General features: G+C 40.3%; 2 protein-coding genes across 3 annotated transcripts; both read left to right on the top strand.

Moving 5' to 3' along the window:
* Positions 1-18,313: 18,313 nt before the first annotated feature.
* Positions 18,314-47,241, top strand: LOC122002782 (vacuolar protein-sorting-associated protein 37 homolog 1-like). Of its 2 annotated transcripts, XM_042558100.1 has the most exons (10): positions 18,314-18,480; positions 18,644-18,741; positions 34,790-34,833; positions 37,057-37,113; positions 37,177-37,275; positions 38,731-38,818; positions 40,148-40,187; positions 40,263-40,309; positions 46,046-46,166; positions 46,919-47,241. In XM_042558100.1, the coding sequence occupies exons 3-10, from the start codon at positions 34,808-34,810 to the stop codon at positions 47,083-47,085; spliced, it is 645 nt and encodes a 214-aa protein (XP_042414034.1). In that variant the 5' UTR covers positions 18,314-18,480; positions 18,644-18,741; positions 34,790-34,807; the 3' UTR covers positions 47,086-47,241. The 2 variants fall into 2 exon arrangements, with proteins under 2 accessions (XP_042414034.1, XP_042414032.1); XM_042558098.1 differs by having other exon boundaries at positions 37,057-37,275.
* A 16,616-nt stretch (positions 47,242-63,857) lies between these two features.
* Positions 63,858-64,106, top strand: LOC122000546 (polcalcin Phl p 7-like). Its single transcript, XM_042554919.1, has one exon. The coding sequence runs from the start codon at positions 63,867-63,869 to the stop codon at positions 64,104-64,106; it is 240 nt and encodes a 79-aa protein (XP_042410853.1). The 5' UTR covers positions 63,858-63,866.
* The last annotated feature ends 7,983 nt before the right edge of the window (positions 64,107-72,089 follow it).

Here is a 72,089-nt window from a genome sequence, read left to right as displayed (position 1 = left end):
TCTTTAAAATAATTTTCAAAAATTTAACTTTTTAAATTTAATTAACCTAAAAACCTTTTCAAAATTAATTAACTTAAAATTTTTCAATTAACTTTATATTTTTCAAAATTAATTAACTTTAATTAACTCAAAATTGAGCTCTTAAATTATTTAACTAATTTCAAAATGAAAATTATCTTTTAAGCTTAACTTAAAGATTCTTGAAAAATTAAAATCATCTTTCAAAATTAAGATACAAAACTCAATCAACTTATTAATCAAAAGTTAAACTTAACTTCAAAAAAAAAATGCCTCCTAGGTATACTCTAAACTACTCTTAATCATCTCCTACATGATTTTAGAATTTTTAATAATAGTTTTGCTATTTTTTTTGTATATTGTCAAAAATAGGAAACGTCGCACATTGATCCTACTCCGGCTAGAACCTCTCTAAAGGGAATTGGTTAATTGGCTACAAAAAGTCTCAAGGTCACCTATTTTTTTTAGCTTTTAGAAATTATTTGAAAAGCTTTTCGAAATCAATGTCTTTTAAAAGACTTTAACAATTTAACGAAATATTTTTTCAACAAAGTCTTTCGAAACTAGCTAAGTCATTTTTCATTGCAAAACTCAAGCTTACTATTTTCAAAACTTGCCTCTCGAAAATCGTTTGTTTCAATTTTTCAAAATTTAACCTCAATTTGCACAAATTTTTGCTAAGTAAAAGAAGTTGTTCAAAACTAAAGAAATGTCAATTTAGCTATCTTTCGGTTCAAAGAAAAATCCTTTTAGCTAAATTACTAAACTTTTAAAATATTGTCTTAAAAGTATAACCTTCTTTGTTAAAAATGTAAGTGATTGGTTTTAAAACTTAATCCTTTCATCTTATCTTTTCCCTACAAAAGTTTTTTTTGATATATGACAAAGGGGGAGAGTAGGACAAATTCAAATTAAGGATAAGAAAAAGGAGAGCTCTTATTAAGGGGGAGCCTTAGACATTTAGCTTGTTTACGTTCTTACTTGAACTTTTTACTTAAAAAGCTTGCTTATGTTTACTTAACTTTGAATTTAAGTTGTCATAATAAAAAAGAGAGAGATTGTTGGTGCGGGAAGTATCCGACGATCGAACCAGTGTTTTGATAATGACCAAGGATTCAAAGTTAAGGTTATGTTGTGATCTAACAGTCTGAATGAGCTTACAGGAATGCCCTAAGTATACTTAGGCAAAAGTCCTAACTGAGGTTAGACAGGTGGAAAATCCTAGGGGGTGGTAACTCTAGGTCATAGGGGGTGGTAACCCTATGCAGAAAGTCTTGGTGGGTCGAGGACTTCAGGCAAAAGTTTTAGGGGTGGTAATCCTAGGTGGAAAGTCCTGGTGTCGCGAACCAGGTGGAAGACTGGACGGGTCGGGAAGCGGGCGTCCAGCAGAAAGTCCGGAAGCATCGAGCACTGAGCAAAAGTCCAGCCGATCTGGAGGATCGCACTGGCAACAGGTAACTCTCCTAAGAGGAGTAGGTGAGGACGCGTTCCCCGCAGAGGGAACAGTAGGTGTCAGGTCGACCTAGGATTTCCGGTTGGAAATCCGAAGTCAGACCCAGACTGTCAAGAGACTGTCAAACATCTTTTTTATCATATTTATGTGTGTTAACCTTGTCTTGCAGGGTATATGTGTATTGTATGGACTAAATTGTGCAGGGACAAGAAAGCACACTTGACCTCGGATGAACAGTGTCCGAGGCGCCTCCATGGAGCTTGGAGGCGCCTCGGGTGCAAGCCGAAGCCAGCTGTGCAGAGGAGCTGGAGGCGCCTTCATGGGGACTGAAGGCGCCTTGGACCACGGCTTGGAGGCGCCTTGGAGTGGCGTTGAAGGCGCCTTCAGGTGGATAACGAGCAACAACCAAAGCCTAATCGACAACGGCTGAGTCGGGATAAAACCGTGGGTTGGAGGCGCCTTGAAGCTTAATGGAGGCGCCTTGAACACCCTTTATAAGGGGGTTTCGACCAACAGTCTAATACATCTTCTTCCAAGAGATCTTTTTGCTACAAGCTGCTAACAAGACGCTCCTGAAGTGCTGCAACGAGATCCCGACAACCCGAAGCTTCGAAATTGCTCATTCTTGCTGTTGGTATACTCTTTCAGTTTAATAGATTGTAATAATTCTGTAACCGTTATTCGAGCTTATAGGTGTTACCCACAGAAAGTGATCAACGATCGTGGGCCTTGGAGTATGAGTCATCACAGGCTCCAAACCAAGTAAACAACCTGTATTTACGTGTGTTTGTTTGTCATTTATTTTATTTCGCTGCGTTACTCGATTGTTTTACGATTCCGAAACGAGTGAAAGCTACGAGCACTATTCACCCCCCCTCTAGCGCTTCTCGATCCAACAAATCTTACCCTCGGGGCATGATAGAATTTGTACTGAATTGACTGACTATGAGAATATTTTATGGATCATTATATGAGTCTCATAAACATTCTCATAGAAACTATTGATATGAATAGTCCTTGAGCCTAAAGTCACTACGATTTCCTATATAAGGAGTTGTGTACTTTGTTATTGGCAAATGTCACCTGTCAAGATTGATTATAAAGTTGATCATTGGGTATGTAAAAAGTTATATGGAGGGATATAAGTAATGTAGATGAGATCTATCCCTTTCATATGACGAAAGTGATATCTGTGAATCTCTTGATTAAGTAGGACTACTAAAAGATATGGTCATGCTTAAATAAGTCAATATAAGATATTGAGCTCATTGTGAGTCTACTTGGAGATCAAGAAACACAAAAATTGATAAGAGGATGATATGGTATATGGCTCATTGATCAATCTAGATATCAAGGATAGAAAAATAAAGTCATACAAGATAAAAGACATAGAAATGTTATGTCAAATCTCGACATTCGTATTACTTATATATCAATGATGCATTGCTAGATGTCATTCATTGCTTGTGTATCTAAAATAATTTTAGATACATTGCTAACGTTACAAGAACCTATTAGGTCACACATAAAAAACATATTGATTTGAAAATTGGTATATTTTAGTTTGACTAAAATATGATGAACTCTAAGATTAGAGGGTTAAGTCTAAGTCGAAATAGACTCATTAAGTTAGATTCATATGAATCCAATAATTGAATTATTGGATTGAGTCTAATTCGACTTAGATTCATTGGATTAGACTCAAATACTAAAGAGGATTAGATTCATTGAGATTAATGTCCATCAATGAGGTTAATGGAGCATTAATAGGAGGAAGATCAAAGGGTAAGAAACTTTGATATTCATTGGATGAATGTAAAAAGTTTTTGGCATTACTTTTTGGATGTGAGACTTTTTGAAATTCTTATTCCTCTTCTTCTTCTTCATGGTCGAACTACCCAAATTTTCTAGCACAAAGAAAGTGATTCTTCTCCAAATCTAAGTTTGTGCGATGAACATGAAACATGTTTGTGTGGATACCGTGGAGGCACAGATGTTCAAATTGATCGAGCTGAGATCTACTGAAGAATCAATTGTTGTCGGGAGTACCGTTTACGCAACAAAGGTAAGTATTCTATCTGACAGAGTAGCAATAATGGGTATACCATATTCATATGGATCTTTGGAGGGATCCTTTTTTGGTTGCGTTATGTGTTATTTTTCACATAAGATCCCTACAACATTCTCAACCATGTATAGTTTAATTTCCACGTAAGACACACCTACGACGATTGAACTATTAGTAAAGTTGGGACGTCATGTCAAGAGCCACCGCGCTTACTGAATATACTTGGTGGGCAAAATGTGGAACCAGACCATCTACTCAGGATTAGTTAGGATTGTAAAAATCAGAATATATTGTATAAAAAATATAAAAAACTGTTATACTTCATTTTCATTATTTCATATTTGCAAAGATATATTATAAAAGATTTATGCGCCTTTGATTGATGATCAAGAAGGAGAAAACTAGAGTTACTTTCAAGGAATGATCCACTTATTTTTTTAGTAATCTAGGTATTTAGCTTTTATGATTTAGCTAGTCTTGGAGGTGACCAATCCGACTTAATGGAAGTTTTCCACCGGCCGTTAGATAAATTGGGAATCACATATGGGTCATAGCGAACGATCCAATATCACAAGTTTTTCAAACTCCCCAAGTGTAATATGCCCCGGATGATATTTGAACCCTCATTTTCTAGGGAATCTGTCCAACCTTTTATCATTGCACCATAACCCGGGAGATCCACTTAAGTATCATAGTTATAAAGTAGGGGGATGAGCCATAAACAGTTGCATACATCAATTGGTTTGCCTTTTTGTTACTTATATGCCTATTATATTTATTTTCTACTGCATAAGTTTTTGTAGAGATGAAAAGAATTTTCAAATGAGTTTATTAATCCTCTCTAATCCCTCCAATGATCATACATTTAGAAGTGGACAGAGTTTAAAGAATAGTCGATTGAAATAACTTTTTAGTCAACTAGGACATTGTCAACCACATGTTGAACACAACACAAACTGATAAAATGTTTTTATTTGGGTATTGAATGACTGATACTTAGACTAGTTGATTGAAGATCCAAGATAAATGAATAAAATATTTCTATTTAGGGGGCTAGTTGATTGGTCATTCGATTAATGTTAGTTGGTTAGGTGTCTAGGTCAATTGATTGATAAGTAATGAAAAACCTAGCAGAAGGTCATTCATCTAATGCTAAAGATTTACAATGGTTGGATACAAGTAGACTACTGTTTAATGTAGCTGAGTTGGTAGCCAGGTGATGAGTTGTCACAATAGATTTTGGATTCAAATCGTTGGGTTTACCCCATGCTAGGCCCCCTCACCTAGGAGGCCACTTAGATGGCCGAATGACCCCTATGATTTACTTCTTTTTAATGTGCTCAGGGCGGTCTTGGAGGGACCCTCGGGTGAGGATTATCACCTTTTGCCATAATTGAAGTAATCATTATAATGCAACAAGTTGACGAAGTCAAGTCAGTAGTCGATTGACATGTAATTAGTGAATTGATCATGACTGAAAAAGTATAATCAAATGGATAAAAAGAAGCTAGAGCTTAAGGCTATAAATAGTGGGGGGGGAGACTAAAAAAAAAACTTATTGAAAGTTTACTTTCTTGTTGCTCTTGTGCTCATTGTAGTGGTTGTCCTTATTCTCATCTATTCAACTTTTTTCTTGTACCAAATTCCAAATCAATTTGAAGATGAGTTTGTAAGAAGTTTCTACACCTCCAATTGTTTGCCAACAAGGAGAAGGAATAGTAGTATTTAAAGGGGGATCCATTGATAGATCATAGGTAATTGAGTAAGAATTTCTGGTTGTCAACAATATGTTGATTACTTAATTTTACTGTGTTTATTTACATATTCATGCTGCACCTCTTGTAGAAATGAGCACGATGTTAAGCAATACACTACTTACCCCTCCTAGCCTCTCTTGATTCAACAAATACACATTGCTCAAAAATAGAATGTTATATTGAACATTTCACCCATACGAGCATCCACAAGTCAAAATGTAAGTGTGAGACTATAGTAATTCCAAAGCTCCTAGAAAATCATCTATGATCTTACACTTGCATTTTGACTATCCGAAATTCATTAAAATGAAATAACTACTTCATCTTAATGAACATATATAACTCAAGGGCTTTCTAGGCAAGGAGCGTTTAAATCTCACTCAAGACATATTACACTTGAGGAGTTTGAATTGCTTGTGACGTTAGGCCGTCCATCAAGACTTATTTGTCCTTCTCGATTTATTTTGATGGTCGATGGAAAATTTTCGTGAGACTAAATCGGTCACCTTCAAGATTAGTCGGATCGTAACAATTAAATTCTTGAATTACACAAACAAAGAGAGTCAAAATGCAATTGTCAGACCACCAATGTAATCCTAGAGCTCCTAGGAACCCTTTCAAATTATTTGATGGATATTCATAAGTTGAATTATAAGTGCAACACTACCAATTTTTTTTTTGGAGCTCTCAATAATTCGATTGGTTATGAGTTGACCTTGTAATTTTATCTCTTTTCACATAACTTAGGTGATCCTGTCCGAACGCTGAATCAATGGACGTTGGGCACGTGGCGCTCTCCGAACTGATGACGTGGATCTCCGACCGAACATAGGGATCTCCGGCGAACCTGCAAGGAAGTCGGGCCGGGAAGGGGTTCCTGGCGATGACCCTCCGACGCTCAAGTCAGGCAAGAGGAAACTAGGAAGTGACTTCGAATCTCAGAGAATGCGTGATTGCGTACCTCCGGCGAAGTGTGAGGACCCTTATATAGAGTTGTGAAGAGGCTTGTGCACACATACCGAGGTGAATACGTGTCCCCTTACCATACCTCAGTATGGGCTTGTCAGAGGAGCTTGCCTGACACCATGCCGTTACAGTCCGAGCACCTCTCTGATGGGACGGCAGAACCTTCTGTCGTAAGGTTCAGCGTATGACTTGGTCGTGGGACATGCTTGTTGTCAGAGGATGTTTCCCGATGTTCTTTTGTCCCTTCTGTTCCCACGCCGAGCGTCCGGCCGCTCGGCAGTCCCATCACGTCCGACCGGACGTAGGTACTGATCCAGTCGGGAGATTCCAGGTCGTGTGCTCGGATGAAACTGTTCTCAGCATTACTGCTTTATGCCTCGGCCGAGCGGGCTACTCGCTTGGCCCGGCGACCCTGTTCACCATGAGCGTCGGAAACCCGGCTCCCCGCCGGGTTGTCTTTGATTCTGTTCAGACTCGTCCGGCCGGTTGATCCAACCCTTACCCGATTGGCCGAACCTCATCTCGCCCTTAGGCTTTTGACCTTCACGTGACGTTGACTTCCCTCAAAGGGGGTCTCCCCTCTTTACTGCCGGATCACTTGCCTCCCCTTCAAGTCTAGTTGAAGGAGGTGATTAGTCCGACTGACTAGACCATCAGTTGCACCGAGCGGCGTCCATACGCCACTATCCTCCGCTCGACCCCCACGGGGGCAGCTGCGGCGTTCAGTCAACGACCACATTCCTAGGATCCCTTCGGAATTTGCGCCAATCTTCGACATTAAGGGTAAGCACGCACTCTGTGCCTCGATAAGGCGCTTATTAAATGCTCTCCCATGGTGGAATGCCATGTGGCATTGCTGCCGTCATCGTACGGTGACGGCGCTGCGGGTGATGAGACCTAGGCGGTTTGAAATGGACGGCACGATGCGTGCTCCGGTTCTCGCGACCTGAATTCGACGGCTGAGGCCGCTCGGGCTCCACCCTATAAAGGCTTCGCTTTCTTCCTTCGCCGCATTTCTGCTCTCGCGTGCTCCAGAGATTCTCGCTCTCAACACTCCGGCGACCCTGTTCTTCTGTTTTTCGACGATCTCCGGCGTTCTTCTCTCGATCCTCATTCTCCTCTGTAAGGCTCTTCCTCTACTTTATCTTTGGTTCTTGTGGTTCTTGTGTTTTCTTTCCCGAGTTTTGGTTCTTGGGGCACTGTTTCATTTGCCATCTTCTTTCTTTTATCCTCTGCCTTTCGTCTTTTTTGGTTTCATCCGCTCGGACAATGGCTAGCTCCTCCCAACCTCAAGACCAAGCCCTCGGCCCATGGTATACTACCATGGAGTCGCGCTTCGATCGGCGCGACGCCGATATTCTGATGGATACTTTTGACATCCCATCTGACTTCGAAATTATCTTACCTTCTCCCTCCGCTCGGCCACACAAACCGCCGCGCGAAGCTTTTTGTGTTTTCCGCGACCAGTTCACAGCCGGTCTGCGATTTCCCATCCATCCGTTCATCGTAGAAATTTGTAACTTTTTCGGCATTCCGCTCGGAAGCCTAGTCCCCAACACTTTCCACCTTTTATGCGGCGTTGTCGTTCTGTTTAAAATCCACAATATCCCCCTCCGACCGGAGGTTTTCTACTTTTTTTATTACCCTAAACAGTCCGAGCTGGGCACATATATGTTCCAGGCTCGACCCGGTTTAGTTTTCTTCAATAAATTGCCCTCTTCCAATAAACATTGGAAAGAGTTCTACTTCTACCTTCGTATGCCCGAGCGGGCCCCCTTCCGAACCTAGTGGCAGGTCGGACCACCAATCTCACCAGAGCTCAAAAGGTTCAAGACCCGACCAGACTATCTACATGCCGCCAACATGTTAGCCAGTCTGAAGTTTGACATCACCAAGTTCCTGCCTGAAGGGGTGATGTACATATTCGGCCTGAGTCCGATCAAAACCCCCCTCCCGAGCGGCTTCGGTAAGAATCTTACTTGTACATTTGCCTTGATTGCTAACTGATTTTCTCTTTTTTCCTTTGCAGCGAACATTGTCATGGAGTCGGTGATGGCTGGAATTTTGAAGAGGAAGGCGGCGGCGCTCGAGGCCGCCACGACCAAAGAGATGGAGACGCTTAGCATTCAGCCAGTCGGCTCTAACGAAGGAGAGAGCGAGACAAATGCTGGGGAGTCGGCCGCTCAGGCTTCTCTCCCGGAGCCAGCGGCTGGCGCAACTGCTAGTCGAGAGCATTCCGTCCAGGAGGAAGGCTCTGCTCAAGAGGAAAAGCGTCCGCTCAGGTAAAAGAGACGCCGAGTGAAGACACCTCTTCGCTCGGCTACTTCCGCGGTCCAGCCGGCCGAACGGACCACCGCTGATTCCCGCGGTAAAGCCCCAGCGGTGGAGGCCATCTCGTCTGATCAGACCCCGTCCCAATTGGACGCGTCCGCGGACCCCCTCGAGGTCGTTCCAGTCAGCGTCCTTCCGCCCGCTACACGCCGAGTCGAACGCTCGGCCATTTTGTCCCAGATGTCTGCACCGGCCTCCGATCCGTCTCCAGCTTCGGCCTAGACGACTCCCGGTCGGCACCGTACCATCCGGGTCTCGTTGCATCTCCCCACTGAAGAGCTGATGCCGGAGTCCGATCGGCCAACTGCGCCCGAGCACATGATCACGATGAAGGGGCCTTTAGCCGAAATGTGGGCCGACGCTTGGGCCCGCGTGGCTATGATTCCCCTCAGCAATTTGGCCAACACCCACATGTAACAGGCCACGGGGGTAAGTTTGTTTTCTTCAAGTCTTTTATAAGCTTCTTCCGATCGACTGTTAATGATCTTATTTATTGACAGAGATGGGTGGAGGAGATCGTCGTCTCCAACCGTTTGGCGATGGTGGACGAGGAGCTCAAGAGGCTACGGAGTTCGGGTGGCGCTCCTTCCCAAGGCCCATCATATGCCGAGCTGTAGAAGGAGCTCAAAAAGACCCAAAATATGTTGGAGGCCGAACAGAAGAAGACGGCCGACCAGGCTCACACTCTATCCGAGCTCGATCGACAGGTCAAATCACTTGACCGAAAAATAAGCCTAGTGACCGAGCGGAAGAAAACTGCTATCTCCGATCTGGAGAAGAAGAATGTCGAGGCTCGGGGCTTGGAGCATCGAGTCAAAGAGTTGATGGAGCAGCTTGATGGCGAGAAGGCGGGCCGCTCGGCCGCGGCAATTAAGCATAAGGACGAACTGAAAACTCTGCAGGAGTCCCTCACAGCCTCCCAAGCGGCCTTTAAAGAATATCAAGAGGCTGAGCCTGGCCGAGTCGCAGCCCTGAGGCTGAATTACATCCGTTCGGAAGAGTTCTCGGAGAAAGTTTGCGAATGGATGTACACTGCCTTCGATCTAGCTATGACTGCCACCCTCACTTATTTGAAGTCCAAGGGTTATCTGGCCGACTCCGTCATCATCCCGGCCCAAGACCAAGCGGCGCTTCTTGGCACCATCCCCAGGACATTTATGATTTCCTTGAATAGGAAGTTTTTATGTAACTCGGCCGCTTGGCCAAACACTTATCATTTTTGTAATTCGGCCGCTTGGCCTTAATTTCTTTAATGCTATCCTTTTATTTGCTGTTTCTTTTTCTTTTGCTAGTCAATATGAGTGTTGTCCGCTTGGCTCGCCAACTACCGTTGTTCATGTTCCTTTGCTTCTCCTCGTTATTCGTCTCTCATCCCACCTTTCTTGTGTTCGAAAGGGGTTTTTTACGAAGTATTTTGCATAGCTAGTCCGCTCGGCGGAATATATCCTGTTTCGCAAACGGGATTTTCGCCAGATGTTCCTGAAGTACTTTAGGTTAGTTGGTCGATCGACCAAACGACTTAATAGTCTGACCTCAGCTCGACGGGCTTCCGGCCGGAGGGTTTATAGTTGCCGGCGCGACTCTCAATTTTTAATGTCGGAGCTCGACGGTCTTCCGGCCGGAGGGTTTATAGTGGCCGGCGCGACTCTCGATTTTTAATGTCGGAGCTCGATGGTCTTTCGGCCGGAGGGTTTATAGTCGCCGACGTGACTCTCGATTTTTAATGTCGGAGCTCGACGGTCTTTCGGCCGGAGGGTTTATAGTCGCCGGTGCGACTCTCGATTTTTAACGTCGGAGCTCGACGGTCTTCCGGCAGGAGGGTTTATAGTCGCCGGCGCGACTCTCGATTTTTAACGTCGGAGCTCGACGATTTTCCGGCCGGAGGGTTTATAGTCGCCGGCGCGACTCTCGAATTTTAACGTCGGAGCTCGACGGTCTTCCGGCCGGAGGGTTTATAGTCCCCGGCGCGACTCTCGATTTTTAACGTCGGAGCTCGACGATCTTCCGGCCGGAGGGTTATAATCGCCGTATGACTCTCGATTTTAACGTCGAGCTCGGCGGTCTTCCGTAGGAGGTTTATAGTCGCCGACGCGACTCTCGATTTTAACGTCGGAGCTCGGCGGTCTTCCAGGAGGTTTATAGTCGCCAGCGACTCTCGATTTTTTGTCGGGCTCACGATTTTCCGCCGGAGGTTTATAGTCGCCGCGACTCTCGAATTTTACGTCGACTCGGCGGTCTTCCGGCGGAGGTTTATAGTCCGTAGCGACTCTCGATTTTTAACGTCGGAGCTCGACGATCTTCCGGCCGGAGGGTTTATAGTCGCCGGTGCGACTCTCGATTTTTAACGTCGGAGCTCGACGGTCTTCCGATTCGGCTGACGATGCCTTATACTTGCGCTAACTTTCCGATTTTTACTCCTGCATTTCAAATATACAACCGAACGGAAAATATACAACATACATTTCACTAGCGCACCTTTCACCCCGCCCGGTAAGGCTGGAGGTGGTTCGCGCTCCATGGTCGATCCAGTTGTCGTCCGTCTTCATCCTCCAGATAATAGGCACCCGAGCGGAGCTTTTCGATGACTTTGAAGGGGCCTGCCCAAGGAGCCTCCAGCTTGCGAACGTCCCCGACCGGCTTTACTTTCTTCCACACTAGGTCGCCAACCTGGAACGCTCTAGGGATCACGCACCGGTTGTAGTTCTGCTTCATCCTCTGCCGGTACGCCATCAGCCGGACGGACGCCTTGGCTCGTTCTTCGTCGATTAAGTCCAGCTCCATGTTCCTCCGCTCGGCATTATCATCATCATAGTTCTGGATCCGGACGGACTCTACGCCAATTTCAACCGGGATAACCGCTTCGTCGCCGTACACTAAATGGAACGGCGTGACGCCCATTCCCTCCTTTGGAGTCGTGCGGATAGCCCATAGGACGCCTGGCAGCTCGTCCACCCAACTTCCTCCTATGTGGTCAAGTCGAGCCCGAAGAATTCTGAGTATTTCTCTGTTGGTTACTTCCGCTTGGCCGTTGCTTTGGGGATACGCCACGGAAGTAAAGTGCTGTTCAATGCCATAACTTTTGCATCATTCTTCGAGCTGCTTCCCGACGAACTGTCGCCCGTTATCAGATATGAGTCGGCGAGGAACGCCGAACCGACAGATTATATGCTGCCAGATAAACTTTTTGACCATCTGCTCGGTGATCTTGGCCAGTGACTCGGCCTCGACCCATTTGGAAAAGTAGTCGACCGCCACCAATAGAAACTTCCGCTGACCGGTCGCCATAGGGAACGGACCCACGATATCCATTCCCCACTGATCGAACGGACAGGATACCGCAGACGTTTTCATCTCCTCTGCCGGTCGGTGGGAGAAGTTGTGGTACTTCTAGCAGGAGAGGCACGTCGCGACGGTCCGAGCGGCGTCTGCTTGCAGTGTTGGCCAGAAGTACCCGGCCAGCAGGATCTTCCTAGCCAGCGATCGACCGCTAAGATGTCCCCCGCACGACCCTTGGTGCACTTCGTGGAGGATGTACTCCACGTCCTCCGAACTCACACACTTCAACAGTGGGCGAGAGAAAGGCTTCTTGTAGAGTTGGTCTCCAATGAGTGTGAACCGACTGGCTCTCCTCCTTAATAGCTGGGCTTCTTCCCGATCGGATGGTGTTGCCCCCCGATCTCAGAAACTCCATGATGGTTATCCTCCAATCGCTTGGAAACGCGAGGCTCTGCATCCGATCGACATGCGCCACCAAAGATACTTGTTCAATTGGCTGCTGAATGACGACCGGTGATATTGAACTTGCAAGCTTGGCTAACTTGTTTGCTGCCTGATTTTCCGCTCGGGGTATCTTTTGGATAATGACCTCTCTGAAGTGGGCCTTGAGCTTTTCAAAGGCCTCAGCGTAAAGCTTGAGCCGAGCATTGTTAATCTCAAAAGTGCCTGAGAGCTGCTCAGCGGCCAACTGGGAGTCTGAATGGAGTGCCACCCGACCGACGCCTACATGTCGAGCTGCCTGCAAATCGGTTATGAGAGCCTCATACTCCGCTTCATTATTTGTGGCCTTGTAATCCAGTCGGACGGATAGGTGCATCCTTTCTTCTTGGAGAGAGAGTAATAATACACCAATCCCGCTCCCGAGCCGAGTGGACGATCCATCCACAAATATTTTCCACATGGCTTCGGGCTCGAGATTTTGCACTTCAGTAACAAAATCTGCTAAGGACTGCGCCTTTATTGCCGAACGGGGTTGAAACTGGATGTCAAATTCACTCAACTCCATTGTCCATTTGATGAGCCGGCCGGACGCTTCTGGGTTCAGCAGCACTCTTCCCAATGGGCTATTTGTCCGGACTATGATGGTATGTGCTAGGAAATAAGGGCGAAGTCTCCGAGCGGCGAGGACCAAAGCAAAAGCCAGCTTCTCAGCCCAGTGTAGCGAGATTCAGCGTCTTTTAAAATATGGCTAAAGAAGTACACGGGTTGTTCTTCTCCGCTCGTCCTCACTAATGCCGAGCCTACTGCCTGCTCGGTTGAAGATAAGTAAATACAGAGCGGCTCACCCACTGCTGGCTTGGCTAGCACGGGCAAAGAGTTCAGGTATATCTTCAGCTCTTCGAACGCCTGATCGCACTCCTCGTCCCAATGGAACTTAGTAGCTTTGCGTAGAATCTTGAAAAAAGGGAGACTCCGATCGGCGGTCTTCGAGATGAATCTTGACAACGCTGTTATCCGACCGGTCAGGCGCTGTACTTCCCTTAGATTTCTTGGGGGCAGCATATCTTGCAACGCTTTCACCTTGCTGGGATTTGCCTCGATGCCCCGCTCGGTCACTATATAGCCCAAGAAACGCCCGCCTTTTACTCCGAACAAACACTTCTGAGGGTTCAGCTTAACTCCATATTTCCTCAGCGTTCGGAAGGTTTCCTCCATGTCTTTAAAAAGATCAGTCGCTCGGACGGACTTAATGAGAATATCATCCACGTATACTTCTAGGTTGCGTGTCCGATCTGCTCTTTGAATACTTTGTTCATCAAGCGCTGGTAAGTTGCTCCCGCGTTCTTCAATCCGAACGACATCACATTGTAGCAGTAAGTGCCGTCGGCTGTAACGAAGCTGACCTTCTCTTGATCTTCTCGGGTGAGCGGCACTTGATGGTAGCCCTGATAGGCGTTGAGCATGCATATCAACTCGCAGCCGGCTGTGGAGTCCACCAGTTGATCAATCCGGGGCAGAAGATAAAAATCCTTTAGGCATGCTTTGTTGAGATCCCGAAAATCGATGCAAACCCTCCACTTGTTTCCCGGCTTGGAGACTAGTACCACGTTCGCCAGCCAGCTCGGGAACTGGACCTCGCGTATGTGGCCGGCCTCCAGGAGCTTCTCGACCTCCGCTCGGATGATGTCATTTTGTTCGGCGCTGAAGTCCCTCTTCCTTTGCTTCACCGGCCGAGCGTCCGGTCGGACGTGGAGATCATGCTGCGCGATACTTGGAGAGATTCTCGGCAGCTCGTGCGTCGACCAAACGAAGACATCACAGTTTTTCTGGAGACATTTGATCACCTCCTCTTTCTGGCTCACCTCCAGATCGGCCGCAATAAATGTGGTGGCCTCCGATCGGGTCGGGTGAATTTGCACTTCCTCTTTTTCTTCATAAATCAAAGAGGGTGGTTTGTCAGTAATGGCGTTCACCTCGATCCGTGGCGTCTTCCGAGTGGAATTAGCTTCAGCTTGGACCATCTCGACGTAGCATCGCCGAGCCGCCAGCTGGTCTCCTCGTCTCCCACCGAGAACTTGATTTTCTGGTGGAAGGTGGAGACGGCCGCTCGAAACTTATGCAAGGCGGGTCGTCCCAAAATGATGTTGTAGGAGGATGGAGAAACCACTAAGATGAAGGTGGTCCTCCGAGTCCTCATCAATGGTTCACTACCCAAAGATATGGCTAGCTTAATCTGACGCATTGGTCGTACTTCATTACCTGTGAACCCGTACAAAGAGGTGGGCATGGGTAAAGTTCACTAGCATCAATTTGTATGCTGTCAAACACACTTCTGAACAACACGTTGACAGAGCTTTCAGTGTCAATGAAAACCCTAGCCACGCAACTATTAGCAATAACAACCTTAACAATGAGTGTGTCATCATAAGGGAGCTCCACTCCCTCAAGGTCTTGCAGCTCGAAACTGATCAAGGGCTCTGCAACCTGCTCTTGGCTGTAACCTACCACGTGTATCCCTATCCGTGGGTCCTCCGGAGATCATGCCAATTTCTTAAATAGCGGCATTGCCCCTATTCTCTTCTTCAGGAGACTCCATCAGCTCTTTGCCCCATCCTACATGCTGAGTCCTCTGCCCTCCCTTCTCGAGAGGGTTGTCGCCTGTCGGATATACGCCGATTGGCTTCATGGTGTTGCTGTCGCTTGTCGGATGATGGTGAGCGACGACGGCTACTCCGAGGAGCGGGGTGGGTGATCAGGGGAAGGCTCCGACAATCTCTTGTGTTATGCATGTTAGTCCGGTGGAACGAGCAAAACATAGGGGTCCATACCTTCTTCTTTGGTTTGGGCCGTTCGGCAGCTACCTCTTGGACTGCTTGGGACCTCGCGTGGTGAGGGCGGACTGCTTCGGCCCTCGGTCCTCTGGGCGGCTCCTGGCGACTGACAGGCTTCCACTCGGCAGGGGCTAGCCGCTCAGTTGGAACTTCTTTTCTTCGGGCCACCTGGGCTTCCTCCACATTAATGTACTCGTTGGTCCGGTGTAACATATGATCGTAGTCTCGGGGCGACTTCCGAATGAGTGACCGGAAGAAGTCACTGTCCACGAGGCCTTGCGTGAACGCATTCATCATTGTTTCTGAGGTGGCAGTTGGAATATCCATGGCCACTCGGTTGAATCGTTGGATGTATGCTCTGAGCGACTCCCTGGGCTCTTGCCTGATGGCGAATAGGCTGACACTAGTCTTCTGGTAACGCCGACTGCTTGCAAAATGATGGAGGAAGATTGTGCGGAACTCCTTGAAACTTGTAATGGATCCGTTCGGCAGCCTCCGAAACCACCGTTGCGCCGATCCCGAGAGAGTGGTAAGGAACACCCGGCACTTTACTCCATCCGTGTATTGATGTAGGGTAGATGTGTTGTCGAACTTACCCAAATGATCGTCCGGGTCGGTGGTTCTGTTGTACTCACCGATCGCCGAGGGCACATAGTGCTTTGGTAGAGGGTCTCGCAGGATGACCTCTGAAAATTGCCGGTTGATCCGCTCGGGGGAGGCGTCCGTTCGGGGAGCCTTGCCTTTTCTATTGTCTCGCATGAGTGCTTCGTCGGACGAAGATCCTCGGTCACGATTAACTATTGTGGCTTCAGGAGGCGTACGAAATAGGGCCCGATGAAATGGAACTGTAGCCGGTGGTGCTTCTGCTCGGCCTCCTGACACGGACGTCGCTTGTTGTTCAATCCGCTCGGCTTGCGCCTTCTATTTTTGTTGTTCCACAAGCTTAGCTGCTCTTGCCTCGATCAGAGCGTCGAGCTCCTCCGTGGAGAGCATCACCGTGTGCGGTCGTCCAGCTTCGTCCATTGCTTCCGCTCGGATGCAGGTGCGTTCCCATAGACGACACCAATTTGATCCTGTCCGAACGCTGAATCAATGGACGCTGGGCACGTGACGCTCTCCGAACTGATGACGTGGATCTCCGACCGAACGTAGGGACCTCCGGCGAACCTGCAAGGAAGTCGGGCCGGGAAGGGGTTCCCGGCGACGACCCTCCGACGCTCAAGTCAGGCAAGAGGAAACTAGGAAGGGGCTTCGAATCTCAGAGAATGCGTGATTGCGTACCTCCGACGAAGTGTGAGGACCCTTATATAGAGCTGTGAAGAGGCTTGTGCACACATACCGAGGTGAATACGTGTCCCCTTACCATACCTCAGTATGGGCTTGTCAGAGGAGCTTGCCTGACACCATGCCGCTACAGTCCGAGCACCTCTCTGATGGGATGACAGAATCTTCTGTCGTATGGTTCAGCGTATGATTTGGTCGTGGGACATGCCTGTTGTCAGAGGATGTTTCCCGATGTTCTTTTATCCCTTCCGTTCCCACACCGAGCGTCCGGCCGCTCGGCAGTCCCATCACGTCCGACCGGACGTAGGTACTGATCCGATCGGGAGATTTCAGGTCGTGTGCTCGGATGAAACTGTTCTCAACATTACTGCTTTATGCCTCGGCCGAGCGGGCTACTCGCTTGGCTCGGCGACCCTGTTCACCATGAGCGTCGGAAACCCGGCTCCCCGCCGGGTTGTCTTTGATTCTGTTCAGACTCGTCCGGTCGGTTGATCCGACCCTTACCCGATCGGCCGAACCTCATCTTGCCCTTAGGCTTTTGACCTCCACATGGCGTTGACTTCCCTCAAAGGGGGTCCTCCGTCTTTACTGTCGGATCATTAGGGATAGATTATGAGGAGAGTCTGAGATAAGCGTAATCATCTTTGCTACAATTAGAGTGCTCAATAACTCACCCATGCTCTCACAATTGCACTTTGACTATTATAAATCCATTCAAAAATACAAGTATGAGATCTTCATTATGATTCTAAAGCTCCCAAGAGTCCTTTTATGCCACTCTCACATTTTAACTACCATAGGTTCATCAAGATAACTACATCTTAATAGACGTTTAGAGGCCAAAATGCAAGTGAATGATAATGTGTTCTTTGAGCTCTTGCAAACTCGAATGACATCTTTAAAATAATACAACTTTTGTAAGTCGATTAATGTAGTTCAATTAAAGTTGTATTGGCGAAGTTACGAATCTCATATTGCAGAGATGAGACCTTCATTGAACATATATAAGCAAACTTACCAAATGGGTTCAATCACAAAATCACAAACAACCAAGCTAGCCATTGCTTTGCTTCCTAAATCAATTAACAATGTTAATAGTTAGTTTCGAGAGTGGAGATGATTTTGATACGGGGTGAAGAAAGACGATTAATTGATTTTCTAGTTCGACTCTGGTTAATTCTCGTAGGTTTTGTTGGGGTTTCAATTGAGCGGAAGCCATAGAAATAACTAAGTAATGATGATACTTTGGACTTAAGTTTTTTTGAATAGTTTTTTTTAAAAAAAAAACTTGATCAGAGAAGAAAAGAAGAAAGATGGCATAATAATATAATTACCATAAGGGAAAAAATAGAGAGCAAAATTATTAGAAGTATGGTAAACCAAATTTTAATTATTTAAGTTTATGATTCTCCATCATTAGTCATGCTCATTGTTCTAAGTTTATATTGATTAAGATTTTGAATTACAAATATTGTTCTAGTCTAGATACTACACGTTGTTGTTCGAACTTTTTTGATAAAATAGAAATGAATTAAACTATTAAAATAGTTATTTAAACTTACATTTATTTTTGTTTAGATGCTATGAAGATCTTAATTTAAACATTTAATTATTTAAAATTTTATATTTTTAATTTTGTTAGTAAACTTGAAATTATAAAATTATTTATTCATTCATACTTTAATATGAGTTTTATTAATAAATATATGTTAACTTACTTATGAACATTATAATTCTATCATTAAATAAATTATATTTAATTAATCTTATTTATATTAAATTCTTATCAAACCACCCTATTTGAAAAGACCATCATTAATATTTGAGCACCGAACCGGACCGGACCGGACCGGGCCGGACGTGTGCTTCTATTGGGAGAGGCGATTTCCTCCGCGTAAATGCCAACCGAATGTCATCGTCTGCTTCCTTCCGACCTTTTCACCCGCTTCTGCGCGGAAACTCACCGACGCACTCCTTCCAATCTCCCCTCCCTTTCGCGATCGCTGTGCCAGAGATTCCGATCGCCTGATTCGGCCTGTTCTCCTGCCTCTTCCGGTAATCACTTCTCCGTCTTCCTCTTGTGATCTCGTTTTCCGTAGCCGGACTCGGCCTGCCGTACACTCGCCTCTCCGCAACCGCAAGTCCTCCCCTTCCCCATACGGTCTTGTTACTACGATCTCTCAGGACAGCTGAAGTTCCCTTACCTTTGATCTCGCAGACCAGTCTCTATCCCGCAATATCCATTTTCCAGAGTCGAGCAGCTACAAGCTTATCACTATTCTCTCCGACGACGCAGTTCCGTCGCAGAAGGATTAGGTGATAAAATATTTTTCTTGTATTTAATTTCTGTTTTACTAGTACGTATATTTATTATTGTTTTTGATCAAACATTTTTTGTTTTTTTTTAAGGAGGAAGAGCCTTCTTAATTAAGATGCTTAGGGCTCTCCTTAGATTTATTATGTTGATTTCTTATGTTGATTATATTTTTGCATGGAAAATTAAATAGTGGGAAAATTTATTAAGAAATTTAGTGATAATTCTTAGACGTCCATTTTAATTCTTGATCTAACTTTGTCAAGGAGGAAGAACCTTCTTGATTTAGATGCTTAAAGCTCTGGTTGCAAAATCCTTAAAATTCTTATGTGGATTAGATTTCTACATAGAAAATTTAACAGTAGCCAAATTTATCAAGAAATTTAGTGATAAATCTTATACATCCATTTTAATTCTCGATCTAACTTTATCCTTCTCTAATCTGTTTTTTTTTTTTCTATTTTTCTGAGTACCCACTTGTTTGTCAAGTTTGAGTAGTAGGATTTTGTTAGATTAGTCAATGATTTAGTGGGTCCAGTGACAATTTAATTGAACGCGGTTGAATTTGAGTATCAAGAGAAAGTTATCTAATCATTGTTATTTGTGCCCCAATGAGGACAATGCGAGGCAGGTGAGTTTGACTCATCGTGCAATCACTATTTCATTGAAGACAGCTACCAAGAGAAAGCTATCTGATCATTGTTATTTGTGCCCCAATAAGGACATGTGAGGCAAGTGAGTTTGACTCATGGTGCAATCACTTGAAAGCCACTTCCCCTAGTGAGGCAATAACAGAGGAGGTCATGTTGTGTGTGTTCAGCATGGGATAATTGAAGTTAAAATTGGTAAAGAGGTAACATGACCATATGATGCTTTTGGATGAGAAAGGATTGCTATTGGATCAAAAATTACCCCTTGTTTACTTGGAAGCATGGAAGGGAAAAATGAGAAAAAAGGGCTGATTCATTGCTCATATTTTCCTTTCCACTTTGGATTTGGAGGTCAAAGAAAAAGGAAGTAAGCACAATGTGCAAAGTGAAGATAGGAGAGATGTGCAAGAAAATATAATAAGAGGGAAACAACATAGAAACACTTTATATTTTCATATTCTTAAGCATCATTTGATTATTATTCCTTTCTTGTCATTTGCCTTTTATTCTCCTCTTAATTAATTTTATCAGTTCTCCTTAATTTATCATTTTCAACATCAAAAAACTCAACATAATTTATTAAGTGGGTGAACGACATGCAATATGCCTATCAAGGATGTGTCGTATAAGTAAAGGTGAACGACCTATAATCCATCTAATATGAACACATCATGTATCAATGTAAAAATAAAGATGAGCAGCACGCAACCTACTCAGGAAGGATGCATCATATATGAGAGTGAATAACCCACAGTCCACTCATAACGAAATGCATCGTATGTATGCACATATAGATACATAGATAGGTGAACGACCAGTAATCCTCCCAAAAGAGATATCGTATATACATGGGGTGAATGATATATGATCCATCCAATACAACATGCATCATATCTATGCACCTATACATACATATATAGGGATTAAAGTCTTCGAGTCGTAACAATATTTATTAGTATCAAAGCGTAAAGCTAAAGTTAAATGGAAATAATATATCAATTACTTATTTCTTTGAAGATATAATTACATATTAAAATTTTCTCATAATTTCTTAGGGTAGTTTTAATTATGTTAAAACATTACTATTGATTTCCAGTTCTTTATATCTTTATTTCAATTAACCATTTTTTTGGCATAAACAAATTTTAAGAAGAACAAGGATGGATGAATAACAATAAGATCAAATAAGGACAAGCAATGTGAAAGCATATATCGACCAATAAGAGAAGAAATAAGATCATATAAGGAATTCTTTTTTTTCCAAATATTTTAGTATTAAATCTACTTAATTGAATTAATCATACACAAGGTAATTAAACTGAAACAAGTAGGAAGAAACTCCAGCCAAAGACTTCCATCCCTTATATGAATTGGTTTTTCAAATTGTGGTTGATTTTTCCAAATTGCACTTTTGCAACAAAGAATTTTAGGAACGACAACCACACCCTTAGTTTAATTGTTTTTTTTTTGATATAAAATGTGGAGGTGCCACATGTGGAACAGTGTGGTGTAGTGAACTATAGTTTTGCCTTAGATGTGTGTGGAGGACTTGTGGAGTTGTGATGACCAACAATGCGTGTAGTAGGCGGTGAAGTGTAGAGTTGTTGGGGAGAAGAAGGGTTTCAATGGAGAAGTCTATTTTCAACGTGAGGAGGAAAGAGAAGGGATTGACTTAGGATTATAAGTTATAATCGAACCATTCCCACCCATCTACTAAACCAACTTTTTCCCATCATTCAATTGAGCATTTTCCAATGTAACTAAACTAACTACCGACTTTTCCCTATTTTTGAAACACTTTGCCTAACAATGACTTCTTATACTATAGGTGAAGTAAAGGCATGTTGAAAACTCCTTGGCTACTTTTTAAAACCATGTGTAGCAACTCCTATTAGTTGTCATGCGCTATTTTCAAAAAACAAAAAATTGCAACGAAAGAAAAAGGTTTAAAATTCTTACATATTTTGTATTATGTGTAGATTATTGATTTTTGTTTCTTTGGGCTATTTATATAATCGATATTAGTTTATGATCAATAATTATAATATTTTTCAATTATGTTGTACTTATTTTTTGTGTTCACCATTTTGTTGCAAAGCTTAAAGTTTGCAATGACGATTAATCATAAAGTCCATTCATTTTTATTTTATTTTTCCCTAGTTCATGCATTGTTGTCCACTATTTGTAACAACATCGTCTAGTTGGTAAGCCATTTTCAGGAGCAAACAAATATATCTTCCAACTTCCCCCACATAATTGTTGGTCAAGGGGAAGAGAGAGGTGAAGGGGGAGACCTCTTGGCACCCACATTGAGCAAGGACAAAAATCTCTTTTGTTATTGTTGAGTTATTTCTTTTCCTCTCTTGATTATGCTTAGGGGATTAACTAGGGCATAATAATTTCATATTTGCTTGGATAAATGTTGTTTCTTCCCGCTTGATACAAGTGCCACAAATCATTCCATCGAAGAACCCATATGCAAAAATGACATCTATAGACCTTCCTCTCTAGACACTTGTTCTCTATCTTTGAACACTGCTGCCACTTATTCTCTATCGGAATGATTCCGTTGCTTCTCCTCTTGAGCATGGTTAGGATTTCCTTCAACTTTTGTAGGTAAGTTGTCACTTCCTCCTCTTCTACAACTTCTTGATTTCTTCCTCCTTCTCAAGGCTTTTCTTCTTCTTCTTGATTCACTCTCCTTGTTAGGGACACCAACAATTGTCTCGGTGTGCTGGCATATCAGTGAGGCAATGATATATTTTTCTCGTACTTAGGGGCACCAACACTTTACAAGGTTTAATTCGAAATGATAGTTTAAACCTTTTTTTTTTTTTTTTGTTTTTGTTTTGGATCTTTAAATAAGCATGGACTGTGATATATTTCTCTCCCCTCTAAATGACGCTAACTTGGGAATAAGATGGTGTGAAATATAAATCCTTCATTTTATTAATCTTGTGTAAGTGTCAGCTGCTGTCTCAATACAAGAATCAAGATTTGTCTTTTCATTGATCTCATACAAGCGCTGCTTGATGGTTCATTTTGAGGGTTTGTGAGAGTAAAATTATGAGTACTAATACTTGCAGGTAACTGATGTGGGAAATCCCAAGTGCATGATTCTGTCGTCAATTAATAAAATATTGATACATGATTGTTGATTAAGCACTAGCTAAGTTCGCAAAACAAGTTTTCTAGACAATCGTGGTGGTGCGTGGTCACAAGAACAAGAGAGAAAGAGAAAACGAGAGAGAGAGTCAAGAGAGAGTGAGGAACTGAGCACGAGAACATTGAGAGAGAGGCATAGTAGAGGGTCGAGCCAGAGAAGTGAGCGAAGGGTGAAGTGATTCTAGGACTTCGATTTCATCGAAATGATCGTAAACACCTAATCTATGTTTGATTTTCTATCCTCAATGGGTATTTATGTAGGTACACCATCCTATGGTATCTGATATGAACTTTTGGTACTACAACGGTGTACCAACCTAATCATTGTCTACTATTGGAAGGATTGTAACTAGTGATGAGACCTTTTACATCTACAATGATGTATCAATCCTAACCATTTTCTATAACAAATTAGGTTTGATCCATTAAGCTCTATGATGACCTAGGGTTTCTTGCGACACACCGAGTTGCATTTTCGTATCTGACTCTCCACGTCTCGATTTTCTACAGGTCGGAAGGTTGGGTTCTCCTTTCGGTTCATCTCCAAACCCTTGTGGGATATGAATCTCGTGCTTTTGACATCAAGATCGTGTTAATACGGTAGATCCGGACCATAAACACATATTTCATCGAACAAGAAACATGCAAACTAAGTAGATTAAATGAAAAGATGTTCACATATCAAAAGGGCTACTCCCTACTGTAGGTGCAGCGGGGACCGACAAGAGGGGGGTGAATTGCCTGCAAGTGAAATTATACCCTCCTCAAGCAATTTCAACTCTTAAAATAAAGCAACACTTAAAAATAAAATGACAGAAAAGAAATAGAACTCAGAGTGTTAACCTGATTACAACCAAGAGGGTTGTTAATCCAGGGCGATGAAAGGCATAGTAAGAAAACTCCTTCTCTGAAGGCGGAGAAACCTTTTACACTTTGAAGAGCACAGAACTATTGCTTCACTAGAGAATACAAGAGTTGAATTTCGTTCACTGTTTTGTTGTTCTTCAATAGCTACCCGAGACCCCCTTTATATAGGGGTTCTAGAGCCTATCTGTTAACCTGATCTTCGGGATTAGGTTTGACTCGAGAGGGATCGGTCGACCGATCCACAGGTTCGGTCGACCGATCCACAGGTTCGGTCGACCGAACCTGCTGTACCTGCCCATCTTTCCGTCCAGGTGCAGTCTCTGTGGATCGAGCTCAGGTTCGGTCGACCGATCATTGTATTCGGTCGATCGATCGGCCAACGGTCTTCCTCTGCGCTGGCCCGATCAAAACGCTCGACTGAATCTCTGGATAAACGTTGGTTCGGTCGACCGATCAAGAGGTTCGGTTGGTGATCGGTCCCCAACGGTGGCTTCTTGGCGTGGCCGGCATGTCACCGGTTGATCTTCGAGATTGGGGTTGATCGGCCGATCGTGGGGTTGATCGGCCGAACGATCAATCAACTCCACTTGCTCGGTTCGGCTCCGTTTGGGTGATTGTGGCCATCGAAATAGGGCTCACGAACCTAGTTCCGACCTTCTCCTCGGCAGGCTTAGTCCGGCTTCGTCCCTCGAGCCTGCGTTCTTCTCGCTCCAGGAGTACTCTTCCAGCTCTCTCGTCCTTGAGGCCTTGCAAGCCGTCGGCTCCTTCTGTCTTTGTCCTTCTCGTTAGCTGCGTCTTCTGCTCGACTTTCTGCGCTCCTAAGTTCCTGCACACTCAGACACAGGGTTCAGACAAAATGCAGGACCTAACTAACTTGGTTGATCACATCAAAACTATCACGGGGTCCAACAATCTCCCCCTTTTTGATGTGCATCAACCCAAGTTCAAGTTAGGGTAAAACAGACAAAAAATAATTTTAAAGAAAATTACTAAACTAGCATATTAAGCATAAGTTTTGCAATAAATAAAATTGCAACACTATTTAGAAATAAAAATTTTAAATTTTAAATTTTCTTTTAAATTTCCCTAACTCTCCCTAAACTTGTACTTTTTTCTCCCCCTTTGATCACAGCAACAAAAAACGGGGAAGCAATTTCTAATATGATTTTTTAGAATTTTTCAAAAAGAATCTATTTTCTAAGTTAAAAAAAAATTTAAAAAAATCCAAAATTTAGAAAAGTAAAAAAAATGTTTGTGAACTTTCAAAGCATTTTAATTTTACTTTTAATGATTTTTCAGAAAGTTAATTAAACATTTTGTTTCAATATTTTAGCTTCCAGGTCGTGGCGAGGCACTAGACTTTCTTGGTTATTGGAGCAACAACCACTTCCTTAGACAAAACCTTCATAAGGAAAATGTTTAATTTTCTCTCTATAAAGCTTTTAATTTTAAGAGCTTAGTTTAACACAGATTTTGGAACCCAATAAAGGTTCCTTCCTACAGGATTAGTCAAAAACTTAGGGGGTATATAATTCTTAGGAATTTTCCTAAGTTGACCCTGATGCTTCCTTATATACCAGTTTAATTTTCCATAAATTTTAAGTTTTGATTTTGGAAAAACATTTATCTTTAAGCATGCATCAGATTTCAATTTTTCAATTTTCAATTTTCAATTTTCAATTTTCATTTTCTGATTTCAAATTTTCATTTTCTTTTTCTAATTTATCTAATTCTTTAGAAAGAGCTTTAATAAATTTAAAAGATTGAGTCGGGGTTAGATTGCGTACCTTACTTACCTGGTCTGGTGACGCTCCCCCTTCACTGCTGCTTTCTTCTTCTGATGTTCCTCCCCCTTCATCAATGTTCATTTCTGAGCTAGATGTTTCTTCTAGATGATGGTTGGCCATCAGTGCTAGTCCCGAGAATTCTTCGACTTCTGATTCAGAGGATGAAGAGTCGTCCCATGTTGCCTTCAGATTTCTGTGCTTGGGTCGAGCTGGCTTCTTGCTTCTTTCCTTATCTTTCTGTTTGTTCTTCAATTTTGGGCAATCATCTTTGATGTGCCCTTCTTTGTTGCAATTGTAGCACCGGACTGTCCTTCCTTTTTGATGACGCTTACATGACTGCGATCTAAACTTGTTAGATTTAAAAAACTTATTAAAACGCCTTACCATTAACGCAACTTCGTTTTCGTCGATTGACGCTTCGGAGTCGGGATCGTCCTTTTCAGCTCGTAGGACAATGTTGAGGTTCGACTTCGCTACTGGTTTTTCTGCAAGTCGAGACTCATGAAGTTCGAAAGTTAAAAACAAGTTTTCTAAACTACTTACCTCAAAGTCCTTAGAGATGTAGTAAGCATCTACTAAGGACGCCCATTCTGAAGTTCTGGGGAAGACATTGAGCGCGTATCGGATGGAATCCTGGTTGGTTACTTCTTCTCCAATGTTCGTTAGTTGCGTTATCAGCTCTTTGATTTTTGCTTGGAGTTGCGCTACCTTCTCGCCGTTGTTCATCCGGAGGTTTGTTAGTTGTGTCCGGAGGATATCGCGCCGCGCCAGCTTCGCTTCAGAGGTACCTTCGTGAAGCTCCAGAAATTTCTCCCAGAGATCCTTCACTGAATTGTAGCTTCCGATTCGGTTTACCTCCTGAGGTGGCAGAACGCTGAGGAGGTAGAATTCAGCTTTTCCGTTGGCGATGAAGTCGGCTTGCTCCCTCTTGCTCCACGTGTTTTCTTTTTTGTCTTTAGGAGCTGCAAAACCATATTTCATAGTAATTAAAATATCAAAATCTGTTTTAAAGAATACCTCCATTTTTCTCTTCCATGTAACGAAATCTCCGTCGAACTTCGGGGGATGAATATTCGTGCCGGCCATTGTTCTGATCTTTGTGCTTCAGACGACGGTTAGTCCTTTTGAGGCTGTCAGGCTCTGATACCACTTGTAGGTGCAGCGGGGACCGGTAAGAGGGGGGTGAATTGCCTGCAAGTGAAATTATACCCTCCTCAAGCAATTTCAACTCTTAAAATAAAGCAACACTTAAAAACAAAATGACAGAAAAGAAATAGAACTCATAGTGTTAACCTGGTTACAACCAAGAGGGTTGTTAATCCAGGGCGATGAAAGGCGTAGTAAGAAAACTCCTTCTTTGAAGGCGGAGAAGCCTTTTACACTTTGAAGAGCACAGAACTATTGCTTCACTAGAGAATACAAGAGTTGAATTTCGTTCACTATTTCGTTGTTCTTCAATAGCTACCCGAGACCCCCTTTATATAGGGGTTCTAGAGCCTATCTGTTAACCTGATCTTCGGGATCAGGTTTGACTCGAGAGAGATCGGTCGACCGATCCCCAGGTTCGGTCGACCGAACCTGCTGTACCTGCCCATCTTTCCGTCCAGGTGCAGTCTCTGTGGATCGAGCTCAGGTTTGGTCGACCGATCATTGTGTTCGGTCAACCGATCGGCCAACGGTCTTCCTCTGCGCTGGCCCGATCAAAACGCTCGACTGAATCTCTGGATAAACGTTGGTTCGGTCGACCGATCAAGAGGTTCGGTCGACCGATCAGTCCCCCAACGACTGGCTTACTGATGTGGCTTCTGACGTGTCACCAGCGGTTGATCTTCTGAGGATTGGGGTTCGGTCGACCGATCATGGGGTTCGGTCGACCGAACCGTTGACAAGTCAACTCCAGTTCACTTGCTCTGGTTCGGCTCCATTGGGTGATTGCGGCCATCCGGAATAGGGCTCACCTGAACCCAGTTCCCGGCCTTCTCCTCGAACAGGCTTCCGTCCGACTTCTCGTCCCTCGAACGCCGCGCACGTTCTTCTCGCTCCACCGGAGTACTCTTCCACAGCTCTCTCGTCCTTCAGACGCACCGAGCCCGTCGGCTCCCTTCCCGTGCCGTCCTTCTCGCTAGCTGCGTTTTCTGCTCGACTTCCTGCGCTCCTAAGTTCCTGCACACTCAGACACAGGTTTCAGACAAAACGCAGGACCTAACTAACTTTGTTGATCACATCAAAACTACCACGGGGTCCAACACATACATCCTAGAATTAAGAGAACTATTCCATTGCAAAGTAATTACAAACCAAAGAAGAAATGTTTAGGGAGAAGATTCCCAATGTCTTCGGAGTGATTCCTTACGCCGGAGGTGGACAAATCGTAAGAGTGGATGAAGATGGCTCTAGGGTTTCCCCTAGAGGCGGAAGCCCTCTCCCAAAGAGGTGGACGAAGTCCTCTAGTCCCGATCCCCAATCCAAATGAGGAGAGCTAGAAAATTGGACGCCCGATATGGGCGTGCCGTTGGGCATAGGTGCTCGTGTCGAGCGTGGGAGATTTGGATTTGACAAGGCACAACCCATGTCACTGGGCATTGACAACTGTGGTAGGCTAATCGAGCTAGGCATGACCCGTGCCGCTGGGCAGTTGTGGTAGGCTGGCCGAGGCGGGCAAGGCCCGTGTTGCTAGGCACAGGCACCCGTGTCTGGCTGTGAAGTCTCCAATCTCAATCTCCTTTTGATTTTGCTTCGATTCACGTACCTGTCAACAAAAATATACGAGAGTAGGTCTCTGAATAAAAGGATCAGAAGTATGACATAATAATGAAATAGGGTGCAATAAATATAGATTATACTCTTGAAATGCAAGTAGATGTGTGTAAAATAATACCTCAAAACATATATAATCTATGCACAGCATACCCCCGACTTAAACTTTTGCTTATCTTTTAAGCAAAAACCTGTAATCTAGACTCTCATGGTTAAATGGTGCATCGTAATCTCTAGCGAATCAGTCTAATCCTATCAAATGATTTTACTAGTGAGCAAGATATAAAAGTTATCCGAGTACGACCTAAGTAATAGTTCTCCGTGCTCAGTGCAATAAGATCGTATTTCTTATGCTCCCGGCAATAGACACTTACTTGCCACTCACATGGCTCTTCCTTCTCAATCTACCTTGGGTCTCAAAGGCATGCTCTATATCAAGAGAAATATAGTAGTTATTTTCTAGTAATCTAACTAGGTCTCAAAGGGATAACTCGTTAGTTTCCATTCACGACAACTAGTTTTTTATACCCCTTATTCATTTTTTCATTTGCTTTTTTTTTTCTAAGTGATTGCAAGGTGCAACACTTGAACACAAATGCACATGAATGTAAATGTAGGGATATTTTAATTTTTCCAAATAAGCTGACATGATTCGAGCTTTATCTAGTAACCAAAATGTAGTTTGAGAAATCACCATGGAAACACTAGTACTAATCAAGTTCTATGAATTATGACTATTTTTAGAGTCATCTATTATTAAAACTAGGCAAGTGTAGGGTGATCCTAAAACAAGGCTAATACTTAAACTCTTACATTAAAAATATTGCTCACTTCATACTAACATGGATAGAAAAAGATAGATTACTAGACATACTATCATCATAAGTAACAATAACCATATGAAAACTAGAACAAACGTGCTTAGTATTTTTGCATTAAGGAACAAACAATCATGACATGATGTATGATGTAACTAGAGAAATTTATTATGCAAACAAAAATATGACAAACTAATTTAAACCCAATACATCCCCTGGACTTAGATCTTTCATTTGTCTCAATAAAAACTAAAAATGTAATATGGAAGAGAATTTGAAAGGAGGGTCATCAAGTGATGTGTGCCAAAGGCCTAAATCTTTCACCCCTCCATCTAGTGGGAGCACTCCTCCAAAACTTTGAATTCTATAAAAAGAAGATTAGACAAGAAAAATCAAGTTGGGGACTAGGGTAAGGAAAAAGAAAAGTAAAGAAAAACTTAAATAAAAACAAGAAAGAACTTGGGTTGCCTCCTAAGAAGCACTTGTTTAAGGTCATTAGCTCGACCCCTTATTAAATTTACTTAATAAGATATCTCCGACTTTCTTTCTAATGATCCATAATGTGGAGGGAGCTTTTATCGTGAGGAAAATATTGTGAGGAATCGCTCTCTCCTTCTTCTTCTCTTTGAAGATTCTCTCTAGAGGATGGAGAAGGTGTAATTGAAGTATCCAGGCGAAGAACGCAATTATTACAGTTGATGTTGAGGATTTGTTCAGAAGAAATTGAGGCATCGACAAAAGTAGGAGTGTCCAGCTCTGAGTCCCAACTATCCACCACTTCCCACTCGGAGGGTTGTACACTAATATCATCATCTGTCCCATCTATAATCCCATCATCAATCACACATATATCATCAGGAGTTGCAATAAGAACAACAACAAGACTAGTTGAACATGCATAAAAAATCCTGTCATTGTCCGGAGTATCATTGAATATACTATCTCCATGCAAAACAACAGAGGAGTCAACTTAAAATCATGAACACAATCGCTATTAGCTTTACACTCCATCCTCTCTAACACATGATTTGACTGTGTCTCTAAATGCGGACTTAACGCATCAACTTATTGTAGGGGTCAGAGAACAAGATCCCTCGTTACACCATGAGTTCTTCTAAATCTTGAAGTGTGGTCTTCGTCTGACTAGGAGTTGGAGTTTTCATGTCCTGGGAGTCTCAGCAAGTCAGCTCATCACTCATCACTCATAGGCTGCAATTGAGGTGGTCCATCTTGTTAGAGTGTATACTAAAAGCCTAGTTTTTTATAAATATTTATTTTGAAATAAAAAATCACATTGGTCAAATGCCTACATTTATATGCTAAGTGTAGTTGTTCAATTAATTTATATTGTAGATAACATGGTGTGTGGTATCACACACAGAAGATCATGTTATCAGTTCTTTATAAATTATAAACAGTTGCTTACGACTAAGATGGATAGGAACAAACCATTGGAATAGTCGTAGTATAATTTGGTATTAGTTTATCTTGACTATAAAATTACACTAGCACACTCAGAGTGTATTGAGCTGGACCATTTAAGGTAAGTTCTTTTTATACTGACTTAATAAAAGAACTAGACCTTTATTATTATCGAAGTGTGTACTCTTAATCCTGATATAATAACAAGCACATATATCTAATATTTATTTCTTTGACTTATCAAAGGATGCGATTTAGTTCGATAAATCAATAGACCCGATAAGTTGAGAAATGATATTATTTATAGTGTGTGTTGTTGATTATAGAAGGAAACTGTGTCCTAGTAATCTAGGTTGATGATGTCCCCAAGAGGAGCTCGTAAGGATTGTTATGTAAACCCCGTAGGTGGACATAGTTCGACATGACGATAAGGTTGAGTGGTACTACTCTTGGAACTAGATATTAATTAAGTGAGTTGTCAGTAACTCATTTAATTAGTGGGCATTCCATATCTTAAACACAGGGAGACTAACACACTTATGATAAGAAGGAGCCCAAAATTTAATTTGGGATTGGTGTGGTAGTTTAATAATAATTCTTTAGTGGTATGAATTATTATTGATGAAATTAAGTTGGGTGTTCAGAGCGAACACGGGAAGCTTAATTTCATCGGGAGACCAAAACTATTTCCTCCTCTCGGTCCCTATCGTAGTCTCTTATTTATAAAGTCTTATACCCACTCATACCCACCTTCTTACCCACCTTAAGGTGGTCGGCCAAGCCTAGCTTGGATCCCAAGCTAGGGCCGACCAAACTAAGGTGAGATGGTTTAATAGGTGGCCGGCCCTAGCTTGAACCCAAGCTTGGTGTGGCCGGCCACATTAAATTAAAAAGGATTTTATTTTTTAAAATCTTTCTTATATGGAAGTCATGGTTTTAAAAGAGAGTTTAAAATTCAAATCTTTTCTTTTATAGCTTTCTACAAGAGATTAAGTGAAAGGTTTGATATCTTTCCTTATTTGTAGTTAAAAGAAAGATTTTAATTTTTGATAAAACTTCCTTTTTTAACCATCCTCATGATTTAAAAGAGAGTTTTAAAATTAAATCTTTCCTTTTATAGTTTCTACAAAAGATTAAGAAAAGATTTGATATCTTTCCTTATTTGTAGATTGAAAGGAAGATTTTAATTTTAGAGAAAACTTTCCTTTTTGTAAATCATCCACATGTTTTAATAGAGAGATTTTAATTTATAAAAGTTTCCTTTTATGACCAACCATGAAGGGAATTTTCAAAAGAGAAATTTTTTATTTAAAATTTCCGGAAACAAATTAGGAAGTTTTAATTTTGTGTTTAAAACTTTCCTTGTTTGGAGGGATTAAGGTGGCCGGCCATATATAGTTTGAAAGGGAAATTTTATTAAACTTTCCTTTCATTGGCAAAGAGAATAAGGAAGTTTTAATAAAACTTTCCTTATTTGCCGAGACCAAGGAATATAAAAGAGAGAGTAGAGGTGCCTCACCTTATAACAAGATATCTTCTTTGGTTTCTCTCTTCCTTGGTTGGTGACCGACCCCCTCTCTTCCTCTCCATCTCCTATTTTTCTTCCTTGGCCGGCGGCATCTTCATCTCAAGGGTTTTGGTTGGTGGCCGGATTTTGTTAGAGGAAGAAGGAGAGATAGGAGGCTTTGTTTCTAGCATCCCTTGGAGTTTGGTGGTGGTGGCCGAAACTTACTTGGAGAAGAAGGAAGCTTGGGTGGTACTCATCTCGGTAGATCGTCGCCCACACGACGTCCGAGATAAGAAGAGGAATACGATAGAAGATCAAGAGGTTGTTGCTTATAAAGAAAGGTATAACTAGTAATTCTATTCCGCATCATACTAGTTTTCTTTGTATAGATTTTGAAATACCAAACACAAGAGACATATGATTCTAGGTTTCGAATTTGTGATTCGAGTTTGTGTTCTTTTATTTTTTTTTTTTTTGATCTTGTGATTCGATTGTTCCTTTTGGTTAAACCTAGGGTTACTATAAGGAAATTAAATATTAAATTTCGTTGAAATGCTTTGTCTAGGAAGTGGTGGATGCTCCCATACCCAAGAAGGCCTAGTGCCTTGTCATGTTTAACCTGGAAGCCAATCTCTGAAATTAATATTTAATTGAATTTGTAACATGGGTGGATTTGGATCAATAATATTAAGTATCGTTTGCGATCCAAGTCTAAACCTCTAAGAACAGATAAGTTAAATTTGGAATCAATAATGTTAAGTTCTGTTTGCGGTTCCTAATTTAATTTCTAAAGAACACAATAGGTTGTTAGTACTTGTATAAAATTTTTGTACAGGGGAACCAGTACGATATTCCCAGTAGCAACCAACACATCTAACAATGAATCATCTTGAAATTTTGACGGACTCTAATTTGTTTGAGAAAATTGTTCAACACTTTGTATGCAGTTATAATCTAAATTTGTATCACCCATCCAATTCTGATTGTAGTGTTGAGGTGAGGCACAATATTAACTTGTTGAAAGATGTGGTGTAAACAAGATGGATGAGATGAGCTGCCACAAACTCTACAAGCATACTCTACTTGATCAGTTCCGGAATTATAAGTTTCATTGAACCCTCTAAATTGTCGAAAATATGGATCCATGTTTGAATAGAAATAAATTTCTTAGTCTCACTTGAAAGAATAACAACAAAATCACAAGACACACGGAGAAATCATGGCATAACACATGGATATAGAAGATATAAAGTAATCAAGACGCCCAACAAATTTTGGATTGATAAAAAGGCATGAACGCATAATTTAAAGACAAAAAGAAAAATGTCTAACGTAACTCATATGCTAATCAATTAATGTTAATCAAAGCAATCACTACTAAACCAGCGACTAACTTGATCTAAGAAATGAAAATCATCAAATATTCATCAGGTTGATAGCACTAAGTTCGCAAAGCAAGTTATCTAGACGATTGTGGTGGTGTGTGGTCATAAGAACAAGAGAGAAAGAGAGAACGAGAGAGAGAGTGAGAGAGCTGAGCACGAGAGAATTGAGAGAGAGGTAGAGTAGAGGGTTGAGTCAAGGAAGTGAGTGAAGGGTGAAGTGATTCTAGGATTTCAGTTTTACCCAAATGATCGTAAACACCTAATCTATGTTTGGTTTCCTATCCTCAAAGGGTTTTTATGTAGGTAGACCATCCTATGGTATTCGATGTGAACTTTTGGTACTACAACGACGTACCAACCCTAATCATTGTCTACTTTCGGAAGGATCGTAACTAGAGATCGAAACCTAGGGGGACCTTGTCACTAGATCCCTCGACCTTTAGTTAACCACTTTTTCTACTGCGTGACAACGAATTAGGTTTGATCCATTAGACTCTATGACGACCTAGGGTTCCTCGCGGCATACCAGGGTTGCACTTTCGTATCCGACTCTCCGTGTCTCAGTTGTCTTCGGGTTAGAGGGTTTGATTTTCCTTTCGGTTCATCCCCAAATTCTCGTGGGATACGAATCTTGTACTTTTGGCATCAATGTCGTGTTAATACGGTAGATCCGGACTATAAACACACATTTCATCGAACAAGAAACATGCAAACTCAGTAGATTAAATAAAAATATGTTCACATATCAAAAGGGCTACTCCTTATATCCTAGAATCAAGCAGACTACTCCATTGCAAGGTAATTACAAGCCAAAGACACCAATAAAAACATTCATTCAATTCAAACCAGAGAATAGAGGTATGAAATCCTTAGGAAGAAGATTCTCAATGTCTTTTAAGTGATTCCTTGCGTTGGAGGTGGACGAATCGTCAGAGTGGATGAAGATGATGGCTCTAGGGTTTCCCGGGGAAACCCTCTCCCAAGGAGGACGAAGTCCCCTTGTCTCTATCCCCAATCCAAATGAAGAGAGCTCCTTTTATAGTGTAGGAAATCAAACGCTCGACACGAGCCGTGTTGCTGGGCATGGGCGCTCGTGTCGGGCATGAGAGCTTGGATTTGACGAGGCATGGACGGTCGTGGTAGGCCAGCTGAGCAGGGCATGGTCCGTGCCGCTGGGCACTGGCACCGTGGCAGGCCGGTCAAGCCTGGAATGACCCATGCCACTGGACATGGGAGCCCGTGTCCGGCTGTGAAGTCTCCAATTTCGATCTCCTTCTTCCAATTTTGCTCCGATTCGCGTCCCTGTCAACAAAAATACACGAGAGCAGTTCTTCGAATAAAAGGACTGGAAGCATGAAATAGGATAAAATAAATATAGATTATACTCCTGAAATGTAAGTAGATGTGCATAAAACAATGTCTAAAAATATATATAATCTACGCACAACTACATCTCTTATTAACTTTAGCTTTAGTTACAGTATGGATGAGCTGCTGGGTATGAATATGAACCCATTGTTGCTTTTGTGTGTGATATAGAGGGGCAAGCTACTTTTAGAAAGTTTAGATCAACAGTTATTCTTTAATCATTAGTTGCTATTTTTTCATTTTTTTTTGAATTTGGACGTTAGTAGTTGTTTCTTCCTCGTTGTTTTCTGCTTTCGTGAAGTTTAACTTGTATTTCCTTTGCAGATCCCAGGAGCTGCTAAAATGAATCGGAAGTTTCCAATTTTTAGGTGAGTTGAGATTGTTATGATGCAAAGCCCTTTTGGATGCAGTTATCATTTGAATTTCATCTCTTTATATTTTCTTATCTTGAAAATCTTCAAGTTGCAATTTTGTTGTAAAATGAAATCATAATTATCTCACAGGTGTCCAATCTATGAATTTCAGGAACATGCTCCTTCTAATGAAGAAATAGCCTCGTATGGACAATACTTCATATTGCTAGTTTCAGTAGTCCACTGCAATGATGTTACAATATATAACATGGTATTCTTGAGCTAGCAGAATAGTATTGCTTGACTTGACTAATGTTTGAAACAAATATTTAGTCTTTCACTTAAAACCTTCTATAAGTGAAAAAGTAGTTTCAAGTGTCGATTGGTATCAATCGACACAGCCTAAAAGTATCATTTCAATCGTTAACTAATAGTGATACTATGTCTTCACACAGATAAAGTCACCATGCCACTCGTGCCAATCGATTTCAGTGGTACCAACTGAGACTAATCCACTAATGCTTGCCTCAGCTAATAATTGTCTGAAATCCACTGAAATAGGAATAGGAAAATTTCCTTATTGCTACTACTCTTATGGAATTATGTCTACTTCTCAAATAGAAGGATTAGTACTGATCTTGGCAAGCAATTGCAAGTTGTATACAGAACCGAGTTGAATCAAAAGTTATTACTAACTTTGGAGATGCCACTTTAGTGTGAGTGTTTTACTCGATGTCATATCCAAATGTGCTCCCAACTTCTACTATCATAAGCTTCATTGGAAAAGGGGGAAGGATTACTTTATGAATTATTAGAAGATGATTGGAGAATCATTCATTCAAGAATGTAAGAATATTTCCAAACATAAACTCATCCTTATACATGTTTCAATTAAGAAAGGGGAATATTTATTAACAAAGTGTTTATTGGTCAAAACGTATTGCCATGGTTTGCTTGTACATAACCTTGCAGTTTATACTTCTCGAATCCTCATGACATTTACAAGATACTCCATGGTTTCAAGATCGACTTGTCACCCTCCCTTTGTGGGATCGACTCACTGTTCTACCTTCTTTTGATTTTGTTTGCTAATCATAGGGAAATGGAATAATATAAAAAGAGATGGGATAGGAAGAGAGAAAACACTAATCGGGCACCAATGATAATAAATACTAGTTATACCTGAGTCGGAGAAATATATGTATATACATTGATATTCTATCTTGGTGCCTGCTCGAATTCTAGTTGGATCAACCCAAGCTTAACTTCTATTGGTTAACTGTGATATATTTATAATCATGTGGAATGGGGATGACGATGAATACTTGTAAACCGATTAGTAAATGACTAGCCCACTCATCCTATAAATCCTGAACTAGACCCCCAACAAGTTCTGTTGGTCATTAATATATGAACTTGACCTGCAGCAATAAATGAATACTTGAAGCTGATCCGTTAAGTTGGGTACCTATGGATACCTAGTAATTGCAGTACCCATTGTGATCTCTAATTTGGATAAATCAATCCTAATACCAAATGCTTTAATAATATTGTTTAATATGCATATTGAAAAATTATAAATTGACTCATGAGAATGTCACAAAAATTAATGCTCTTGTTCGATGCACAATACTTATTTTCATATCAAGAAGCTATAATCACTAGTTGATATTAGTAAGATATAATCATAAGTTGATATCTTTGTTATATTTTTATAACTTGTTGCAATAAAATTTTAATTCAATTGACTTTTAAAATCTGAATTGCTATAAACTTATATTTTGAAGTAAACAAGATAAATGGATGATGATCAAAGGATTAAAATTTATTGTAGTTGATCTTGACAGGCATTAAATTGTGCTGGCATGATACTGTACCTAAATTGTATCATTTCGTCTAAACATTGAAATTTTTATATGAATGATGCTTTAAACTTGAAAAAAATTGCATTGTACCTATTTGTTTAATTCTCTCCATGTTATTGTCTTTTTGAGTTTCTGCTTTCTACTTCTTGATATCAATTCAAGTCAACACTGTACTTAGATGCACATGTTTAGTATGTCTAAGAGCTGATCCGTATTAGTTTGTAGAAATTTGATGAAAAAAATATTATCTAAATTTTACATACAGAGTAATTGTAGTTGATATTCTTTGGTATTAGCATCTATTAGAAACATGCCCAAACATAGTGCTTTAGTACGATGTTTCTGTTATTGAAGTTTCCTAAATTTGTTTCAGGGGTGCTCAACCGCCACCACCTCAGTCAAATTTCCAAGAAACTCCAACACAATCTAGGTATCCTCCATCGGTAAATTCATCTTCACAAGCTTCAATTCCAAGCGATTCTTTTGGTGGTAGTGCTCGTCAAAGGACTTACAGTCACCCCCAGTCATCATCACATGGGCAGCCATCACCTACTGAGGCTGCTGGTATAATTGCTCAGTTGAAGAATAAAAGGTGCTCAACTCCTCATGGTTACTTTATTTAAAACATTATTTACTTATATGGACTATGCTAGATAGTTGTCCCACATGGTGTTATTTCTCTGTTAGTCTCTATGTGCTATTTACACATGGTACTATAACAGGGGTCTGCCAAGTTTTTTGTTTGAGTATTGTTAACAATGTTGGAGTAGTTAGTTCTTGAATTTAGGTTCAGACTGCATAAAAACCAAATTGTAAATTAGATATATATATTTAGTTCACTTAGACTCTTTGCTTGGATGGGAAATATGAAGAGGGAAAGCGAACAAAAAATGTAGATAATGCTGAAGTTCTATATGGAATTTCATGAGCCTGTCTCTTCTCCATACTGACTTTCCATCCATGCAAATGCAGCCTTGATGATAATATTTTAGATCACTTTGCAAAATGTTTATTTAAAAGCTTGCGAAGCTTGAACTAAGACCGCAATGTCAAAGTGTGTTTTAACTATTCTTTGTTCTTTTTGTGTTTCGAGATTGGTTAATTAATCTTCAACGAGCCTACAAATTGAGATAAATCGGTGAGCTGACACCTGTTTCCTTTTGATGTCGATATCAGTCCATAACATTATGTTTCTACCTTATATATTGGCATAACTATTCCTCCTTTTTAACAAAATGTAATAGTAGTTTGTTATTGTGGACTTGATGTCAAAGCAGATTGTCTCTTAGGTCTTTTTAACACAGTCTTGATATACTAGCATGTCCTCTCACCTTCCCTAGGCCTTTTTCCAGCTTCTTGTTATCCACCATCCACTGTCATCTCCCGAATGCAGTTCTACTAGATCAAGAGAAAGTAGAACCGCCTATGCTCACTCTTTTCTCCACAACCTACCTTCAGTGGGATGTTAACAGTGCTATGATCTTAGCTGATCCATCATGTGAAGATGAATTTTTGTACCTTTGGCGTTACCTAGTACCATCTCCTGCTAGAAGCCTCTTACAACACACACTTCCATGAAGATAATAGAACTCTAGCCTATCGTCTTCCTTCAAGAGATGTAGTTTCCTTTATTTGTGGTCTGGCTTGTGAGCTCATTAGTAATTTGGCATGGAAGCCTACTTCTTTTATAACTGTTTTGGTTTGAATTGGTCTGAGGACGTGGAGCATGACAGTTGATATTCTTGGTAAGCATCTTTTACAAATTCAATGTTATTGACTCTCCTTTTAAGAAATATTCATTTTCTCCTTTAAAGAAAAGATAGGAGAAGGATAAAGTTGAAGCAGGGCAACAAAAACATTACAAATTGTCACTTAATCTTGACTTATACTATTGCTTATATGACATTAAACCAAATCCTTCAACTCACTTTACCATTGGCTTTTTGATGGATACCATGGATAATTAAGATAATTCATTAGAAATGCTTAGCTTAATGCTTGCCAACATTGATATTATTATTTTCATCATTGCCTGTGTCTTTTGCAGTGTTGATGAATTGAGAAAGCTTTTAACAGACAAGGAAGCATATGCTACCTTTTTTAATTCTCTTGACCTAGTAAAAATTCAGAATAATGTAAGTTTGAGAAGAGTGTCCTTTGTGTTTATGCTCTTTGGTTTATATCTTCTTGTTATTCTTTTTAGTAATGTAACCCTACTTTCTCTTTATGCTCTTTGGTTTCTTCTGCTTTATACCATTTTAATAGTCAATCAATGTATGCTTGCTTTCTTTATCACTTTTGTTGAATTAATCTTCAATTGATTTGCATGATTTGTGCCTCTTCGAAATTTGAGAGATAGTGAGATGATTTTTTTAAAAAAAAAAATTGGCATTTTTGTACTAATAATTGTGCATATTGTATAATCCCCAAAAGTTGATAGCACTCTGCACGTGAAGGTTGCCTAGTGGTATATAGTGACAACAACAACACTCCCTATCTCATGGCACTTGAACCATTAATACATGGTATTTTTTCCTTAAAAAAAGGAATGTCGTGGATATGTAAACTGTTTAGGTTGGCTGCACTTATATTGTTTCCTTCTGTTTAGGCAATATGCCTTAGTCCAAGAGATTTCTTATTTGCTTTCCAATAATAATTATTTGTTTTACCATACACATGTAAATAGTGGTCTAAGGTTATTGGTACACGAGGATGAATAAGACTCTTTCTAATAAAATGATTTTAGCTGTCTTTCAATGAGTTTGAATTGATGTTTGAGGAACCTTATTTCTTTTACGTTGTCCTATTGAATAGTTGACGGATTCTTAAGAAACTCATTGCATATCAGGTGTCCTTCAAGTGGAAACACAGCATTTGGTTCTAATTTTTTATTTTCCTTGTTTTATTTAAGAAATCATGTAGAAGGGGAGCCTTGGCGCAACGGTAAAGTTGTTGCTTTGTGACCAAAAGGTCATTGATTCGAATCCTGGAAACAACCTCTTGCAAAAAGCAGAGTAAGAGTGCGTACAATGGATCTTTCCCCGGGACCCCGCATAGCGGGAGCTTCGTGTATTGGACTGCCTTTTTTTTTTATTTATTTAAGAAATCATGTAGAGATGCTGGTCACCTATTATCAATCCTTTGTCAAATAAAAAAATATATTATCTGGCTGGTTATTCCCACATCCAGTAACATCTTGGAGGATTGAGAGGTGATTCTTCAATGATGCCTACAGAATCCCTACACTTCTCATGCTTATTAGTGCAATTATTTCAGCTAATAATTAATGCTAAAATAAACACTAGTAGGTACAGACAAGATTTGTTCTTATAAAATTTGTTTTTTCCTGCTTAACATATTAGTTTGTTGGTCATAACAACCATTATGACCAGAACTAAATTATCTAGCTATAGTTCAGGCACTTCAGCACAATTAATGATGAATTTTCTCCTTTTTTCTGTCAGCTAAGAGATGAACTTCAGAAGGAGACATTGCAACTTGCTAGTAAGTAAACAATCTTGTCTACTATATGGTGCATTGTTTCTTGACATTATTTCACGAGAAAAGCAAACTTTGCAGAGGAGAACTTAGAAAAGGAACCTCAAATCTTGGAGCTTAGGAACCAGGTTAGCTTTGGTGTCTTTTCTTTTACATCTATTAGTTTTGTTTCACTTTCTTTGCTTGTATGTTTGTGTGTGTGTTTATTGCACATTAATCTTGTGTGAATAAATAGGCAATTTGGTGTTTTTCTGCTGTTCATATTTGAGCAAGGAAAATTATGAGCATTACTCCGTAGGTTGTTCCTTTTATCTTATATACATTACATTACCTTATTGTTATTTTACATTTACATTCCTATAAATGCATATGACAAAAATCAAATTGGCGCTCCTAATTATTCGAATTGTCAAAAGGGCGCCCTTTGCTTTTAAAAAGTCAAAAGGACGCCCCACCATATTTCTCGTACCGAACATTCCCTTATTCCAACACTGTTATAATAATGATAGAGTAGCTACGACAATGTGTAAAATTAGTTTTTTTTAAGTTTAATTTGGTCGAAAATATTATACATAAAACACTTTTATATATAAAAAAATCAATACCAACTTGGTCGATATTGCTTAATCTTGATCAAAGTCACTTAAAAAGGTCAAAAACACTTTAAATGGCTCCTACAATTGTTGTAGCAGCAATTAGTTGGCTGCTACAACAATTTTACAATGATTTCGACCATTTAAAACTGATTTTGATTGAATTTAAACAATTTTGATCAAGTTTATAAAAAGTTTTTTTTTAATATAAAAGTGCTCTATATCTAGATTTTTTGGCCGAGTTGAATAGGTTTATTTTTACACGTAGCAGCTATTCCGTGTTTGCTACAACAATGTTGGAATAAGAGCATTTTTTGTACGAGAAATAAGGCGGGGCATCCTTTTCACTTTTAAAAACAAGGGACGTCCTTTTGACGATTCAAATAATTAGGGGTGTCCTTTTGAATTTTGTCCATTGTTTATTTACAAGTTCTAGTCTATTTACAATTGGGTTTTCAATAGCTTAAAAGATTATTAAAATTAATAAATAAGGTGATAGGACTAATAAATTGATAATTCAGTCTTTGTGTTTTGTTGGAAACAATAATATGATAACTTGATGCCTTGATCATCAAAATTTAGTTTCATTGGCTCAGCACAAAGATTGCCTAACTTAATGATCAAATTAACTATTTGGGTTGGTAAGCTCATTTGTAGCTAAAGCCATATCCTTGCATCTTGATGCTTCATTTGGCCTAGATGCAATCAACTACATTTTACCTTTCTTTAAGGTACCAGATTGCCTCCTACAAGAACATAACATTATGAGGATCTCCTATCTGGTAGAGAGTTTGCCCTTTCCCACGCTACTATAACCTACAATTAGGAGATGATCATGGTTGTTATGTAAGATATCTTTTTCTGAAACATTTTTAATGTATCACAATATTTTTAGAGCTACCTCTCAGTGATTGTGGCATGTTTTATTTTTTTTAGAAATTGACTTATCACTCTTGTAGCAGATGAGGTAATAGGTTTTGGTAATTATATTTTTCAACCAATACTTCCTAGATCAAACAACTTTTGAGGGTAAAAATCAAAAGGGAACCTCTTATTATCGTTTTCGTCATAAAGATATCTTTTTATTTTTAAACTATCAAAACAATGCTATACTATATTTTTCATCCTGAAAATAGTCTTATTCAATTTTGTAGCAGCTATGACTACAATATAGAGTAAAATTTCTTAAACTTGGTAAAAATTTCAATACATGAAACACTTCTATATCAAAATATTATTCATCAACTTGCTTAAAATTGGTTAAAGTTGATCAAAATCGCTTAAACTTGATTAAAATCGCTTTACACAAGTTGTAGCAACTATGGCCATAACTGCTACAACAATGTTAAAGCGGTTTCGATTAACTTGGAGTTATGTTGATCAAGTTTGAACAATTTTGACCAAGTCGATAAAGAATATATTGATATAAAAGTGTTTCATTTATTGTAATTTTGATGAAGTTGGAACAATTTTGCTATGATCATAGCTTCGACTACTTGCTCCACATTATGGCAGTTATGTCTGTTATAAGTTGTAGCAATTATCATTATAACATTATAATACTGCGAAAAAATTATAGCACCTATGGATATAAATGCTACAATAGTGTAAAAACTATTTTGATTAAATTTGAGCAATTTTGGCCGGCTTGGTAAAGAGTATTTTGACATAACAATGCTTTATGTTTAGTAATTTTAAAAAAAGTTGAGCTGATTTACTTAAACACATAGTAGTTATGACCATAACTGCTATAACAATGCTAGGATGAGAATATTATTGGGATGAAAATTATGGTGGGGCATTGTTTTGATATTTTTTGAACAAAGGTGCCCTTTTTACCGAGAAGGGGGAGCCCTTTCGATTTTTACCCAACTTTTTGCCTCTGAACATTGAAATCTATGGGAATGTCGATTGACTTTGCTCCTAGTGTAATCTTTTTGAGGATATCTCAAGCACATATTTTTGTTGAATGATCAATCTCTATGGCAAAGAAGGGTTTAAGATTTTACCTAGATCCTTGGCTTGGAAGTGCTGATTTCAGAATAATCATTAGTAACAATGATATTATTTACATAAACAATAAAATAAGAAGGATAAGCTTCCATGACTGAGGTAAAATGAAATACTGAGTGATCTGACACCTATCCTAAATTGAAGATGGGCGCAGAGCTGAATTTACAATACTTGTCGTAGGAGGTTGGTATAATGCATAAGGAGACTTCTTTTATTTACACACATGATTAGCTTACTTTGGCAGCAAAAAGTGAAACCGTTACCTCGGCGATCCCTATAGGATGGTCTCCCATTGTCTGAAAGGGAGGTAAATTATGAGTTTGCCCAGCAATAGTAGCGCATGCAAGGCACATGATTAGCTTACTTGTTAGCAACGTAGGAGGTTTTCTGTCTATTTCTCCATCAAGATTACCATGAAAAAAGGAGTTTGTTTCCATATTCAACTGATAATGTGGTCATTAAACATTACGACTAGAGGAAGAATCAAACTGGAGTGAGTTATTAGCTGCAGGGCTGGCTCATCCCTTATAGTTGTTATCTCATCTATCTTAGTCTACCTCCATTTGGGATCAGAAAGCACGTCTTAATAATCTTAGAGATGACATGTGAAGCTAACATAGAAACAAACCCATAATCACTAGGTGACAAAGAAACATAACAGAGTTAACAAAAAAGACGATGTGAAGTACTTTTTTCAATATTTTTATAGGGAGCAAAGGTAAAGTTCAAATGAGTGATTGGATCTAAGACTGTAGTTGGCGTTGTGATCAGAAGATTCTCCCGGAGTGGTTGGAATATGCTCCTCTTGACCTTCTGCTTTGAACCTGTAGTGACTATGATTTTGGCGCTGGTAGCTCTACTGTGTAAGGTGGTAAGACAGATGACTGAGTAGGAATAGGAACTAGAAAGCACCTCTGTGTCAGGGACATTGATATAGATGATCTGGTGGAAAAGAATAAGTTAAACAAACTGAAAGCTACAGGGATAAAAAGGCATGTCGTATCTTATGAGAACACTGGCGATTCCTGTTTTACATGCAAAAGTAGCTAGAAAAGATTAACTTAATTGATCTGAAAGATTATTTGTCTTTACTTGGAGATAAAAGATAGGACAATATTGGTACAAGTATCCAACAATGAGGAAATAAATGTTTGCTTGAGACTGAATGTTTACTAGTTCAAGTTCAGAATGCAGTGTAAAGGAACAAGAAATGTAATAACAAACAGCTTATCAATGCAATCCTGCATAACTCAAGCTTCTAACTAGCTCAAGTAAAATAAAATTTTCAAATCCATAGAAAAATTGCATGACTCGACCAATATGGGTAGTCATTCTTTTATTAGATTGACGAAGTTGAATTCTATTTCCAATCACCTCGACAGAATGAGATATACTGGGTGTGAAGGTACTATGTTTGTGTTCATGTTACATGACAGAAAATGAAACGAGGATCAATTATTTGCTATAGAAAAGTAAGCAATTATCCGTCAATCCTTGTCCACATGGCTTGGTTTGGTTCAAGAATAAATGCGTCCCTCGTTGTTAGGTGATCCAATTGACCTTGACTTGTAAATCATACCTGGAAAGCAGCAAGCTCAACATGCATAAATGTTGTTCATTTAACTTGGTTGTAGTGATCCTTATGGAGCTTGCAAACTTTGAAAGGTTGTAGACATAGTTTGTAGGATTGCAATTCTACACCTGATCGATTTGGGATATCGATCGAAATCAAATCGTAGAATTATAAAATCGTACCAAAAACTCTTAAAATTTAATTTAATATTTGATACAACGATCAAATTGTTATTTGATTAAAATTCTTTTTAAAATAAAATAAAATAATAATATTGTTAATGATATTGATGAGTTGATAATATATATAATAAATAAATATAATTTATTTATAATTTTTAAAATTTAAAATAAATTGATATATGGAAAAAACCTCTTGCAAAAAGCAGGATAAGACCGCGTACAATGGATCCTTTTCTGGGATCCCGCATAGCGGGAGCTTCGTGCACCGGCTGCCTTTTTTAAAAAAATAAATTGATATATATTTTAATAGGATAATTCGATTAGGATTTAAGAAAGTCTATTTAAATTATGAGTTGATTGAATTAATTAATTCTATACATCCCTCTTCATTTTGCTTCCCAGCGTCCCTCGTTACCCTCGTCCCCATTGCTGTCCTCACCCGCCCTTGCATCGTCGCTGCCAGGCCTAGCCAGTGGTCGATGCTTCCCATTGCGAGCACCATCACTTCCAACCACTGGTCGACACTTCCGCAGTCCAGTAGGCCGTGAGACCGTCCCTACCGCGAGAAGCTAGCATCCCAAGTTCGTGCGTCCCCTCTGCAAACCACCGACATCGCCTCCTCCACTGTCACTGCTCGTCGACGAGGACATTGTCAGGGGACGAGGATGCATGGTTCCGTTGACGAGGACGATCAGAGGAGAATTGTTTGCAACTTCATATGTTGGCAATTTCTGTCCGATTTTATACGATTCTAACCATATTATTCCGATTCCATTGCAAAATTCGATCCCAAGCTGATCCGGATCGATTTAGGATTTTCGGTACGATTGTACAATCCTACGATCCAGATTACGATTTTACAAACGTTGGTTGTAGACTGGATTGATTGTGAGTTAGCCCAAGAGTGTGACATCTCTGGGATTTAAGATAGCTGGAATTTCAGCAAATAACACTCGAAACATGAAAGTTAAAGGCTGCTTGAAGAACAATACTGATCTGTCTTCAGGAACAGGAGAAATTAATGACACTACAGCAAAAATCGATGAGAGAGAGAGAGAAATGTGGGTGCGGTGGAGATTATTGCCTTTCCATGCACTTTGAGCGACTAAGAATGTGGGTGCGGTGGAGATAAAAAAGCACTGGTCTCAGGAGATGTTGCTGGCATGACAACAGGGAAGATAATTCGATGAGAGAGAGAAATGAGTGGTGATTTGTATAGGCTCTGTACCGTGTCAGAGTAGGTCAAATTATTATTATTATTATTATATATATACATATCTCATTATTGTTATTTTATATTTACATCCCTATGGTTGGTATATATTTATAAATGATCCATAATCTAATTATAGTAAATCTTCATTTACGTATATTTTTTGTTACTAGTTTTGTTGCATAATCTTTTTTAGGCTCCTTTTTTTCCCTGCTTGTCTAAATTTTATATATGCACACTGTACTATTGTTAGTTTCCTCTTTTCCTGTCTAAATTTAATTCACATGCAGTGCACTGTTATCCGGACATCTGAGTTGGCAGCTGCTCAAGAGAAATTAACTGAACTAGAGAGGATAAAAGAAAAAACTCTGAGACGTTGTTCGCCCTCAGGACTGCTGGAAAAGCTTCATGGTAACCACTTAACTGTCATGGTTTGAAATAGTGCCTAAGACTTGTAAGATCTAAGTTCATATACTTAACTTCACTAAGGAACTCTTAATTGACAATGGAATGAGATTCACATATAAACATCTATGAGGTCAGCTAAGTACCTTAGGGTACCTGATGATTTTTTGATGAAAGGCCTCAGTGCAATGCCTACATGACTGTATGATACTAAATTTGAACTTAGTTGATATAGTATGTGATACAAGAGATTGTATTAGTTGTACTTTTGAGACAACATTTGCATTCAGTCCATCATGGAGTACTAATAGAAGATAATCAACCATCTTTTCTCCCTCTTGTTGAAAAAAGATAATTGCTATTATTACCAACATGCTCAGTCTCATTCTGTGCTGTGGCATTTCAGGATTGATGTACCACTTCAAGCTATATTTCAGTCACAGTTTATTTCCAGATTGTAATTACTTTTGATGAGCATTATGTCTAACTCCACATCCCTCTAATTTATAAGACATGATCTTGGAGGTGTACAATCATATTGGAAGATCTATCAGCAATTTTGATACAACATCAACTCATCTTGTTATTTACTTAGTCGCACCACTTTAATAACAGCTATCAACTCATGGAAGTTATTAGGCATTAAACAATTTGATGGATCACATGCCATCATCTATTAATTGACTAGTTTTCTTGTTTTCCATTTGAACTTATTCTATCCTATGCAAAACAATGACTGTCCTCTATTTCTCTTATAGAGGGAATGAATGAAGTGGATGAGGAATCAGAGGTGATACACCGACAGCTCCTCAAGAAGGAGATAGATCTTCCAACATTTATCCAAAAGTACAAAAAACTCCGCACTCTTTATCATAGGCGGGCACTACTTCATCTTGCAGCCAAGACGTCCAGTCTTACATCGTAGGTGCTATCATACATATTCTATTTCTTGTACCGGCAGATTTTCAAAGATTTTTCTCCTGCAAACTGCTCCCACTTGGTTGTAATTACAACTACTTTTGTGATTGTTTATACATTTTGCTGTTTTGTAATGAAGAGACGGTCCACACGTTAAACATCATTCTCATGTATATCATCATATTGTCCTTGTCCTCTTTCATTTTTCACAATATAGGAAATTATAGCATGCTCGTAATCAGATTTCTTTCCTTTTTCATTTTATTTTATTTTATTTTATTTGTTCGTTCATTTATTCATCATTATTGTTGTCAGTTTTTGCATTATCATCTCATGAAATGAAGTGAATGTCAGGATTTAGTTGTTGATTGTTCTTGGTCTAGTCATTAGAATTGAAATAGAAGAAGAGAGAGAAGAGGAGATAGAGGAGAAGTAGCAATCCAAAAAACTTCTGATGCATTTGGTTTATGTGTTTTCTATTTTTATTTTCTGAAAAATATGTATTTCTGAAAAATGGTGTTTGATTTGTATTTTCCATGTATGTTTTCTAAATAAATAGATAGTATTTTTTAGAAAAAATAAAGAATGACTAAAAGTCATTTTCTATTTTCTAGAAAATGTGCGTTTTTCAGAAAATGAAAATGAAAATGAAAATGAAAAACGTATAAATTAAATCCACCATATTCCTCTGTAAGCTTTTAGTTTTTGTAATTTCCTATTCTATAATTTCCTAGTATTCTGTAAGTTTCTATGAATGTTTAATAACATTTCTACGCCTAGGAACGACTTTGCCTTCTCCTAGTTTTCTTCGAGAATCCTCAGTACTATGTAGAAAGGTAACTATCTAAGGGCCAAGTATACTATGTAGAAAGGTAATTATCTAAGGGAGGGTACGGAATCACCAAGTTTTTCAATACTAGTACAACTTGTGTGGGCTACAGTAAGGCAGTACAGGAGAAGGAAAACCCATTGTAAGTTCTGAAAACACCAGGTAGAGTATGAAAAACAAGGCAGTATTGTTCTTGTTGCTCCCTAACAAGTGAGACTCATTAGTGAGAAGAAAATTAGGAAATGGTATCCTTCTGAAGTGCCTAGATTCATATCTCTGAATTTCTTTCTAAGCAAGATTGCTTTCTAAACACCAATTGAATACAAACAAACCTTAATTAGAGAAGGTTTAGGAAATCTGGGGTAAGCTGTCAGCCTTATTTCTTTGGCCCCTCTTAAACATTAGAAAACCTCTCATAATACCTCTAATTATGTAGTTCTACTAACAACCATAATAGGATGCCAATGATGATAAGCTTGGACACAAACTCTCAGCTATTGAGAAACTTAGTCACTACTTGCCGGTTGCCAATGGCGATAAGCTTACACACTTAACTCTCAGCTATTGAGAAACTTAGACACTGCCTGCCATTGGGGCAGGATGTGTAATTTTAGATGTGAAATTTTAAATCTTGGTATCGAAACTTGATCATTCCTTAGAACCTTGAGTTGATGACTTCTAGCTCTCCACGAGAGAATAGAAAACTAGACTATTTAGATTTCGCGTTACAACACCCATCAAGAAAGATAATTACTTTAGATCAGAATAGACAACATAGTTGCTATTTTAGAACTAAATCTCATACTCATTGTCTACATACTTATAACTCTGGCTTAAACTTTATTACAGTTCTACTTATAAGTTTAGGAAGCTCTTTGGAACTCTAGCAAAAAAACATCTTCCGAATCTTAGACCAAAGAATTAATAGTCTGTACTTAGTTGATATTCAGAGGAATCTAGACTATCTTAAAGAAGCTCAAGAGTCTTTAAAAATAACTTTAAGATTAGATAGTATTCCTACAAAACAGTACTTACTAGTCCTATCTAAATTAATTGATGAAAATAAACTTAGACACTTGGAAACCCAATCTAAAGCCATCTTACTACAAATCAAAGGACTGATTACTAGTAATAAGACGCAGATTGATGAACTTACAACTCTTCATAAAATATTTGATGAAATCAAGTATAAATGAACAAAATTCAGTTTGGAAATACTCATTATGATGAAGCTTTAGAATATACATAACAATATTCTAAAACAAATAATGATGAAGGATATTATAGAGTTGATTTGGCTGGAAAAAAGTGATCAGATATAAACCCCTGCAAAACAACACTATAATAGTTCTATTAACTTCTCTTCATCATAAATTAACACTTTAGAAAATCAGTTATTATTAATAGAAAAATAAATAGAAGGGACTAGTCATTCCACAGATTGGCAAGAAGCTCTTGCAACATAAACAAAGACTTTAGCAAGTTATCTACCGGAAACATAGTTACTAGAAGATCCCCAAAAACTTACTCATTTCTCACTTACAACCCTGCTTCGTCAAAATGAGTCTTGCACGAACTCAAACAGAATCTTTAACTGGTCCTTTGCAAACAATAAGAGGAAGGCAAGCAAAAATCCATACTACTTGGCTATATAATATTATGATCAGAAGAAATAGTTTTTTTAATCATAGATTAGAAGAACTTATACATTTAGATAAAGATTTAACTGTATTCCCCAACAAATAGTTAAACACACTCAATCCTAGACATTTGTATGGATAGGGGATAGTTTCATTTAGTACTTTTGTTTTTAGATATCATAGAACAAAACCACTTCATCTTCTAAATAGAGGAGAAGAAGACTTGGCCTAATGACTGAAGAGTACACTTTATAACCAGAAGACATAATTATATATACTTAGGATTGATAGTGTTTGAACTTAGAGGCCTAACAAGAACAAGAGTAGGAGGAAAAGTCTTGTTATTCTTGTATGACTCCCATTTTTCTGACAAAGAAAAAACAGTCATATGCATCATAGAAGTTGATATGACTAATAACTTAGGCATAATTTATCTTTGTCCTAATTTCAACATGATCATAAGAGACTTTGCCAAACATATTAAAATTTTGTTCTAAGCCAGAAGGTATGGCCAATTCCAAAATAATAATATCCTACCCCTTGGCTTCGCCCCTGGTGCTATCCATTGATAAAACACCAACCGATGCTCATAATCTCCTCCTATCCTATCTTCGTCAAATATGCAAATTAAACCTACGACTTTCATTTTGGATCCACTCGCCAATGGTTTCTCTCTTTGCATCTTCCACTCAGTCAAGGAAAATTGAGTCCACTAGTTGTGAGTACACACTTTATAAATAGAGAGCGAAGCCTCTTCAAATAACATGACATCTACGATTATTATTGTGTTCTTTCTTGTGTGGTTTCTTTTCAAAGTGTTATAAACAACTTGGATGAGGGAGAACTTCACTCAGGTTTATTTATAGTGTTTTGAATTGCTTTAGTTTTTTCTTTTATTTCGTTCTCATATTGTAAAAAGAACTATATATTTCTCCAACTTTGAAAAGGAGAGATTATTTTAATTCAGGGAGTGACTCATCATCATCTAATGATCATGAGTTATAAGTACTAGAGTAGAAATGTAGGTGTCCTCTCGGGACGGTCTAGTGGTTAGTACATGAGTGATAATAAAGTTTAGAATAAGTATTATATTAGTTTTTATTCTTTTGTTCACTTAAGTTGCCACGTGTATTATTATATACCTATGGTATATGTATATGTTGAGGGATGTACAACAAAAACCTAATCTTAATAATAATTCTGATTCTTTACTCCGCCGTCTTTTCTTCTTTGCCTTTGTTCTTCTTCGCACTTCTCACAGAAAGTTCATCATGGTATCAGAGCTACCGCCGCCGTCGGCAAACTCGGTTGTTTCTCCAACATCATCAACCACACAAACAAATCCGGGTATGATTCATCAAACTACAGTTTCTACTCAGCAGATTCCTATCGTTCAATCTACTCTCAACCCTCTTCCAACACTTCCTTCGATGAATCAACCTCTTTCTGTGAAGTTAGACGAAAACAACTATTGGATTTGGAAAAATCAGTTCTTGAATATTGCGATTGCTAATGGATTAGAGGAGTTTATAGATGGGACTCGTCCTTGCCCTCCCAAATTTCTTAATCCCAACAATTTGGTTGTAAATGTTGAGTATACCAGTTGACAACGCTACAATCACCTGATAATGAGTTGGATTTACTCATCGTTGACTGAAGGTCTCTTAACTCATATTGTTGGGTATTCAACAACACACGATATTTGTCTAACTCTCGATTAGATTTATTCTACCTCATCATTTGCTCGTGTGGCAGAATTAAGAAGTATATTGCAAAATCTGAAGAAAGACGGTCTCTCGGCAACAGAATATATTCAAAAATTAAAATGTATTTCCAACAATCTTACTTCCATTGGAGAACATGTTTCTTACAATGATCATTTGTTATATCTATTGGCTGGTCTTAGGAGGGATTACAATGCTTTTGTAACTTCTATACAAAATCGTGGCGACCGACCCTCCATTGAAGAAGTGCATAGCTTATTGTTCAGCTACGAATACAGATTAGAACGGTAAGATTATGCAAATCAATTGAGCTCTCTTCAAACCAATATAGCTCATTTGTCTACGACAAAAAACCACCCTCATCCTAGACAGCATCAAGTCTCCACACCATTAAGCTTTCCAAATACTCCTGAGTCCAAATTCCCTACACCTTACACCTCTCCAAATGGTCTTCTCAGCAAGCCTTCAACTACAAATTTTTACAACCAATGGAAACCTCAATAGAATCAGACCACTCATGCCTCAAAACCACGTTGTCAAATTTGTCTCAAACTCGAGCACATTGCAAATATTTGCTATCATAGGACAAATCTTAATTATCAACCAGCGCTTTCTCAACCAAAGGCTTTCAATAATTTTATTACCACTGATATGTCTTCATCTGCCACTAGCTCAGCTATGTTTGGTTTCATTGTGACGGTTGATACAGTGGGAGATCCTAATTGGTACATGGATTCAAGAGCAACTCATCACTTTACCCCATATATGAATATGCTAGATTCTGCCACTCCTTTTACTGGCGCTCAGCATGTGACAGTTGGTGATGGTAAGAACATTATTATTTCACATATTGACAATTCAATTTTACCTGCCTATTCTAAATCTATCTAGTTGTCTAATATTTTCGATACTCTTGTCATGTCTAAAAATCTCATTAGTGTTTCTCGCTTGTGTCTTGATAATAAAACTTATGTAGAGTTTCATTCCACATTTTTCTTGGTTAAGGATCAGGTCACACACAAAGTCATTCTTCGGGGAATCCTTGATTGTGGTCTTTATAGAGTCTGCCCTCCCGCATCGTCTTTTGCTTCATCTTCTACATTGCCTTCGAGTCTTTTTCAAGTTCATGTTGCTATGTCCTTTGATCCGAATCTGTGGCACAAGTGTCTTGGTCATCCGTCTTTTGAAGTTGTTAATCAAGTTTTAAGGTCTTGTAATGTCTCTATGAACAAGTCTATTTCTCTTGATTTTGGTAATTCCTGTCAATTGGCTAAGAGCCATAAACTGTCTTTTGCTTTATCAAACTCTCGTGCACTTAATAAATTTGATCTTGTTCATACTAACTTGTGGGGTCCTTCACCTATTTCATCTGTTACTGGTCATAAATATTTTATGTTGATTATCGATGATTCTTCTAGATTCTCTTGGCCGTATTTGTTGCATTCTAAAGATGAAGCATATACCACTTTTGTTACATTTTGCAATATGGTGCATAATCAATTTAATATTTCTATAAAAAATGTTCGTTCTGATTGGGGTGGTGAATTTTGACCCCTCACAAAACTTTTTGCTTCCAAAGGTATTCATCATCAGTTATCATGTGCTTATACTCCAGAACAAAATGGAAGAGTTGAGCGTAAAAATCGTCATATTGTCGAAATGGGTATCTCTCTTTTGGCTCACTCTAATATGCCTCTTAAATTTTGGCCCTATGCATTTTCTACGGCTATATTTCTTATTAATCGGTTGCCTACAAAAATCTTATAACTCAAGTCTTCTTATAGTGTTCTTTATGCTAGGGCGCCAAATTATAACTTTTTTCGGACTTTTTGTTGTGCTTGTTTTCCATTTTTACGTCTCTTCAATTCCAATAAATTAGAATTAGGTCACGTCAATCTGTGTTTTTTGGTTATAGCTCTAAACATAAAGGATATCTTTGTTTTGGTCCTTCTAATTCCAAATTGTATATATCTCGTCATGTGATTTTTAATGAGACATTTTTCTCTTTTAGTTCCCCATCATCCTCTTTTTCTGTTAATCCTTCATGTTCTTCACAAATCATTACAACTCTTCCTATCGTTAATTCTTTTCAACAATCTGTATCTGTATCACCACCCTCTAATGCTTCACTACTTCCTACAACATCTTCTACACAGTCTTCTTCTAGCCCTTCAACCCCACCTCCACCGCCACCTTCTAATGCTTCACCATTTCTTACAACATCTTCTACCTAGTCTTCTTCTAATCCTTCTGTCCCACTTCCACCTCCTATTCAGTCAACTCCTTACACTTCATCTTCTTCTCATCCCTCCAACCCTTTGGACGCTGACTTGCCACATATTAATACAAATGTCATAGCACCAACTACAAATGCTCATCTCATGGTAACTCGAAGTAAGTCTGGCATATTTAAACCACATGTTTTGCCGACTATTCTTTCTAGTAATCAATCTGAACCAAATACATACAAGCAGGCTTCTATTGTTCCTGAGTAGCAACAAGTCATGCTAACTGAGTTTAATGCATTGATGCTTTAAAACACATGGTCTCTTGTTCCAAAATCAGAAAATATGAAAGTTATTGGTTGTAAATGAGTTTATGGTTTGAAGTTAAAACTGGATGGTTCTATTGATCAATATAAGGCCTGTTTGGTTGCTAAAGGATATCATCAAACTGCATTTATTGACTATGAAACTTTTAGTCCTGTTGTCAAACCTCAGACAATTCGAGTGGTTCTTACCATTGCTGTGTCTCACAATTGGCCTATTCGTCAACTTGATATTCAGAATGCTTTTCTTCATGGTGATCTTATTGAGACAGTTTATATGGAACAACCTCCTGGGTTCATTGATTCTTCTTTCCTAGATATGGTGTGTAAGCTACATAAATCATTGTATGGGTTGAAACAGTCGCCTCGTGCATGTTTTACAAAACTTAGTCAATCACTTTTGAATTGGGTTTTTTTTCTAGTTCTAAGGCTGATACCTCATTATTTTTCATCTCTTTAAGCTATGGTACTCTTATTGTGCTTGTCTATGTCGATGATATCATTATTACTGGTAGCACACAGAGTCTTATTACTTCCTTGATTCATTTTCTTGATAAATAGTTTACTGTGAAGGATCTTAGACAATTGCATTATTTTTTGGGTATTGAAGTACATCACTCTGATATGGGTTTGCATCTCAATCAAACGAAATATATTACTAATCTTTCGAAGAAAACTGGCATGTTTGACTCCAAACCATCTGATGCTCCTATGTATTCAACTGCTTCCTTGTCTTTATATGATGGTGTTCCCTTAGAAGATGGCTCAAACTATCGCAGCATTGTTGGTGCTCTTTAGCATTGCACAATGACACGTCCTATCTATCTTATGCTGTAAATAAAGTATGCCAGCTCATACATTCACCTACCGTCTCTCATTGGCAAGCTATTAAGCGAATTTTGAGGTATTTGCGTGGAACCTTGTACCATGGTTTATCTATTTCCCCAATTTCCTCTCCATCTTTGGTGTGTTATACTGATGCTGACTAGGCTTCTTGTCTGGATGATCGTCGTAGTACAAGTGGTTATTGCTATTGCATGTTTTTTTGGAGATAATCTTGTTTCATGGGCTTCTTCGAAGCAAAAGGTTGTGTCACGTTCTAGTACTGAATCAGAATATCGTGTTGTTGCTAATGGAGCTGTTGAAATTGCCTGGTTGGAATCTTTGCTTCATGAGCTTCTTGTTCCTTTGGATTCTATACTGTGCATCCTTCGCGATAATATGAGCACTATCTCCCTCTCTGTAAATCTGATCTTGCATGCAAGAACCAAGCACATTGAAATTGATTATTATTTTGTTAGGGAACGTGTTGCATCTCAAACTCTACTTGTTCAGTACACTCGCTCATCTAATCAGCTTGCGGATACGTTGACCAAAAGTCTGCCAAGTTTCAGATTTCTCTCTTTACGTTCCAAACTTAATGTTCTTCATAGACCCTTAAGTTTGAGGGGGGATGATAATAAAGTTTAGAATAAGTATTATATTAGTTTTTATTCTTTTGCTCACTTAAGTTGCCACGTGTATTATTATATACTATATATATATATATATATATATATATATATATATATGATCCGGCAGTAAGGACGGGGGACCCCCCTTTGAGGGAAGTCAACGCCACGTGAAGGTCAAAAGTCAAAAGGCCGACCGGAAAAGGGGGCCGACCGGCCGAACGGGGTATAAGCAGAAGCGAAGATAACCCGACGGGGAGTCGGGTCTCCGACGCTCATGATAAGCTAGGCCGCCGGGCCGAGCGGGTATAAGTAGCCCGCTCGGCCGAGGCATAAAGCAGTCATGTTGTAAATAGTTTCATTCGAGCACCCGACTTGGAATCTCCCGAGCGGATCCGTACCTGTGTCCGGTCGGACGAGATGGGACTGCCGAGCGGCCGGACGCTCGGCGCAGGAGCAGAAGAGACAAAAGGGCAAGGGCAACATCGGGAAACATCTTCTGACAACAAGCATGTCCAGTGACCAAGCCCTATGCTGAACCTTACGACAGAAGGTTCTGACGTCCCATCAGAGAGATGCTTGGACTGTAGCGGTATGGTGTCAGGCAAGCTCCTCTGACAAGCCCATACTGAGGTATGGTAAGAGGACACGTATTCACCTCGGTATGGGTGCATCAGCCTCCTCATAGCCCTATATAAGGGTCCTCATACTTCGCCGGAGGCAAGCATTCTCGCATCTTCAGAGCCACTTCTTAGTTTCCTCTTGCCTGACTTGAGCGTCGGAGGGTCGTCGCCGGGAACCCCTTCCCGGCTCGACTTCTTTGCAGGTTCGCCGGAGATCCCTACTACCGGCCGGAGATCCACGTCATCAGTTCGGAGAGCGCCACGTGCCCAGCGTCTGTTGATTCAGCATTCGGACAGGATCAAATTGGCGCCGTCTGTGGGAACGCACCTGCATCCGAGCGGAAGCAATGGATGAAGCTGGACGACCGCATACGGTGATGCTCTCCATGGAGGAGCTCGACGCTTTGATCGAGACAAGAGCGGCTAAGCTTGTGGAACAAAAACAGAAGGCACAAGCCGAGCGGATCGAGCAACAAGCAACGTCCGCATCGGGAGGCCGAGCGGAAGTACCCCCCGCCATAGTTCCATTTCATCGGGCCCTATTTCGGACGCCTCTCGAAGCCGCAGCAGTCAATCGTGACCGAGGGTCTTTATCCGACAAGGCGCCTATGCGAGACAATAGAAAAGGCAAGGCCCCCCCGAACGGACTCTTCCCCCGAGCGGATCAACCGGCAATTTTCAGAGACCATCCTGCGGGACCCTCTGCCGAAGCACTATGTGCCCCCGGCGATCGGTGAATACAACGGAACCACCGACCCGGACGATCATCTGGGTAAGTTCGACAACACGGCTACCCTACATCAATATACAGATGGAGTAAAGTGCCGGGTATTCCTTACCACTCTCTCGGGATCGACGCAACGGTGGTTTCGAAGGCTGCCGGACGGATCCATCACAAGTTTCAAGGACTTCCGCACGACCTTCCTCCACCATTTTGCAAGCAGTCGGCGTTATTAGAAGACTAGTGTCAGCTATTTGCCATCAAGCAAGAGCCCAGGGAGCCGCTCAGAGCTTATATCTAACGGTTCAACCGAGTGACCATGGATATTCCAACGGCCACCTCAGAAACGATGATGAATGCGTTTACACAGGGCCTCGTGGATGGTGACTTCTTCTGTTCACTTATTCGAAAGCCGCCCCGAGACTACGATCATATATTACACCGGGCTAATGAATATATCAATGTGGAGGAAGCCCAGGCGGCCCGAAGGAAAGAAGCTCCAATCGAGCGCCCACCCCCTGCCGAGCGGAAGACCGTTGAGCTCCGACGTTAAAAATCGAGGGTCGTGCCGTCGACTATAAACCCTCCGAGCGGAAGATCGTCGAGCTTCGACGTTAAAAATCGAGAGTCGCGCCGGCGACTATAAACCCTCCGAGCGGAAGACCGTCGAGCTCCGACGTTAAAAATCGAGAGTCGCGCCGGCGACTATAAACCCTCCGGCCGGAAGCCCGTCGAGCTCCGACGTTAAAAATCGAGAGTCATGCCGGCGACTATAAACCCTCCGAGCGGAAGATCGTCGAGCTCCGACGTTAAAAATATAGAGTCGCGCCGGCGACTATAAACCCTCCGAGCGGAAGACCGTCGAGCTCCGACGTTAAAAATCGAGAGTCGTGCCGGCGACTATAAACCCTCCGAGCGGAAGACCGTCGAGCTCCGACGTTAAAAATCGAGAGTCGCGCCGGCGACTATAAACCCTCCGAGCGGAAGACCGTCGAGCTCCGACGTTAAAAATCGAGAGTCGCGCTGGCGACTATAAACCCTCAGAGTGGAAGACCATCGAGCTCCGACGTTAAAAATCGAGAGTCGCGCTGGCGACTATAAACCCTCAGAGTGGAAGACCATCGAGCTCCGACGTTAAAAATCGAGAGTCGCGCCGGCGACTATAAACCCTCCGAGCGGAAGACCGTCGAGCTACGACGTTAAAAATCGAGAGTCGTGCCGGCGACTATAAACCCTCCGAGCGGAAGACCGTCGAGCTCCGACGTTAAAAATCGAGAGTCGCGCCGGCGACTATAAACCCTCCGAGCGGAAGACCGTCGAGCTCCGACGTTAAAAATCGAGAGTCGCGCCAGCGACTATAAACCCTCCGGTCGGAAGACCATCGAGCTCCGACGTTAAAAATTGAGAGTCGCGCCGGCGACTATAAACCCTCCGAGCGGAAGACCGTCGAGCTCCAACGTTAAAAATCGAGAGTCGCGCCGACGACAATAAACCCTCAGGCCGGAAGAAGACCCGAGCGGACCAGATATGCAAAACACTTGTAAAAATCCCTTTCGAACACAAGAAAGGTGGGAAAAGAGGCAAATAACAAGGAGAATTAAGGGAATTTGAACAACAGTAGTTGGCAATCTGAGCGGCCAGCACTCATATTGATTAGCAAAAGAAAAAACAAGGACAACATTAAAGAAATTATGGCCGAGCAGCCGAATTACAAAAATGGATAAGTTTCTAGCCGAGCGGCCAAGTTACATAAAAATTTCTACTCTAGATAATCGTAAAGGTCCTTCGGGATGTTGTTGAGCAGCGCCGCTTGGTCCTGGGCCGGGATGAGGACAGAGTTGGAAAGATGACCCTTGGACTTTAGGTAATCTGTGGTAGCTGTCATAGCAAGATCAAAAGCAGTGTACATCCGTTCGCAAACCTTCTCCGAAAATTCGGCCGAACGGATATAATTCTGCCGAAGGGCGGAGACCCGACCAGGCTCAGCCTCCTGGTATTCTTTGAAGGCCGCTCGGGAGGCATCGGCGGCGGCCTGGTGTTCTTGCAAGGCAACCTCAAGTTTCTTAACTTCGTCCGATTGGGCCACCTTCTCGCCGGCCAGCTGGTCCATCAGCTCTTTAACTTTTTGCTCCAGGCCTCGAGTCTCTACGTTCTTCTTCTCCAGATCGGAGATAGTTGTTTTCTTCCGCTCGGTGGCCAGGCTTATCTTGTGATCCAGTGATTTGTTCAGGCGATCAAGTTCGCCCAGAGTGTGAGTCTGGTCGGCCGCCTTCTTCCGTTCGGCCTCCAACAGCTCTTGGGTCTTTTTAAGCTCCTTCTGCAGCTCAGCATATGAGGGGCCTTGGGAAGGATCGCCACCCGAGCTCCTTAACCTTTTTAGCTCCTTGTCCACCATCGCCAGACGGTTGGAGACAGCGATCTCCTCCACCCATCTCTGGAATAAGCAAGATTGTTAATAGCCGATCGGAAAGAATGCAAAAAGGACTTTAAAGAACACGCTTACCCCAGTGGCCTGCTGCATGTGGCTGTTGGTCAGATTGCTGAGCGGAATCATCGCCACGCGCGCCCGAACGTCGGCCCACATTTCGGTTAGAGGCCCTTTCAAGGTGATCGTGTGCTCGGGCGCAGTAGGTCGATCGGCTTCGGGCATTAATTCCTCGGTGGGGAGATGCAGGGAGACCCGGACGGTGGGCGCCGACCGGGGGTCGTCTGGGCGGAAGCCGGAGAAGGATCAGAAGCCGGCACAGAGAACTGGGACAAAATTGTTGAACGATGGACTTGACGGGGAGCGGGCGGAAGGACGCTGACTGGAACGCCCTGAAGAGGGTCCGCCGACGCGTCCAATTGCGATGGGGTCTGATCGGACGATATCGCCTCTACCGCTGGAGCTTTGCCTCGAGAATCAGCGGTGGTCCGCTCGGAAGGATGGACCGCAGATGTAGCCAAGCGGAGTGGTGTCTCCGTGCGGCGCCACTTTTGTCGGGGGGGGGGGGGGGGCGCTCTTCCTCTTGAGCAGAGCCTCCCTCCCGGACGGAAGACTCTCGACTAGCAGTTGTACCAGCCGCTGGCTCCGGGAGAGAAGCCTGAGCGGCCGACTCCCCGACATTTGTCTCGCTCTCTTCTTCATTAGAGTCGACCGGCTGGATGCCAAGCATCTCCATCTCTTTGGCAGCCGCGACCTCGAGCGCCGCCGCCTTTCTTTTCAGAATGCTGGCCATCACAGACTCCATGACAGTGTTCGCTGCAAAGGAAAAAAGAGAAAATCAGTTAGCAATCAAGGCAAATGTACCAAGCTAGATTCTTACCGAAGCCGCTCGGTAGGGGGGTCAATATGTACATCACCCCTTCTGGTAAGAACTTGTTGATGTCGACCCTCAGACCGGCCAGCATGTTGGTAGCATGAAGATAGTCCGGTCTGGTCTTGAACCTTTTGAGCTCAGGGGAGACTGGCGGTCAGGTCTGCCATTGGGTTCGGAAGGGAGCCTGCTCGGGAAGGCGAATATAAAAGTAGAATTCTTTCCAATGCTTATTGAAAGAAGGTAGTTTATTGAAGAAAACTAAACCGGGTCGAGCCTGGAACATGTAAGTGCCCGGCTCAGACTGTTTAGGGTAGTAGAAATAGTAGAAAACCTCCAGTCGGAGGGGAATGTTATGGATTTTGAATAGGACGATAACGCCGCATGGAAGGCGGAAAGTGTTGGGAACTAGGCTTCCGAGCGGAATGCCGAAGAAATTGCAAACGTCAATGATAAAGGGATGAATTGGAAGTCGCAGACCGGTAGTGAACTGGTCGCGGAAAACACAAAAGGCTCCGCGCGGCGGTTTGTGTGGCCGAGCGGAGGGAGTGGGTAGGATAATTTCGAGGTCGGAAGGGATGTCAAAGTTATTTATCAGAATATCGGCGTCACGCCGATCGAAGCGTGACTCCATGGTAACATACCACGGGCCGAGAGTTTGGTCTTGGGATTGAGAGGAATGGGCCATTGTCCGAACGGACCAAATCAAAAAAGGCGAAGAAAGGTAGAGGATAGAAGAAAGAAGACATCAAACGAAACAGTGCCCCGAGGACCAAAACTCTGGAAAGAAATGCAAAGAAAACACAAGAACCAAAAGGAGAAAGAAGGAGAGCCTTACAACGAAGAGGAGGATCGAGGGAAGGACGCCGGAGATCGTCGGAGAACAGGAACAGGATCGCCGGAGCGATGAGGAAAAGGAACTGGGGGGCACGCGAGGACAGAAATGAGGCGAAGCAAAGAAGAGAAGCCTTTATAGGGTGGAGCCCGAGTGACCTCCACCGTCGGATCCAGGTCACGAGAATCGGAGCACGCATCGCGCCGTCCATTTCGAACCGCCTCGGTCTCGTCACCCGCGGCGTCGCCGCCGTACGATGACGATAGCAAGGCCACGTGGCATTCCATCACGGGGGAGCATTTAATGAGCGCCTTAACGAGGCACAGAGCGCGTGCCCGGTCTTAATGTCGAAGATTGGCGCAAATTCCGAAGAGATCCGAGGAAGGTGGCCGTTGACTGAACGCCGTAGCTACCCACGTGGTGGTCGAGCGAAAGATAATTTCACGGAGACGCCGCTCGGTGCAACTAATAGTCCAGTCAGTCGGACTAATCGCCTCCTTCGACTAGACTTGAAGGGGAGGCAAGTGATCCGGCAGTAAGGACGGGGGACCCCCCTTTAAGGGAAGTCAACGCCACGTGGAGGTCAAAAGTCAAAAGGCCGACCGGAAAAGGGGGCCGACCGGCCGAACGGGGTATAAGCAGAAGCGAAGATAACCCGACGGGGAGTCGGGTCTCCGACGCTCATGATAAGCTAGGTCGCTGGGCCGAGCGGGTATAAGTAGCCTGCTCGGCCGAGGTATAAAGCAGTCATGTTGTGAATAGTTTCATCCGAGCACCCGACCTGGAATCTCCCGAGCGGATCCGTACCTGTGTCCGGTCGGACGAGATGGGACTGCCGAGCGGCCGGACGCTCGGCGCAGGAGCAAAAGAGACAAAAGGGCAAGGGCAACATCGGGAAACATCTTCTGACAACAAGCATGTCCAGTGACCAAGCCCTATGTTGAACCTTACGACAGAAGGTTCTGACGTCCCATCAGAGAGATGCTTGGATTGTAGCGGTATGGTGTCAGACAAGCTCCTCTGATAAGCTCATACTGATGTATGATAAGAGGACACGTATTCACCTCGGTATGGGTGCATCAGCCTCCTCATAACTCTATATAAGGGTCCTCATATTTCGCCGGAGGTAGACATTCTCGCATCTTCGGAGCCACTTCTTAGTTTCCTCTTGCCTGACTTGAGCGTCGGAAGGTCGTCGCCGGGAACCCCTTCCCGACTCGACTTCTTTGTAGGTTCGCAGGAGATCCCTACTACCGGCCGGAGATCCACGTCATCAGTTCAGAGAGCGCCACGTGCCCAGCGTCCGTTGATTCAGCGTTCGGACAGGATCAATATATATATATATATGTTGAGGGATGTACAACAAAATCCTAATCTCAATAATAATTCTGATTTTTACTCCGTTGTCTCTTCTTCTTCGCACTTCTCACAGAAAGTTCATTAATGAGGTACTACCATCATTAGGTCAGGGGTTCGAATCTCGTCATAGCCAAGGTAAATGCTTCCTCATGTGCTAGTCATTATTCCAAAGGCTAATAGCCACCTGTGATTTACTTCCTCTGTGCTTGCTCTAGGATGGATTGACGAGGGCACTAGGGGCAAGCCTAGTCGCCTTTTTCCACTAAGAGTAGAAACGTAGGTTTTGAATCCTATTAAATAATGTTAACATTGCATATTATTTTATGTTAGTTTTAGGTTAGGTTTGGTAAGGGGTACTCATTAGCAATATTGATTATTCTGTTTGGTACAATTTTAAAATTGTAATGTATTATAATATGAATTACAAAAGGTAATAAAATTTTATAATCTTGTCAACACCATATAATCCAATTATATTCCATGTTTAATGTTTAATTAAAATTTAAATGTCAAATATACTCTTAGTCCATTTCCTACACAAATCGATTGTTGTCGTCGGTTCCGTCAGTCACCGGGGCAGAGATTGTAGGATATTTTTATTATTTTATAATAATATAAATTACATTCCTTATAAAAAATAATAAATAATAAACATCAAATAAAAAAAATATAATTATCCTTGTAATCAAAATTAATATATTATAAATTTCATTATATTAGATTACATTACCGCTAATTAAACGCAGCCGTAATGTATTATATTTGATATTTAATTGCTTACAAGTTATTTGAGCTTATTCACTCTCTCACCACAAAATGATTCTAACATCCATATTTTATTTGACCTTTGGAGCTAAATTTTGATCTCTATGTCTATCATTAAGGATCCATAAATTTGAGTCGTATATTTACATTTTAAAATATTTACTACATTATACAATTTAAAATAATATCATATAATGTTCCTTTACCAAAGTGCTAAAACTAATTAACTTATTGACTCTACGAGTGATCCGAGATGATAAATAGTGGTATATTTATCACATGAGATCATGGGATCGAATCGTAGGGTTGTCGGGATGTAAATTCTTGGACCCTGTGCAACTCATCCCACCACCACTTGCTCTGTCGACTGTCGTGATTTATCTCCCTCATGATCGCTTGGGGTAGGGTGCGACGGAGGTGTTGGGGCGAACGATTTCACCTTTTACCACATAAAACTAATTAACTTATCTCGATTTATATCGATCGGATCAAATCCATTGACCAAAACTTATTATATCTAATACACCTCTAATCCTACCAAATTAGCAATTGATAATTATACCGATGAATTATAATTGTATCTATATAATTTCATGTAGATATCTTAATTTCTCCACAACTAATTATAAGAGATATTTAAATTAATAAAGCCATTTAAAAATAATTATTATTATGATAATTAATACCTGAGATATAAAATAAAATTCCCTTATTTTGGAAAAAGTGGTATAAAAAAAAACAAAATTAGTTTTTATAAAGCAGGAAAGGAAAAGAAAGAAAAGTTCTATAACGGACGCCGCATCCTTCGCCGGGTGCGACAAATTTTCCGTGACCTAAAACGCGCAGCGCCACCCTATAAATAGCATCCGGCCCGCCACCTCTGCGAACCACACGATCGATTAGCGAATCGACCTGGAAGGAGGATCGGAGGGAGATCGAGCTAGACGCAGCGGCCGGAGGGCAGATGGGCAGCGACTCGATGAAGGTGACGGCGGAGATGGAGCGCGTGTTCCGGCGGATGGTGGGCGGCGAGGAGGAGGGCGGCGGCCACGGGAAGGTGTCGTCGGCGGAGCTGGGCGAGGCGCTGCGCGTCGCCGGCCGCATCTCCTGCGACGAGATCCAGCGGATGATCGTCGAGGTTGACACCGACGGCGACGGCTACATCGACTTCGACCAGTTCGCCGCCTTCTGCCACGCCAACGAGGCCCTCATGAACCTCGTCGCCAGAGTCTTCTGATCACGTAGCGTGCTGCATGGCCGGCCATGCAGCACGTACCTTCCGTTTCATAGATTGACTACGTATTTCTCTTCTTCCATCAATTTATTTAATTTATTTATTTTCTTCAAAATTTTATTCTGGAATTAAATCAGGTTTGAGAGGGTTTATACACGAATTCTGGAATTAATTAGTTGTATTTTGTATTCTTCTTTTTCTTCTTTGTTTAATTTCTTATTGCGTTTGAAATTTTACGATTATGAAATTATTAGCATGTTCTATTCATCGATTAGAACGCCATGCCCTCTTTTGTGTCGGTTGATTTCTGGTGAAGGCATAAAGAAAAGTAATTGTTTAATGTTGTTAATGTACGTACCTCGATAATTATATTTAAACATGTCATTGTAAATATATTTTGTAATCGTGAAGCTATGATATCTGATAATTCTAGTTTTGAACATAACAAGTAATAATAAATGCAATTGTAGCACCAAATGTTTTATTTGCATAGTACATCTATGTTAATCGAATTCAATTGTATTTTTTATTTCACTATAAAAAAGGGTACCAAATAGCGATGGAATAGTCATCGGGTATCATCCTACATATCAAAAAAGTTTAGAAAACGATGGTCCTCGGTTGGTACTACATGGCGGCTTAGCTTGTAGACCAAGACATGAAGAATTTTATTATGGTGAATTTTTGGTAAGTATTTTAAATAGAAAATGTATTTGTAGTTAACATGATACTAATTATCAAAATATATTGTTAATTACAGAAGATATATGTTTGAGAGGAGGGCTAGGAGAAAATGTTCAAAAAAAAATTGGAACACCTGCTGCTCTAAACTGTGCATGAACATGTTGTACAAGTGGAGATAGAGGAGCACAAGACCATCTGAGGTCCCTGATACAGTTTGGCAGTCTTGGAGAGCCATTTGGGTTGCCCAATATTGGTAGGACAATTCAATAATTGCTCGAAGCAATCACAATTCAGAGTTTGCTGGGCTGAGCACCTAATTCACAAAGTATACTATTGGATCCCGTTCGATTGTGGAGCATGCCTCTAACTTGGTAAGTTTAAAATTAAGTTATATACATATTTCTTACATATAAACGTCTCAACTTGGGCAGATGGAGAGACGCCACAACCTCTTTTCATTGATGTGGTTAATGATATTTACCCGTCACTATATTATCAGCAACTGATACCTAATCGACGGTACGCATTCAGTCGTTAATCTATCATAATTCATCTTTAGCGATGGAATAGCGATGGAATATTTCTGTCGCTATTTGATACAATTTTTGTACTGTTTTATTGAGAGAGGAGTCCATTGAGGTTGAGGGGTAAGTGAATATAATATTTTTATTTGAAAGAACAGGTGATTGCAACGACTGATGCTAAGATCTATTAGATTGATGCTATAGATGAAAAAAAAAGTCCTTGTGGATAAGGTTATGACATATTGGTCAGAGTCAATGACTGTTATACATCAGTCGACATATGATGCAAACCTATTGATTGAATGACGATAGATCTTGTAAAAACAAGAGGTTTTGAAAGACATAAAAGGAAAGCTTAGTGCAACTTTAAGGGATGGTCAATCTCTATTAGAAACCTTCTTCGTTATGTGTAAGCCTTTCTTCTTGTAGTACTTGTTAGTATGATCTGGTAAGAAGTTTTTTACACATGGTAGTTGACTAAAAAGAAGAAAGTGAATTTCTAAGAGTAATCTACCTAAAAGTATTGGCGTAATCGTATTTGGTCAATGTTGACTAGGTTACCAAGCTTGAGTTGACTCGAGTTTAGTTTTGATATTTAATCAATAATTGGTTAAATGAGATATCAAGTAAGTCAAGGTTGACTAGATACTTATCAGTCGATAAATATGTTTGTTGACTAGAATGAAGAGTTAAGTAGTTCAAGATTGACCGGATACTTGATGGAGGAAAAGTCCAAATGGGTTACGGTTGATTGGACACCGACGGTTAGAAATCTAATAGGGAGTTGGCAAGAGGAAAGTCAAAGTGGATCACGATTGATTAAATGTTTGGCAGTTGGAAGACAAACAGGGAATTGGTATGATGCATGAAGTCTAAATGAATTAAGGTTGACTGAACACTTGGCAATGAGGAAAATCTAAATATATTATGGATGATGAAATGATAGGCACTAGAAAATGAAGTTCTAACAAGTCAAGGTTAATCGGATGTCAAGCAATGGTAAAGTCCCGACAAGTCAAGGGTAATTGAATACTAAGCAAAGGAAGTCCCGGCAACTCAAGATTGACTTGATGCTAGATAATGAAAAGTTCTGATAGGTCAAGGTTTACTAGATTCTAGGCAAATAAAGTCATGGTAGGTTTAGGTCAATTGGATATGAGGTAAGACGAGAATTCAACTTTGGTAAGGCTGACATAGGAGTATTAGTCAATTGATATGATGTATCAATCAACCGATAGAACCTAAACTTGGAAATTAGGATTTGAGAAGTGTTTTAGAGTTTACTATAATATTTTTGTGGTTTGCTATGGTGTTTAATGTTTACTATAGTGTTTTTTGGGGTTTACTGTAGTGTTTGGGGTTGCTATACTGTTAGGATTTTTGCTATCGTAATAATCGATTGATGAGTAGTGCAATTGACTGTTACTATAACAAATAAAACATTAATCAACTCGATTAATGTCGATCAATCTAGTTGAGTAGTTAACTATTGGGTTATTATAGCAAATAAAAAAAATAGGAAATTGATCGATTAACTCGATTGATGATGATCAGTTGAGTTGGGTAGTCGACTAATGTTCTGAACTCTACTAGAGACTCGACTCATTGTCTATTAGTTGATTAATGAGTTTGGACAATCAACTGATGACACTATAGTAGCGAACACAAGATTTCTGAGTAGATGCAACACTTAACTATTTAAGCATCAATCAATTGGTGAATAATTATAGTAGACTAATGGTGGTCAAATTGAGTTAGTAAGAGTCGTTCTGCAAGTGCAATGGTTATATTTAATGGAAAAATTAACTAATGGTAACGGGCAGTCGATTGATAGACTAGAGTGAGAATGCTTTAGAGTGAGATGATTGAGTACTAGATCGTCAAGATGAGGGAAGGGGTCGATTTGATGATATAGGTCTTCCTAAAAAATTTGAATCATATCTTTTATAATAATTTTGAGCATAATGACCATAATTGAAGCAAATTTGATAGTGTTCTGGACTTCGACCTCGACCTCAGCTTTGGCCTTTGAAACCTCCAATATGATCTCTTTGATATTTTTTTATCGTTTTCAAAAGTATGTTGAGCGTTATTTTGATCGTAAAATATTCTCCCTTCATTCTGATTGGAAAGGAAAGTATTAAGCACTTCATCGTCATCTTACTTCTTCTAGTATCCTCATTGAGTCTCTTGTCCCCACACTCCTAAACAAAATGAATCCACCCAGAGAAAACATCGTCATGTGGTTGAAACTACCTTAGATCTTCTTAATCATGCCTCAGTTCTACTTAAATTTTGGGATGGCACCATCCAAACCATAGTCTATATTATCAATTGTTTATCCACTCCACTATTTCAAAACAAGTGTCCCTTGGAAAGACTTCATAATCATCCTCCAAATTACTCTTTCTTTCGGATCTTTGGTTGCATATGTTATCCTTGGCTACCAACCTTACTCTAAACATAAGTTAAACCTTCGCTTTCAACAATGTGTCTTCCTTGGTTATAGTAATTTATATTATGGGTACCATTGCCTTCATATTTCGATCAGGCGGATATATATTTCTCGACATGTTACTTTTGATGAATTTCTTTTTCCATTTGTAGTTGCTACCTCAGATCCTCCTTCAAATAATCAAGACACCTTTCTAATATCACCAAATAATCTACTAGAATCTCCACAGATTACTTCATCAGGACATATTAAAAGTACATGGGGGGATGAAATCTTGGGTCCTGCTCCATCTCCACAAATTCCTATAGACTCAGCTGCTAGTGGTGATCCACTCTCTAGTTCTGATTCCCATCTATCTGACCACTCATCTCCTAGTAGCTCTGATGATAATTCTCCTCGACGAATGCTTCCTCTAAGTGATATTTATGCACAATGTCAACCAGTTTTGACTCGTTATCCTCTTTTATGTGATCTTATTGCTTCTTCAAATTTTGTTGAACCTTCTAGCTTTATATATGTAGTCAAAGATCCAAATTGACGTGCTGCGATGACTCGTTATCCTCTTTTATGTGATCTTATTGCTTCTTCAAATTTTGTTGAACCTTCTAGCTTTATATAGGTAGTCAAAGATCCAAATTGGCGTGCTACGATGACTACAGAGTTTAATGCTCTTCTTCGTAATGTAACATGGAGTTTAGTTCCTCGTACTCAATCTATGAATATTGTAGACTCTAAATGGGTTTACCAAATTAAGTATCATGCAGATGGACTTATTGAATGTTACAAAGCTCATCTTGTTGCTAAAGATTTTAATCAACAACTAGGTATTGACTTCAATGATACTTTTAGTTTAGTCATCAAAATTGCAACTATCAGATTACTACTATCTATCGCAATTAGCTCCAATTGGTCGATACGACAATTAGATGTTTCCAATGCTTTTCTTCATGGACACCTATTTTTATAGAGTAACCACCTGGATTCATCCACCTGCAACTTTCAACACATGTGTGTCAACTTCAGAAATCTATATATGGTCTTCGGCAAGCACCTCGTATATGGTTTCATCGTCTATCTACCTGACTTTATACTTAGGGATATTTTGGCTCAAAAACTGACTCTTCCCTATTCTACAAATGTAGTGAAGAATTTTTAATATTTGTTTTGATTTATGTGGATGATATCTTAATAATTGGTAGTGATCAAAATGACATTACTACTTTACTCCATCTTTTTTCATCAAGAGTTTCTTATTCAGGATCTTAGCAACGCTCATTTTTTTCCTTGGCATAGAGTTTTTTTTTTTTTTTCACATTCTGAAAGTTGTCTTCTCTCTCAGAGTAAATATATTACTGGACTTCTACAACAAGCTAAGATGGATGGTGCACGTCCTATATCCACACCAATCATTGAAGGTGGTTTCACTGCACCTTCATCATTCTCTTCAATGGCTAATCCCCAAATCTACCGAAGCATTGTTGGTGCTCTATAATATCTTATCATTATACGACCTGATATTGCTTTCATTGTCAATCGTGCCCGTTAATTTATGTATGCCCCTACTGAAAACCATTGGGAAAGTGTTAAGAGAATTCTTCTATATCTCAAATGTATTATTTTACATGGTCTTCTTTTATATCGTCAGTTCTCACGAGAGTTGATTGCCTACAGTGATACAGATTGGGTTGAATCTCCTGAAGATACTTTTCTCCGATTGCTATGTCTAAAATCTGGTGTGATAATATTGGTGCAACTTATTGTTGGATGCTACTTGGAATTTCGTTTTGTTTCTTTTGTACAAAAATTTATACAAGTACAGGACTTTTCCTAGCAACTCATGTGTTCTTCAAAAGTTAAACTTGGATTGCAAACAAAACTTAACATTATTAATCCAAGTTTAACTCATGTGTTCTTCAGAAGTTGAACCATATTACAGAAGTTGATTAAATATTTATTTCAAGGATTGGCTTCCTAGACAAATTAAAGTCTTTCAAAGAAATTGAATATTTAAACTCCTTACAGTAAACCCTAGGTTTAACTACACAGAACTCAATTGAAGCACAAAATCGATAGTCTCTCGTGTTGGTATTTCAGGATCCATACAAAGAAAAACTAAACTAGTTTCGCTATGGAATAAAGAACTAGTTGTACCTTTCTTCGTAGACAAAGACTTCTTGATCTTCTGCTGTATTCCTCTTCTCCTCTTGGACGTCGTGTGAGCGACGATCTACCATGACAAAGCACTCGAACCTTTTCTTCTTCTCCTCCGCACCGCCGACCACAAAGATTGAAACAGGTGCTGCCAGCCTCAAGAGAAAGAAAACAATAGAAGAGGGCCGGCCACACAAGAGAATAAAAGAGAGAGCTTAGGTTTTATTTTTAGGCACCACCCTCCTCTTTTATATTCTTTGCTAGTGGCTAAAAAGGAAAGTTTTAACAAAATTTTCCTTTTATTTGCTATTGTGGATGGTTATAAAAAAGGAAAGATTTTAACAAAATTAAAATCTCTCTTTTAAACCATTGTAAATAGCTATAAAAGGAAAGATTATAACAAAACTTTGTTTTAACAAAATCTTCCTTTTATTCCTATAATGATTGGTTACAAAAAAGGAAAGATTCTAACAAAATTAAAATATTTCTTTTAAACCATTGTAGATAACTACAAAAAAGGAAAGATTTTAACAAAATTAAAATATCTCTTTTAATCCTTTGTAGAAAGCTATAAAATGAAAGATTTTAACAAAACTTTGTTTTAAATAAAAACTTCCTTTTCTCTTCTATTATGACCGGCCCCATGCTTGGGCACCAAGCATGACTTGGCCGACCCATTTCTTGGGCACCAAGCAAGGCTTGGCCGACCCCTTGCTTGGGCACCAAGCAAGGATGTGGCCGACCCCTCACTTGGGTAGGAAGGAAAATCAAAACGGGTGAATGTGAGGCTTTATAGAGGCTATAGCAAGGACCGAGAAGAGGAATTGATTTTGGCCTCCTGATGAGCTTGAGCTTTCTGTGTTCGACCCGAACACCCAACTCAAGTTCATCAATAATAACTCATACCACTAAAGAGTTATTATTGAACTATCACACCAATCTCATATTACATTATGGGCTCCTTCTTATCATGAGTGCGTTAATCTCCCTGTGTTTAAGATATCAAATGTCCATTAATTAAATGAGTTATTGACAACTCACTTAATTAATATCTAGCTCCAAGAGTAGTACCACTTATCTTCATTGTCATGTCGGACTAAGTCCACCTGCAGGGTTTACATGACAATCCTTATGAGCTCCTCAAGGGGACATCATCAACCTAGATTACTAAGACACAGTTTTATTCTATAATCAACAACACACCATATAAATAACATCATTTCCCAACTTATCAGGCCTATTGATTTAACGAATAAATCTCACTCATTGATAAATTAAAGAAATAAATACTAAGTATATGTGCTTGTTATTATATCGGGATTAAGAGTACGCACATCCATAATAACAGAGGTTTTGTTCTTTTATGCAGTCAGTATAAAAGGAACAACCTTAAATGGTCCTGCTCAATACACACATAGTGTACTAGTGTAATTTTATAGTTAAGATAAACTAATACCAAATTACACTACAACCATTCCAATGGTTTGTCCCAATCGATCTTGGTTGTGAGCTACTATTTATAATTTATAAGGAACTGATAACATGATCTTCTATGTAACACCACACACCTTGTTATCTACAATATAAATTAAATGGACAACTGTATTTAACTAAATGCAGACATTTGACCAATGTGATTCTCATTTCAAAATAAATGTTTATACAAAAACTAGGCTTTTAGTATACATTCTAACACTTATCTTGCGACAAATCCTATTTTTCATGCTTAGACCAAGCATGTAGAGATTGATTTCATTTTGTTCGTGAGCGTGTGATGACTCTACAACTTTTGATTTCTTACATCTCTATAGAAGATCAAATTACTGATATATTTACCAAGCTATTATCTAAACAACGTTTCATCAAGTTAGCACTTAAACTTAATGTTCAGGGTAATGACAATAATGAAAAATAATCTCTAATTGATTTCAATCAATTGAGATTTATTATATTTGACATCACAATCAAAATCAACATAAAACAAACAACGAAAATAATATTTTCAAATATATTATATTACTATGTTTATAATTATTATGATTGTATGCCATATTTAATCTTTCCATTATTGTTTGGACAAGTATAAATAAGCCTATTGGCTTTAGTAATATTATGATCAAAAGATTTATTTTTTATTATATTTCTTTTCTCTATCTATTAGTTTCTATAGAC

This window comes from Zingiber officinale, chromosome 7A, assembly GCF_018446385.1.
Source record: "Zingiber officinale cultivar Zhangliang chromosome 7A, Zo_v1.1, whole genome shotgun sequence".
Taxonomy (NCBI): domain Eukaryota; kingdom Viridiplantae; phylum Streptophyta; class Magnoliopsida; order Zingiberales; family Zingiberaceae; genus Zingiber; species Zingiber officinale.
This window is presented reverse-complemented; position numbering and strand designations above follow the sequence as displayed.

Coding starts and splice junctions, on each gene's coding strand:
- LOC122000546 (XM_042554919.1), top strand. CDS start 63,867: ATGGAGCGCGTGTTCCGGCGGATGGTGGGCGGCGAGGAGGAGGGCGGC.
- LOC122002782 (XM_042558098.1), top strand. CDS start 34,808: ATGAATCGGAAGTTTCCAATTTTTAG. Junction 37,276..38,730: donor GCTCAGTTGAAGAATAAAAG/GTGCTCAACTCC, acceptor TGTCTTTTGCAG/TGTTGATGAATTGAGAAAGC. Junction 40,310..46,045: donor TCTTGGAGCTTAGGAACCAG/GTTAGCTTTGGT, acceptor ATTCACATGCAG/TGCACTGTTATCCGGACATC.